The sequence below is a fragment of the Aegilops tauschii genome, chromosome 7, assembly GCF_002575655.3.
Source record: "Aegilops tauschii subsp. strangulata cultivar AL8/78 chromosome 7, Aet v6.0, whole genome shotgun sequence".
NCBI lineage: Eukaryota > Viridiplantae > Streptophyta > Magnoliopsida > Poales > Poaceae > Aegilops > Aegilops tauschii.
The window spans coordinates 578,382,665-578,454,753 of NC_053041.3; positions in this window are offsets into that span (position 1 = coordinate 578,382,665).

Consider the following 72,089-nt stretch of genomic DNA (forward strand, 5'->3'; position numbering starts at 1 on the left):
TAATAATGTATTTTGCTCACCAGTATTTCAGCATACCGATGCTTGCGTAAAACTCCTTCCATGTGACTTCGACAAGAAACTCTTCTTGGCGGTTTTTCATACTAAACTGCTCTAGTATCTTGTCAATATGTATTGTGGCTAAGCCCGATTAGACTCTACTATCTCCATAGACTAATATGCCTAATACCAAGGCTATATTGCCTAAGTATTGAAAAACTACTTTCAATAAAGTCTTAATTTGTGTCAAGAGATTTATATAATTTCCAATCAATAATGTGTCATGCACACACAGTATTTTAGAAATATTATCACGTGCCCACTTACTTTCTTGTAAATACAAGCATCTTTGCTTTCTTTGATGAAATCAAATTATTTGACCATTTCATCAGGACAAAGATTCCAACTCCAATATGCTTGCTTCATTCCATTATAGGATCTCTTGAAATTTGCATACTTACTAGCATCCTCTTGATCGACAAAATTACCCTGGACCGTATCACACATACAACCTTGGTTCTATTTCCATCTCACGGAAATTGTTTTGATATCCATATATTATATCCCATAATTTAAATATTTAGTAATTGCTAGTTTAACCCGATATGACTTTAAGTATTGCTATGATGAGACAATCTTGTCATAATCAACTCCTTGATCTTGCCATAAACTATTTGTAACAAGTCACACATTATAAAACATTTTTATCTTTGTTAGTCTATATATCAATTACTATACTTTAGACTCTTAAGTATTCCAGAGGGTTTATCAAGTTCCAAACTTCAAGTATGTATATGGATACTATCTCGGATTATTTTGGCATATAGCCAACTCTGGAGTCAGGGCCCATCAACGCATCTCTATGTATTATAGGTTCATTGTTTGTTCAACAATATTTCCCAACCTATATAGTCCAGTTGCAAGTTTGATCGATGTCTCTATATCTCATGTAGAGTCTTTCGTATCAGTCGTGGTAGAAGTTCTAGAATCACCTCTAGCGTTTCTTTTATTTGACCTGATTACGAAGATTTTGTAATCTCGTCAAGTTGCACTATACTCCTACTCACTCTTTTGCAAAAAATACTTTTTTCAAAATTTACCACACTCTTTTGCAAAACACTTTGCCTTGGCGTGATAGAGGAATACCAACTATTTTGGATAACCAACAGAGTAGCACTTAACTGACTTGGGACATAAATTCGTAAACACTTTTACTTATGTCTTATATTCCCAAGTGTTAAGAAAAGCCCAAATGGTTTTTCCATACCATTCCATTACTTATATGGTGTCATTTCAACAGATTTGATGGCGCTCTTTATTAGTGTAAAAGCTGAAGTCTCTAAAGCATAACATTAAAAAGTATATTGGCAAATTGATTAATGTCATCTTTGATCTCACCATGTTATACATAGTTTGATTACATCTACTCAAAACATTCTAATCTTAGTGATGTTCTAGGAAGTGAAAGCTACAAAATTCTTTTCATAGCTCATCAGACATTCGCTAAATTAGTAACTCAAATATTCCTTTGTGCAATCCGATTGTAGAAACATCATTTTCTTGTTACAATAATTTCTACTTCATTCTGAAAAAACTTTTGAAACATTTCAAAGGATCCAGATTTATGTCTCAATAAGTAAACATCTACTTGAGTCATCCTTGCAAATAGATAAATCCGGTGCTTGGAACAACTCTTATTGGACTACACACATCAATATGCATATTTCCAATTATTTTGTTGCTCGTTCTTCATGGCATGTGAATGGTATTTTAGTTTACTTAACTAATTGGATGAAAGTTGCAAGTGTCAGATGATTCATAATCAAATGACTTCAAAATCCATCACTATGGAATTTCTCCATATTGGTTTTTCCAATTTGACTAAATGCAGTGTCACACATATGTGGTATTGATATGTCTCCAATGTATCTATTTTTTTATTGTTCCATGCTATTATAGTATCAATCTTGGATCTTTTATATGCAATTATATATCATTTTTGGGACTAACCTATTAACCTAGTGCCAAGTGTCAGTTGATGTTTTTTTGCCTGTTTTTGGTTTTCCAAGAAATCAGTACCAAACGAAGTCCAAACGCTACAAAACTTTTTGACTTTTTTTTCTGGACAAGAGAGACCCTAGTAGCTTCAGGAGGAAACCAGAAGGCAAATGAGCAGACGGCAAGGCAACAGGGCGCGCCCTGATGCCTTGTGGGCCCCTCGTGGCTCCGTCTGACCTAATTCCTCCTCTATAAATTCTATAAATTCTCTATAATCGATCAAGGAGGGCTTTTGCATCATCCTTACTGCCCTTCCGATGTGCGCGAGTAGTTTACCACAGACCTAAGGTCCATAGCGAGTAGCTAGATGGATTCTTCTCTCTCTTTGATCTTCAATACAATGTTCTGTTGGGGAACGTAGTATTTCAAAAAAAAATCCTACAATCACGCAAGACCTATCTCGGAGAAGCATATCAACGAGCGGGGAGAGTGTGTCCACGTACCCTCGTAGATCGAAAGCGGAAGCGTTTATCAACGCGGTTGATGTAGTCGTACGTCTTCACGATCCGACCGATCCTGGCACCGAACGTATGGCACCTCCGTGTTCAGCACATGTTCAGCTCGATGACGTCCCTCGTACTCTTGATCCAGTTGAGGCCGAGGGAGAGTTCCGTCAGCACGACGGCGTGGCGACGGTGATGATGAAGTTACCGGCGCAGGGCTTTGCCTAAGCACTACGACGATATGACCGAGGTGTGTAACTGTGGAGGGGGCACCGCACACAACTAAGAGAAACTTTTGTGTGCTCTTGGGGTGCCCCCTGGCCATGTATATAAAGGAGGGAGAGGGAGAGCCAGCCGGCCCTAGGGGGCGCGCCAAGGTGTGGAGTCCTACTAGGACTCCCTAGTCCTAGTAGGATTCCACCTCCCACACGGAGTAGGAAAGGGGAAGGGAGAAGGAGAATGTAGCGACCCGACCTCGAACGGTCAAGTCTCTGTGCTTAAGTGTCATCCCTGGATCGGTATTGCTGACACACACAGTACTCGAGGATTTATTGCAGAGTTCAATCACACACTTATTACATCGAGTGTCTCAAAAAGAGTACTTATTACAATAATATGGCTGAAGGCCATCCAAATAAGATAACTGCGGAATCTTCGAAGATAAATGAGTCCATCCAACTCCACGGCCAAACTGAGTGCACGACAACGACCTATCGCACCTTACTCTTCGTCTGAAAATTCTGCAACATGATACGTTGCAGCCATGTAGGTCAGCACACGGAATATGCTGGGAAGATAACACTATAGAGAAATGAACAAATAACAGCTAACACTACATGCATATTTGGCTGGTGGAGGCTCTATGCTTATCATTTGCATAAAGCTAATTTTCCCCTACAACAAAGAAATATATTTTATTTAACTACAAAGTTTTAAGACATTATTGAGAAGGTACCCCCAACTCAATCCCAAAATAATATTAATAACCCAACATAATTTTATTAAAGTAAAATGATGAGATTGAAGGAAATATGCCCTAGAGGCAATAATAAAGTTATTATTTATTTCCTTATTTCATGATAAATTTTTATTATTCATGCTAGAATTGTATTAACCGGAAACATAATACATGTGTGAATACATAGACAAACAGAGTGTCACTAGTATGCCTCTACTTGACTAGCTCGTTGATAAAAAATAGTTAAGTTTCCTAACCATAGACATGAGTTGTCATTTGATAAATGGGATCACATCATTAGGAGAATGATTTGATTGACTTGACCCATTTCGTTAGCTTAGCACTTGATCGTTTTAGTTTACTGCTATTGCTTTCTTCATGACTTATACATGTTCCTACGACTATGAGATTATGCAACTCCCGATTACCGGAAGAACACATTGTGTGCTACCAAACATCACAACGTAATTGGGTGATTATAAAGGTGCTCTACAGGTGTCTCCGAGGGTACTTGTTGAGTTGGCATAGATCGAGATTAGGATTTGTCACTCCGATTGTCGGAGAGGTACTCTTGGCCCTCTCGGTAATGCACATCACTATAAGCCTTGCAAGCAATGCAACTAATGAGTTAGTTGTGGGATGATGCATTGCAGAACGAGTAAAGAGACTTGCCGGTAACGAGATTGAGCTAGGTATTGAGATACCGATGATCGAATCTCGGGCAAGTAACATACCGATGACAAAGGGAACAACGTAGGTTGTTATGCGGTTTGACCGATAAAGATCTTCGTAGAATATGTAGGAACCAATATGAGCATCCAGGTTCCGCTATTGGTTATTGACCGGATATGTCTCTCGGTCATGTCTACATAGTTCTCGAACCCGTAGGGTCCGCACGCTTAAAGTTCTGTGACGATCAGTATTATGAGTTTTTGTGTTTTGATGTACCAAAGGTAGTTCGGAGTCCCGTATATGATCACAGACATGACGAGGAGTCTCGAAATGGTTGAGACGTAAAGATCGATATATTGGAAGCCTATATTTGGACATCGGAATGGTTCCGGGTGAAATCGGGATTTTACCGGAGTACCGGGAGGTTACCGGAACCCCCCGGTAATTGTATGGGCCTTAATGGGCCATAGTGGAGAGAGAGAGGAGGCCAGGGCAGGCTGCGCGCCCCTCCCCCTCTGGTCCGAATTGGACTAGGAGGGGGGCGGCGCCCCCCTTTCCTTCCTCCCTCTCTCCCCTTCCTTCTCTCCTAGTCCAACTAGGGAAGGGGGGGATCCTACTCTCGGTGGGAGTAGAACTCCTCCAGGGCGCGCCATAGGGGCCGGCCCTCTCCCCCTCCTCCACTCCTTTATATACGTGGACAGGGGGCACCCCATAGACACACAAGTTGATCATTGATCTCTCTTAGCCGTGTGCGGTGCCCCCCTCCACCATAATCCACCTCGGTCATATAGTAGCGGTGCTTAGGCGAAGCCCTGCGTCGGTAACTTCATCAACACCATCATCATGCCGTCGTGCTGACGAAGCTCTTCCCCAAAGCTCTACTGGATCGTGAGTTCGCGGGACGTCGCCGAGCTGAACGTGTGCTGAACACGGAGGTGCCGTACGTTCGGTACTGAAGATCGGTCGATCGTGACGACGTACGACTACATCAACCGCGTTGTCGTAACGCTTGCGCTTTTGGTCTACGAGGATACGCAGACAACACTCTCCCCTCTCGTTGCTATGCATCACCATGATCTTGCGTGTGCGTAGATTTTTTTTTGAAATTGCTATGTTCCCCAACAGTGGCATCCGAGCCAGGTTTATGCGTAGATGTTATATGCACGAGTAGAACACAAGTGAGTTGTGGGCGATACAAGTCATATTTCTTACCAACATGTCATACTTTGGTTTGGCGGTATTGTTGGATGAAGCGACCCGGACCGACATTACGCGTATGCTTACGCGAGACTGGTTCTACCGACGTGCTTCGCACACAGGTGGCTGGCGGGTGTCAGTTTCTCCAACTTTAGTTGAACCGAGTGTGACTACGCCCGGTCCTTGTTGAAGGTTAAAACATCACTAACTTGACGAAATATCATTGTGGTTTTGATGCGTAGGTAAGAACGGTTCTTGCTCAGCCCGTAGCAGCCACGTAAAACTTGCAACAACAAAGTAGAGGACATCTAACTTGTTTTTGCAGGACATGTTGTGATGTGATATGGTCAAGGCATGATGCTATATTTTATTGTATGAGATGATCATGTTTTGTAACGGAGTTATCGACAACTGGCAGGAGCCATATGGTTGTCGCTTTATTGTATGCAATGCAATCGCCCTGTAATTGCTTTACTTTATCACTAAGCGGCAGCGATAGTCGTAGAAGCAATAATTGGCGAGACGACAATGATGCTACGATGGAGATCAAGGTGTCGCACCGGTGACGATGGTGATCATGACGGTGCTTTGGAGATGGAGATCAAAGGCATAAGATGATGATGGCCATATCATATCACTTGTATTGATTGCATGTGATGTTTATCTTTTATGCATCTTATTCTGCTTTGATTGACGGTAGCATTATAAGATGATCTCTCACTAAATTTCAAGGTACAAGTGTTCTCCCTAAGTATGCACCGTTGCCAAAGTTCGTCTTGCTGAGACACCACGTGATGATCGGGTGTGATAAGCTCTACGTTCATATACAACGGGTGCAAGCCAGTTTTGCACACGCAGAAATACTCGGGTTAAACTTGACGAGCCTAGCATATGCAGATATGGCCTCGGAACACTGAGACCGAAAGGTCGAGCGTGAATCATATAGTAGATATGATCAACATAGTGATGTTCACCATTGAAAACTACTCCATCTCACGTGATGATCGGACATGGTTTAGTTGATATCGATCACGTGATCACTTAGATGATTAGAGGGATGTCTATCTAAGTGGGAGTTCTTAAAATATGATTAATTGAACTTTAATTTACCATGAACTTAGTACCTGATAGTATTTTTCTTGTCTATGTTGTTGTAGATAGATGGCCCGTGCTGTTGTTTTGTTGAATTTTAATGCGTTCCTTGAGAAAGCAAAGTTGAAAGATGATGGTAGCAATTACATGGACTGGGTCCATAACTTGAGGATTATCCTCATTGCTGCACAGAAGAATTACGTCCTGGAAGCACCGCTGGGTGCCAAACACGCTGCAGGAGCAACGCCAGATGTTATGAACGTCTGGCAGAGCAAAGCTGATGACTACTCGATAGTTCAGTGTGCCATGCTTTACGGCTTAGAACCGGGACCTCAACGACATTTTGAACGTCATGGAGCATATGAGATGTTCCAGGAGTTGAAGTTAATATTTCAAGCAAATGCCCGGATTGAGAGATATGAAGTCTCCAATAAGTTCTACAACTGCAAGATGGAGGAGAATAGTTCTGTCAGTGAGCATATACTCAAAATGTCTAGGTATAACAATCACTTGATTCAACTAGGAGTTAATCTTCCGGATGATAGTGTCATTGACAGAATTCTTCAATCACTGCCACCAAGCTACAAAAGCTTCGTGATGAACTATAACATGCAAGGGATGGATAAGACAATTCCCGAGCTCTTCGTGATGCTAAAGGTCGCGGAGGTAGAAATCAAGAAGGAGCATCAAGTGTTGATGGTCAACAAGACCACCAGTTTCAAGAAAAAGGGTAAAGGGAAGAAGAAGGGGAACTTCAAGAAGAACGGCAAACAAGTTGCTGCTCAAGAGAAGAAACCCAAATCTGGACCTAAGCCTGAGACTGAGTGCTTCTACTGCAAAGGGACTGGTCACTTGAAGTGGAACTGCCCCCAGTATTTGGCGGATAAGAAGGATGGCAAGGTGAACAAAGGTATATGTGATATACATGTTATTGATGTGTACCTTACTAAAGCTCGCAGTAGCACCTGGGTATTTGATACTGGTTCTGTTGCTAATATTTGCAGCTCGAAACAGGGACTATGGATTAAGCGAAGATTGGCTAAGGACGAGGTGACGATGCGCGTGGGAAATGGTTCCAAAGTCGATGTGATCGCCGTCGGCACGCTACCTCTACATCTACCTTCGGAATTAGTTTTAGACCTGAATAATTGTTATTTGGTGCCAGCGTTGAGCATGAACATTATATCTGGATCTTGTTTGATGCGAGACGGTTATTCATTTAAATTAGAGAATAATGGTTGTTCTATTTATATGAGTAATATCTTTTATGGTCATGCACCCTTGAAGAGTGGTCTATTTTTAATGAATCTCGATAGTAGTGATACACATATTCATAATGTTGAAGCCAAAAGATGCAGAGTTGATAATGATAGTGCAACTTATTTATGGCACTGCCGTTTAGGTCATATTGGTGTAAAGCACATGAAGATACTCCATTCTGATGGACTTTTGGAATCACTTGATTATGAATCACTTGGTACTTGCGAACCATGCCTCATGGGCAAGATGACTAAAACGCCGTTCTCCGGAACAATGGAGCGAGCAACGGATTTTTTTTTGGAAATCATACATATTGATGTATGTGGTCCGATGAATATCGAGGCTCGCGGCAGATATCGTTATTTTCTCACCTTCACAGATGATTTGAGAAGATATGGGTATATCTACTTAATGAAACATAAGTCTGAAACATTTGAGAAGTTCAAAGAATTTCAGAGTGAAGTGGAAAATCATCGTAGAAAATAAAGTTTCTATGATCTGATCGTGGAGGAGAATATTTGAGTTATGAGTTTGGTCTTCATCTGAAACAATGCGGAATAGTTTCGCAACTCACGCCACCCGGAACACCACAGCGTAATGGTGTGTCCGAACGTCGTAATCGTACTTTACTGGATATGGTGCGATCTATGATGTCTCTTACCGATTTATCGCTATCGTTTTGGGGTTATGCTTTAGAGACAACTGCATTCACGTTGAATAGGGCACCATCTAAATCTGTTGAGACGACGCCTTATGAACTGTGGTTTGGCAAGAAACCAAAGTTGTCATTTCTTAAAGTTTGGGGCTGCGATGCTTATGTGAAAAAGCTTCAACCTGATAAGCTCGAACCCAAATCGGAGAAATGTGTCTTCAGAGGATACCCAAAGGAGACTGTTGGGTACACCTTCTATCACAGATCCGAAGGCAAGACATTTGTTGCTAAGAATGGATCCTTCCTAGAGAGGGAGTTTCTCTCGAAAGAAGTGAGTGGGAGGAAAGTAGAACTTGATGATGTAACTATACCTGCTCCCTTATTGGAGAGTAGTTCATCACAGAAACCGGTTCGTGTGACACCTACACCAATTAGTGAGGAAGCTAATGATGATGATCATGAAACTTCAGATCAAGTTACTACCGAACCTCGTAGGTCAACCAGAGTAAGATCCGCACTAGAGTGGTACAGTAATCCTGTTCTGGAGGTCATGTTGGTTGACCATGACGAACCTATGAACTATGAGGAAGCGATGATGAGCCCAGATTCCGAAAATTGGCCCTAGGCCATGAAATCTGAGATGGGATCCATGTATGAGAACAAAGTGTGGACTTTGGTTGACTTGCCCGATGATCGGCAAGCCATCGAGAATAAATGGATCTTCAAGAAGAAGACTGACGCTGATGGTAATATTACTGTCTACAAAGCTCGACTTGTTGCGGAAGGTTTTCGACAAGTTCAAGGAGTTGACTACGATGAGACTTTCTCACCTGTAGCGATGCTTAAGTCTGTCCGAATCATGTTAGCAATTGCCGCATTTTATGATTATGAAATTTGGCAAATGGATGTCAAAACTGCATTCCTGAATGGATTTCTAGAAGAGTTGTATATGATGCAACCAGAAGGTTTTGTCGATCCAAAAGGTGCTAACAAAGTATGCAAGCTCTAGCGATCCATTTATGGACTAGTGCAAGCATCTCGGAGTTGGAATAAACATTTTGATAGTGTGATCAAAGCATATGGTTTTATATAGACTTTTGGAGAAGACTGTATTTACAAGAAAGTGAGTGGGAGCTCTGTAGCATTTCCAATATTATATGTGGATGACATATTGTTGATTGGAAATGATATAGAATTTCTGGATAGCATAAAAGGATACTTGAATAAGAGTTTTTCAATGAAAGACCTCGGTGAAGCTGCTTATATATTGGGCATCGAGATCTATAGAGATAGATCAAGACGCTTAATTGGACTTTCACAAAGCACATACCTTGATAAAGTTTTGAAGAAGTTCAAAATGGATCAAGCGAAGAAAGGGTTCTTGCCTGTGTTACAAGGTGTGAAGTTGAGTAAGACTCAATGCCCGACCAATGCAGAAGATAGAGAGAAAAATGAAAAGTGTTCCCTATGCTTCAGCCATAGGCTCTATCATGTATGCAATGCTGTGTACCAGACCTGATGTGTGCCTGGAGGTACCAAAGTAATCAAGGAGTGGATCACTGGACAGCGGTCAAGAAAATCCTGAAATACCTGAAAAGTACTAAGGATATGTTTCTCGATTATGGAGGTGACAAAGAGCTCGTTGTAAATGGTTACGTCGATGCAAGCTTTGACACTGATCCGGACGATTCTAAATCGCAAACCGGATACATGTTTATATTGAACGGTGGAGCTGTCAGTTGGAGCAGTTCTAAACAAAGCGTCGTGGCGGGATCTACATGTGAAGTGGAGTACATAGCTGCTTCGGAAGCAGCAAATGAAGGAGTCTAGATGAAGGAGTTCATATCCGATCTAGGTGTCATACCTAGTGCATCGGGTCCAATGAAAATCTTTTTCTGACAATACTGGTGCAATTGCCTTGGCAAAGGAATCCAGATTTCACAAGAGAACCAAACACATCAAGAGACACTTCAATTCCATCCGCGATCAAGTCCAGGTGGGAGACATAGAGATTTGCAAGATAAATACAGATCTGAATGTTGCAGACCCATTGACTTAGCCTCTCTCACGAGCAAAACATGATCAGCACCAAGGCTCCATGGGTGTTAGAATCATTACTGTGTAATCTAGATTATTGACTCTAGTGCAAGTGGGAGACTGAAGGAAATATGCCCTAGAGGCAATAATAAAGTTATTATTTATTTCCTCATTTCATGATAAATGTTTATTATTCATGCTAGAATTGTATTAACCGGAAACATAATACATGTGTGAATACATAGACAAACAGAGTGTCACTAGTATGCCTCTACTTGACTAGCTCGTTGAATCAAAGATGGTTAAGTTTCCTAGCCATAGACATGAGTTGTCATTTGATTAACGAGATCACATCATTAGAAAATGATGTGATTGACTTGACCCATTCCGTAAGCTTAGCATTTGATCGTTTAGTATATTGCTATTGCTTTCTTCATGACTTATACATGTTCCTATGGCTATGAGACTATGCAACTCCCGAATACCGGAGGAACACTTTGTGTGCTACCAAACGTCACAACATAACTGGGTGATTATAAAGGTGCTCTACAGTTGTCTCCGATGGTACTTGTTGAGTTGGCATAGATCAAGATTAGGATTTGTCACTCCGATTGTCTGAGAGGTATCTCTGGGCCCTCTCGGTAATGCACGTCACTATAAGCCTTGCAAGCAATGCAACTAATGAGTTAGTTGCGGGATGATGCATTGCAGAACGAGTAAAGAGACTTGCCGGTTACGAGATTGAGCTAGGTATTGAGATACCGACGATCGAATCTCGGGCAAGTAACATACCGATGACAAAGGGAACAACGTATGTTGTTATGCAGTTTGACCGATAAAGATCTTCATAGAATACGTAGGAACCAATATGAGCATCCAGGTTCCGCTATTGGTTATTGACCGGAGATGTGTCCCAGTCATGTCTACATAGTTCTCGAACCCGTAGGGTCCGCACTCTTAAAGTTCTGTGACGATCGGTATTATGAGTTTTTGTGTTTTGATGTACCGAAGGTAGTTCGGAGTCCCGGATATGATCACGGACATGACGAGGAGTCTCGAAATGGTCGAGACGTAAAGGTCGATATATTGGAAGCCTATATTTGGACATCGTAATGGTTCCGGGTGAAATCGGGATTTTACGGGAGTACCGGGAGGTTACCGGAAGTCCGGAACCCCCCGGTAATTGTATGGGCCTTAATGGGCCATAGTGGAGAGAGAGAGAGAGAGGAGGCCAGGGCAGGCCGCGCACCCCTCCCCCTCTGGTCCGAATTGGACTAGGAGGGGGGCGGCGCCCCCTTTCCTTCCTCCTTCTCTCCCCCTACCTTCTCTCCTAGTCCAACTAGGGAAGGGGGGGGGGAATCCTACTCCCGGTGGGAGTAGGACTCCTACAGGGCGCGCCATAGGGGCCGACTCTCTCCCCCTCCTCCACTCCTTCAATACATGGCCAAGGGGCACCCCATAGAATCGCAAGTTGATCATTGATCTCTCTTAGCCATGTGCGGTGCCCCCCCTCCACCATAATCCACCTCGGTCATATCGTAGCGGTGCTTAGGCGAAGCCCTGCGTCGGTAACTTCATCAACACCGTCATCATGCCGTCGTGCTAACGAAGCTCTCCCCTGAAGCTCTACTGGATCGTGAGTTCGCGGGACATCGCCGAGCTGAACGTGTGCTGAATACGGAGGTGCCGTACGTTCGGTATTGAAGATCGGTTGATCGTGAAGACGTACGACTACATCAACCGCGTTGTCATAACGCTTCCGCTTTCGGTCTACGAGGGTACGTAGACAACACTCTCCCCTCTCGTTTCTATGCATCACCATGATCTTGCGTGTGTGTAGGAATTTTTTTGAAATTGCTACGTTCCCCAACAGAGATCAAATCAATAGTTCAAGTACCAGATACTCAAGATGTCTATAACCAGGGACACGGCTAACCATGATTAGTTTGTACACTATGCAGAGGTTTGCGCACTTTTCCCCACAAGACTCGATCTCCTCCGTTGTATTTCTCGCACTGCATGATGTTTGAGAAATGGATGACCGAGACACAGTCTTTTCGAAGAGGTCCCCTTAACCGATAGATAGGCCGGTACACCTACAATCCCCTACATCTGCTAGCCCATCATGGAAAGGATTCCCACAACTTACTCAATTATGACAGAGCCCATAATGGCTTGTGGCTGCACACAGAAGTTTCTAGCATGAATAATCTTATGATCCCTTTGAGCCTGGGTGGCAAACCATAGGATGATCACACGGGTACCCCGGGATCTCCTAGGACAACACTGGTATATCCCCAGGTGTCCGGTCAAGCCACTGGTATATCCCCAGGGTGCCCCCAACCATTCCACGCAGATGTGTATTAAAGTAGCCACCTTAAGTTTCCCTTAGTTATTATCTCTCACAACTTGCATGAAATCTCACATACCGAACCACGTCTACGAGCATAGCATAGTAGTATAAGCATATCGTATAATACCCGGGGTTTGATAAAAGACAATAGGTTCCTACCTCATCAACTACTTCCCAATACCCACATGTTGTCAAACCCTAATCATGCAATGTTTGAGGATTGAAACTAATGCATAAAAACTGGGTAATAAAGGGATATGATCAAAGTGTTACTTGCCTTGCTGACGATCGGAAAACCCTACAGATTCATAGTAGCAAGCTTCGCACTTCGGAAACTCTATCGTGAACAAACAATAGGATACATAAGCACTCAAGCATAAGATGCAAATGTAAAACCAAAAGAAAAGATCAAATCAGAGCTACAAAACACAAACTACGATCAAACACAAACACAAACCAACAGAAAGTTCAAGTGAAGAGCTTCGATTTGCAAAAAGAATCAATCGAATCGGAGCTACGAAACACAAACTACGATCAAAAGAAGTTCAAATTCGAATATACTTGAAACCAAATTTTAAATTTTCAAAATCATGTTCAAGTTGTTTATCTGGACAAAGGGGAACAAGACAAAGATTTTGGCGTTGGTTTCATTGGATTTGGATAAACGAGCAAAAAGTAGTGAGGGTCTAAAGATCAGGGACTAACTGCGATGAAAAAATAATTATGGATGGGTCCCTGGCCGAAAATAAAACTAAAAAGAAAAATCTAACGAACGAACGTTCGCTAACAGAAACTAACGAACGAATTCGTTCGTTAACAGAACGAATCGGGTGAGCGTTCGCTATTTAACATAACTAAAATAATAAATCGATCTAATACGCGAAACCAAAAAAAACCAGGGTGGCTGGGCCTTGGCCTATCTCGGCTGGGCCGGCCCAGTCGGCGCGCGGAACTTTTTTTAAAATAATTTTGCCACAGAGAAAAATCTAAAATAAAATAAAATAAAATAAAAATCTTAAAATTCCAAAAATAATTTTCGCGATCGTCTCCTAATATTTAGGACAACGTGAACATTTTTCTGGGTAAAATGCAATTTTTAAAAATGTAACTTTTTCCCTAATTTAACCGAATAAAATCTCAAATAAAAAATTCAAATAAAATATATTTTTATTCAAAATTAAATTTCCATTATTTCCTCGCTGTTTTGTAGAAGTCATATTATCTTCTCTTATTATTTTATTTATTTTGAAATAATTGGGAAAATAATTTCAAATAAAAATCACTTTTACCCAAATTACCAATTTTGAAAATTCAAAATGGAATTTTATGAAAACCTCCAACTCTCTCAAATGGTCCTTGAGTTGTTTAAGGTCTCTAGGATCAAAATGTCCAAATAAAACCCAATTCAAAATGCAAAAAGTCATGGTTGCATATGATGACCTAATGATTAACATCCAAATTGAAAATTGGGATGTTACAAACCTACCCCCCTTAAGATGAATCTCTCCCTCGAGATTCGGGTTGGCTAGCGAATAGGTGTGGGTGGTCTTTCCGTAGGTCTTCTTCTCGCTCCCAGGTGGCTTCTTCCTCGGTATGGTGGCTCCACTAAACTTTGCAAAACTTGATGACCTTGCTGCGGGTAACTCGGCTCGCAAACTTGAGAATCCTGACGGGTTTCTCCTTGTAGGTTAGGTCACTCTCCAACTGAATTGCTTCCAGGGGCACTGTATCTCTCAGAGGAATATCGGCCATCTCTACATGACACTTCTTCAACTGGGAAATGTGAAACACATCATGAACTCCTGACAAACCTTCGGGTAACTCCAACTTGTAGGCTACTTCTCGCATACTTTCCAAAACTCGGTATGGTCCTACAAATCTTGGGGCTAACTTTCCTTTAACTCCAAATCGTTTAACTCCTCGAAGTGGTGACACACGAAGATATGCTCTATCTCTGACTTCATAGGCTACCTCCTTGCATTTAGTGTCGGCATAACTCTTCTGCCTGGACTGAGCACCTTCAGTCTATCACGAATCAACTTAACCTTCTCCTCAGACTCTCTGATCAAATCTGGTCCGAACAATTGTCGGTCTCCAACTTCATCCCACATCAATGGTGTCCTGCACCTCCTTCCATACAAAGCTTCGAAAGGGGTCATCTTCAAACTGGCTTGGTAGTTGTTGTTATATGAGAACTCTGCGTAAGGCAAATTATCATCCCAACTAGATCCATAATTGAGCGCACAAGCTCTCAACATGTCCTCCAGAATCTGATTGACTCTCTCAGTCTGTCAATCTGTCTGCAGATGAAAGGCTATACTGAACTCTAGCCTGGTACCCAAAGTCTGCTACAACTGATTCCAAAACTTTGAGGTAAACTGTGTTCCTCTATCTGATACGATGGTCCTCGGAACTCCATGCAGACATACAATCCTGGTCATATATATCTTGGCCAACTTCGCGCTCGTATAAGTAGTTTTCAAGGGGATAAAGTGAACCACTTTGGTCAAGTGAACCACTACTACCCAAATGGAATCGTAGCCTGATCGTGTCCTGGGTAATCCGGTGATGAAATCCATGCCAAGCTTATCCCACTTCCATTCGGGTATGGGCATAGGCTGGAGTAATCCTGCTGGCTTCTAGTGTTCTACCTTAACTCTGCGACATACGTCACACACGGCTACATACTCGGCAATATCCTTCTTCATACCTGTCCACCAGAAACGTTCCTTCAAATCCAAATACATCTTAGTGTTTCCGAGGTGAATCGAGTATGGCGAGTCATGGGCTTCCTGAAGTATTAACTTCCTGATCTCTGGGTCATTGGGCACATAAATATGATCCTCAATCCATAAAGTTTCGTGCTCATCCTCATGAAAACCCTTGGCCTTTCCTTTACTCATCTTTTCCTTTATCTCCGCAATCTCCTTATCAGTCTTCTGGGCTTCTCGAATCTTTCCCAACAACGTCAACTGAACTTCCAACTCTACAACGAAACCTCTTGGAACTATCTCCAAGCGAAGTTCTCTGAGATCGTCGGCTAACTCTTGCGGTAATCCTCCGGTCATGAGAGTGTTAACATAACTCTTGCGGCTCAAAGCATCTGCTACAACATTGGCCATTCCTGGATGATAATGCAGTTTCATGTCATAATCCTTTATGAGCTCCAATGTGACACCCCAAAATTTTGACCTTGTTTTATCAATTAAAATTTTGCCAGGAAATAAAACTTTTCCATTTGTCTAGGTTTACTCTTTGATATTATGGGTTTTACCTCAAGTGGAACTTTCCAAAAGTTTTATTGGACTTATATGCCCTTTTTGTAAAAACAATTCTTTATCAGTGGATTTATTTGCATAATTAATTTCCATGAACTTTAATGCCTTTAAAATGATCTTTCATAATTTTGGAGCCCCTTTTTGCACTACAACCTTTTGATAAATGCATTTAAAATTTTCACCAAAATTTGGGGATGTCATGTGATGTTTCCACATCACTTTTATGCAAAAATATCTTGTGGTCATTGGAGATTTTGAGCTCTACATCAACTTTTCAAATCTGGTCCAGTAGGCATTTTTGCACTACAACCTATTTAAATATTCCTTTAAAAATTCTTCCAAATGTTTGGAGATGTCAGTAGATGCATATAATTAAGTTTTATGCAAAAACCCAGTGTTGTTCTTTGAAAAATTTGAGTGTATCAACCTCTTTTTCGTTCTGGTCCAGTTTGGTGATTTGTACTGCAACCCTATTTTATTTTGCTCTAGTGCCCCTGAGCTTTTTCCTACCTTTAGCCCTCCCTGCAAAACCCTTAAGACCAGGAGATTGGACCCATTGGAGGATTTTAAGTGCCTGCAATGAGCCCCTGTTCTTTCTGGCCAAAACTTGCACTAGCAAGTTTCTGGTTTTGCCCAAGTGATCTTGCCATCATCTCCTACATCTAAAGAGACCCTGATCTGGAGATTTTGGCCACTCCAAGAGTTGCCTAAATGCCCTTGGCATTCTGTCGAACACTTAGTGTGCACAGTCAGTTTTGGGCATGTTTCCTAGTTTGCACTATGATCTTGACCCACTGACCCAGCAACCTTGTCCACTAAACTTCTGGCTATCCCTATCCTAGTCCTGTTAATTGCCAGCCTCACCCTCGCACTCTAGGCCGCCCTGGCATTTCGTCGAGCATGTCCCGTGCGTGCTCTGGGCGCGCCCAGAGCGCACGTTTTGCACGCGCGCGCACTGAGCCGCCGCGCCGCACTGCCGCCCTCGTCGCGTCCCGTCCCTGGCCCCTGCTCGCCCGCTGAACCGCGCACTACCTCGCCAACTCTCCACGCCACCTCTGGCGCCCTACAGCGCCGCTGGCAGAGCTTTTGGCGGCACGCCGGCGTCGGCAGCGATCCTCTGCCATGGACGGCGCCGCCCAAACCACACCAGCGCGCCAGCTGCCCCTATGAACAGCTCGATCTTATCCCGAAGCTCGTCGGCACGCGCTCGTCGCCGCGACGTCGCTCTGTAGCTACAGCACGGCTGTCGCCGGCGTTCTTATCCACAGCCTCCGCGGTCCAGCCTCGAGCGCCTATTTAAGGGATCCCCGAACTCGTTCAAGATCTCAGGTGACCTCCAGCCTTCCCTCTAGAGCTCCCCAAGCAGTGGATTGGCCGGGAGAGGCCATCTTCCCCAACTCCGGCCAGTTCGACCGCCGCCGAGCTCCGGTGCAATACGTCGCAGCCAGGCTCTCCCCCGCCCATCCAACGCCACCAAGAGTCTCCCCATAGCCTTGCGGAGCTGCCTAGCGACTCAGCCTCGACCAAGGACCACCGGAGCCCAAAACTCACTCCACTCCCGTAGCCTCCGTCCGCCGCGGAGCTCGCCGCCGGTGACCTCCTCCATCCCCACCTGCCTAGCGCCCACCGAGAGGACCGCCTCGGTCTGGCCGATCCATCCCTGGCCTCAGGTGCCCTCGAGGAGCCGCCGTTCATCGCCGGCGATCGCCGGAGCCCCGCTCCCGTTCGGGCAGAGAAGAGGAGGGAGAGGGAGGAATGGTCAAACCTGACCAGTGGGCCCTCTGGACCCACTGTCAGTGACTCGCGCGCCCGCCCTCTCTGGTTAAGTGATAGCGCAAAATCCCGAGTACGCCTTCTCTGCTTCGAAAGCGTATTCTCCCCCGAAGCGTTTTCTTTTCTGGTTTTATTTTAAAAACAGAAGTTTGACTAATCTTTGACTGGCTATAACTTTTAAAATAAAACTCCAAATGAGTTGGTTCTTTTTCCCACCTTCCTCAAATTTCATCTAGTTTATTTTAAGATTTATTTAAAAAATATTTGGGACAACTTTTTGTACTATGTTTTGAAATATTTGTTATTTGGATATTTTTCAAAATAGGAAATGGAGAGAAGAGAAAGCTTTCAAAAAGTGCATCCTTTGCATACTCTTGAAGGCAAGCATTCTGAACTCTGGCATAATATTTTTGTGTGGTGTTTTGATACGGTTACAACACCACTTCGACTTGGAGCGTGCGTCTTTTCTATGTATCGATCAGTCACACACGCGAGTACACAATGGAGATGTTTTGCTGTTGGTAATGGATATACTGGTGTTAGTGTTCATCCTCGTGAGCTTCTCATGCATACCGGAAGGAAGCCGGGAAAGTCGTGGTCTTGGGTAGACACGAGCTTGTCCCTAGTTCCTCGTTGAGACGAGTATGTCCGGTATGGCATGGTAAGGCTTGATGAGTGGTGAGTTTATCTGTTAATGGTAATATTGTTGGAGAATACCTGGACCTCCTGAGTCGGTCGTAGGTCGAGTCTTATTTAGTAACTTTCCCTACTTGTTTTGTACTACCACTTGTCCCTGCCGCAGGTAGGGTACGGTTCAGTAAGTTGTCAACCCCTTACCAAAGCACACACCGTACAGAGAGGCCATGGTGGAAGATACCGGAGGCCTCCGGTAGGCATGCCACCTGGTCCGGGGGCATGGGTGTTTCCGGTTGGGACCGAGAGGGGGGCACCCCTTAGAGCGCGCGTATATAAATTTGATCCCATGCTACGTCGAGGTTGTAGCCTCCCCACTTAGAGTTTTGCTTGACAGGTGTCGTGGGTGATTCCAGACACCGGTAAGTTAAGCTGGTGTGTGCAGGTCAGGCGTGTTTTCAATTAAAAGGCCGTAGGCAGAATTAGTCCCGATGGACTAAATAAATCCGTTACTCGTGGGAAAAGAGTACACCCTCTGCAGAGGTTATATCTTTTCGGACAGCCCCATCCTTGTGTAAGGACTACAGTCTGAGATGGAACTAGCAACGGTATTCGGATGGAGACACGGCTTGACTAGATCATAGTAACGGTATTCGGATGGAGACATGGCTTGACTAGATCATAGTAACGGTATTCGGATGGAGACACGGCTTGACTAGATCATGGTAATGGTGTTCGGATGGAGACACGGCTTGACTAGATCATAATATCGGTTTTCGGATGGAGAAACGGCTGAACTAAATATTGTTTATGATTGTGGCACATATGGATTATGATCTTTATTATTGTGGACTAACCATTTACATTATTTGGATTATTGAGTATCCCTAGGACGGTTCTACCTCCTGGATATTCACTGTGATTATTCTTATATATAAGCCCTTTATGTGGTGTCGCTCAGACGCCCGACTGTGGCATGTTTGTTATTTATTTATCCCTTATAAGCCCTTTATGTGGTGTCGCTCAGACGCCCGACTGCGGCATGTTGGTTATTTAATTATCCTTTATAAGCCCTTTACGTGGTGTCGCTCAGACGCCCGACTGCGGCATTGTTAATTTATTTGCAATTTCTCGAGGAGTCATTTCAGACACTCGGTCAGAGCATCCTATTTTACTCCCATATTGCATGTTCATGTTTCTTCCCGCATGCGTGCATCTCAGATTTTCATTTAATTTGTGACAGACGTATAATCATGATTATTTCGGAGCATGATTATCCCTTGTTATATTATACTCGTGTTCTTAATGTTTGCGAGTACATTCAAACGTACTCACTGGCTTGTCCCTGGCTATTGTCTTGGCCAGATTTCGCGCATGGAGATAGCATTACGACGACAGCCCCGGAACCCCTGTAAAGGTGATAGCAGCCTCGCGAAGATAGGAGTTACCCTGGTCAGCTGTTCTTGTGGGAAATGGAGTCCCATAGACGCAGATGTACCACAAACCGCTTCCGCCATCAACCACTAGAAACCAAGTGTTGTACTCCTAGGCCACAATGGTCTTGTACCACCTATTTTGTACTTTGCTTGGAATTCTTGTATCAAGTTGGTGCCTCATCAGCTAACAGTAATCCTGGGGCTGGTGAGCACAAAGACCATTTTCTGGGAAATTAATATCCCGAAAATCCGGTCGTGACATCCAACCATCTCCTTTGCCTGAGATTTAACTCCTTCTGCGTGAACATGTATTTCAAACTCTTATGACCCGTGTATACATCACAACGGTTTCCAATAAGAAAATGTCTCCAGGTCTTGAGTGCATGCACTACGGCTGCTAATTCCAAATCATGCATGGCATAATTCAACTCATGAGGTCGAAGCTGACGTGAGGCATATGAAACAACTCTTCCGTCTTGCATAAGTAGACCTCCAAGTCCTTGACGTGAAGCATCGCAATATACTTGGAAATCCTTGCGTATATCCGGAAGAATTAGCACTGGGGCTGTAACTAAACGTTTCTTCAACTCCTGAAAACTGGCCTCACATTCTTCGGTCCATTTAAACTTGGTGTCCTTCTTCAATAACTCCGTCATGGGCTTCGCAATCTTGGAAAAATTCTCAATGAATCTCCGGTAATATCCTGCGAGTCCAAGAAAACTGCGTATCTCTCCAACAGAGGTGGGTGCCAACCACTCAGTAACAGACTGAACCTTGGAAGGGTCCACTGCTATACCTTCTCTAGATATAACATGTCCGAGAAATCCGACTTCCTTCAACCAAAACTCAAATTTGCTAAACTTGGCATATAGCTGATGTTCCCTGAGCTTCTCGAGAACCAAGCGCAAATGTTCCTTGTGTTCTTCTTCATTCTTCGAGTATACCAATATATCATCAATGAACACCACAACAAACTTATCCAAGAACTCCATGAACACCTTATTCATCATACTCATAAAATAGGCAGGGGCGTTAGTCAATCCAAAAGACATGACAGTGTACTCATATAGCCCGTACCTTGTGGTAAAAGCTGTCTTAGGTATATCCCGTTCTCGGATCTTCATCTGGTGGTATCCTGATCGAAGATCGATCTTGGAGAATACTTTAGCTCCCGGCAGCTGGTCAAACAAATCATTGATCATCGGTAGTGGGTATTTGTTCTTGATCGTCACCTCATTCAGTGCACGATAATCAACAACCATTCTCAAAGTTCCATCCTTCTTCTCAACTAAGAGCACCGGGGCTCCCCACGGTGATGAGCTTGGTCGAATATAACCTTTCTCCAGTAACTCCTTAATCTGCTTCTTAATTTCCTCCAGATCATTTGCGGGCATCCGATACGGTCTCTTCGATATTGGTCTGGTGCCTGGTAACATCTCTATCAAAAATTCTATATCTTGATCTGGTGGCATGCCTGGTAATTCCTCTGGAAATACATCGGGATAATCCTTCAGAACTGGTACTTCCTCCTGTACAACTCCCGAGAGTGAATTCACTTGAGTCCTCCTTGGCGCATGCCTAGACACATACTTGATCGTTTTACCCTCTGGGGTGGTGAGGAGAATTGATTTACTAGCACAATCGATATTTCTTCTATACATTGATAGCCAATCCATATCTAGTATCACATCCAATCCTTGTGACTCCAAGTGATTGGGCTTCTTTCCAGAGCTTCCATTTCCATTGCCATTCTTTACCTCAGAACAATCATTGGCATAGTGTGCAGTCTTCCCACACTTGAAACATGTAACGTGACTTAGATCCTTCTTGGCGGGTGTTGCTGGGTTGGGACGGCTTTGACTGCTGCTTCCTCCATTCCCATTTCCATTCTTAGGGCCACTGTGGTTATGTGAACTTCTCCAGTGTGAGAATGGCCCCCATGGTTATGATGGGTATGTCCTCCTGAGTTCGGGGTAAAACGAGGCTTCTGCTGAGCTCCAGAGTTGTACTTCCCCTGTCCATACTTGCGTTTGTGGTTCTCTACCTGCTGCTGCTTGGCTTCAATCATGAGAGCCCTGTCTACCAGCTCCTGGTAGTTCGTGAATGTTGCCACCATCAACAGCATACTCAGCTCATCATTCAGCCCCTCCACAAACTTCTCCTGCTTCGCGGCATCTGTGGCCACATCATCTGGGGCGTAGCGAGCTAACTTCCTGAGCTCATCCACGTACTGCGCCATGGTATGATTTCCCTGGCCTAAGTTGCGAAACTCATGCTTCTTCATGCTCATAGCTCCAGCTGAGACATGTGCAGTGCGGAAGGCTTGCTGAAACTGATCCCAAGTGAGATTGGCCACGGGGAAAGTGGCAGTGTAGTTCTCCCACCATGAGGCTGCGGGTCCATCCAGTTGAGGTGCGCAAAGCGCACCTTCTCAGCATCCGTGCAACCTGTGGTGGTCAGCTCCCTTCCAATCTTGCGGAGCCAGTCATCAGCAACAATCGGCTTGATGCTACTAGAGAACACCAGCGGGTTCAACCTTAGGAAACGGGCTAAGTTGTCAACTGGGGGTGGTGGCAGTGGGTTGTTGTTGTTGTTGCCTTGGTTCTAGACTAGCAACTGCATCAAGGCATTCTGCTGTTGGATCAACTGAGTGAGCTTCGGTGGGAAGGCGAATGCGGGGTCATGTCTCGGAGGCATCTGATAGGTTTAGAGGGGTGAGAATAGAATAGAGTAGGGTCTAGAGAGAAATCACTACCCATATGCACATGAGACAAACACGTTCATTTCACAACACTCAATTCAAACAAGATTCATACAATCGACCAAAGCTACAGTTACAAAATCTCGTGGACTATTACTATATACATGGAAGAATTCTAAGGGTGATATGGCGGTCGACTAGAAATTTTGATCGGTGGAAGAATCCATGATATCTGCTCCAGCTTCGTCTTCATAATCATCATCGCTGTCGGGGTCGGAGTTTGTGTCGTCTATTATGATGTAGTCTTCAGAACGGATGTCCTCTTCAGGTTCGGGATCACCCATGAATATTCCTAGCTTCTTCTTCAGGTCTTCATTCTTCTCCAGTAGTACAACAATTTCTTCCTCATACCCATCACGTGTAGACTTGAGTTCCTCTTCTAGCTCCATGTTCCGGGTCATCACCTTCTCCGTGTCTATCATGTTGGCGCACATCTGGTTCTCCTGACGACGAATGTGCTGATTCAACTCCTGTATGTAGGCCGCAATAGATTTATCCTTCCTGGTGCAAATCATCTCCCATTGCTCATCTCGGCGTCCACATATGTTGGGGATATTACCACTGGGTGTAAACCGGCCAGGAGAGGCTGGGTTAACCCCATAAGTAGTTCATCTGTATCTGAAGCCCATGAAGACAGACGGTGACGCCTCATGAAGGCCCAGGGCCCAAAGCTGGTTTAAGGCCTGTAGACAGAAACCGGCATTGATATGTAAACTTGTGTTGTAAGATAGAAGTAGCAGAGACCGAGCCGGACACGATTATGAGCCATCCTCGGAGTCTGTAAACCGACGGGCGTCAACCCATGTATATAAGGGGACGACCCGGCGGCGGTTCAGGAGAACGGACAATAACTCGAGACTCAGGCAAAGCGTATTCGCTCCTTGGTCATCGAAACCCCATCAATTCCATCACAACTAGACGTAGGCTTTTACCTTCATCGTAAGGGGCCGAACTAGTATAAAACTCTCTTGCGTCCCTTGTCCGCTTTAAACCCTTTAAGCTAACCCGTAGCGATGGCTCCACGACTAAGTCCTTTCTCTAGGACATCTGCCGTGACAAAACCACGACAGTTGGCGCCCACCGTGGGGCTATCGCACGATGGTTTCAAGTTCTTGGAGGGCAACTTCGAAGGACTCAAGGGTTACGCTGTGGGCCGGATGACCAAGAGTCGTCGTAGGCTGGGGCCCCGAGGCCAGCTCAATCGAGTACGGGTACCGGGTCCCCTTTGGTGGCATACACGTTTTCATTGGCAAGATCGGCGAACCAGGCCCTAAGCCGGACACCTGCACCGACCTCGTCGAAACGGCTCAGTGTGCGAGATCTGCCCGGGTTAAGCCTGTCATGAAGCGTGCCTTCATGGGAGTTATCCATGGAGGGGAATCGGAGGATAGATCGGAATCTGGTGGTGAGACCATCGTTTATTCCGGCGACGAGTCATCGACCGGAGAGACCAAGTCGTTATATCAGTTACAAGATGGCCGGATTGAGGGCTGTTCCGATGGCGACAGTATTCCGGACCCCTTTGATCTGCCAAACCGGGTGGCGATCTTCATGGCCGGCATGCAACCGGCGCTCCACTCTTCGACCGCAGCGGTGATGATTTCCGGATCAGCAGCGGCGGCAGCGGTCGGGGCAGGAGGCCCTGTGCGACCGCCAACTCAGGTTCTATCTGATTTGTTTGACGCGTTGGCAACGCTGATGGCGGAGGTTAACCCGGCGGATCAGGATGCACACAATGCGGAAATCGCGAAGGTGAAAGATCACATCACCCAGGCCAAAGCCGATTTAGCAGCTGAGGATACCAGGATAGCCGCGGAGCGGTCCGCTTTGGATGCACAAGCTTACCAGATTATGCTGGATCAGAGTGCGTCGAACGAAGTCCTGAAGAGGAGGCACCGATCTCGCCTGCCGCCGGTTTATGACGCTAGAAATCTCTTTAACACCCCAGGAGTGGGGACCAGTAATCCGCCAGTGGTAAACCGGGCGGAGGCACCCGGGGGCAGGGGCGCCGGTTCAGCCACGTTTGGTGGATCCGCCTCGTCAGAACAACATTGTGGCACCGCATGTCCCCACACCACCGGGTTATTATTCTAACCCGATGGACAACATTGTCGCTGCCGCTTCATGGCTGGCGGCCATCCCAATCGAAGGCGATTCTCTAGCAGCAGTCGAGACGCGTCGGGTTAAGGAGCTTCTTCAGACAGCCTTGGTTCAACAGGAGGCCTATTCATATAGTCGCGATCGGATTCATTCCACTCCCCGTCCAAGCCGGAGTTACAGCAGGCGTATGGATGAACCGGCAGTGTCAAGCAATGTGCGGAACCGTGATCCGCCCCGTGGCAATAACCTGGCGGGTGGTGCTGGTGATGCTCAGGAGGTGGTGGACCGGGCTCGAGCACGCAGAGAGGCCGAGTTAGCGGTGCATCATGAAGCCCGTCGGCCTACTCCAGTTCGTCCAACCACATCAGTGGAACCAGGAGTTACCTCTAGTTCCTTGGGAGTGCCATGTCTTGTCCCAGCGTTGCGCAATGTGCGCCTGCCCAAGGATTTCAAGGGCCCGCGCAAGGTGCCGAATTACACCGCCGATTTATCCCCTGAAACATGGGTCGAAAGCTATGAGATGGCCATGGAGATGCTGGACGTGGATGATGCGGCATGTGCGAAGTACTTCACCATGATGCTAGAAGGGACGGCCCGCACTTGGCTAAAGGGCTTACCGGCTAATTCTATTAGGTCATGGGCCGAGTTGAGAGCCCGGTTTATTCAGAATTTCAAGGATACATGCAAACAGCCCATGTCAATTGTGGACTTAGCTGCCTGTGTCCAGGAGGAAGGAGAATGAACAACCCATTGGGTGCGCCGGGTTTCGGAGATTTTGCATTCATCAGATCGCATTAACGCTGACACCGCATTTTTAACATTGGAAAGCAATTGCCGGTTTGAACCCCTGAAGTTGAAGTTGGGACGGCTCAAACGTCATTGTAATGACATGGGAACCCTCATGGCTGCACTGGTGAAGTATGCCGACTCTGATAGTACCAAGGATCCCAAGTCTGACGATGATAAGACAGGGAAGGGAAAGAAGAGCGGCAACGCCAAGGGGCAGCACCACAACCCGGCGGGCCATGGAAATGGCGGCAAGTGTAAAGCGGACCATAGTTTAGACTTTGTGGCTAACACTAATACACACGACAAGGGCCAGCGGCGTAAGGGTAAACCGCCCCAGCGCGGTGGAAGGCCAAATCCTAATCCGGACCGTTTGTCTTATCTGTTGAACCAGCCCTGTCCGAAGCATGGGACGAAGGAGGAACCGTCCACACACCTCTGGAAAGATTGTTACATCATGCAAGAGTTCAAAAATTCTGATTCTTTCCGGTATGATCATGGACCAGGAGGCGGTTCGGGCCCCGGCTCTCATGGGCCGGGTTATGGCAGAGGAAATTCCGGTTCAGGCTTCCACGGTAATCAGGGTGGACATAACAATCAAGGTAATCAGGGTAACCAAGGCGGCTATAATCATCAGGGCAATCAACAGCAACAGCAGCAGTCGGGTTACTAGAGCAACCCGAAGCAGTTGAATAGCGGACAATATCATGTCTTCACCACTAGTTTGGACAAGCGTGATCAAAAGCTTCATAAAAGGGCGGTGAATGCCGTTGAACCGGCGGTGCCCCGTTATTTGCGCTGGTCCGAGCAGCCAATTGTGTGGAGTAGAGAAGATCACCCGCCCCGGGTTGACAATCCGGGTCAGCTGGCTCTGGTGGTGGCACCTCAGGTGGGAGGTTACAAGTTCACTAAGGTACTCATGGATGGAGGGAGTAGTATCAATATCCTTTATTATGAAACTTTCCGTCGCATGGGGTTAATAGATAAAAATCTTAAACCGTCCAATACGATGTTCCATGGTGTGGTGCCTGGTAAGTCGGCATATCCTGTTGGTAAGATAGCTCTGGAGGTGGCTTTTGGAAATGAGCATGACTCAAGATCAGAGACCTTGACCTTTGAAGTGGTGAAAATCAGAAGCCCGTATCATGCCCTATTTGTACGGCCAGCTTATGCTAAGTTTATGGCACGGCCTTGCTATGTCTATCTGCAACTCAAGATGCCGGGTCACAAGGGAACTATAACCGTGCATGGGAGCCGCAAGATTGCTCTGGAGTGTGAAGAAGGTGATGCGGCTTATGCTGAGTCGGTTTGTGCAACAGAAGAGTTGAAGTTTTACAAGGACAATGTTGATCCGGCAGATATGACTTCATTGAAGAAACCAACTACAGAGCATGATCCGGCCCTGAAGTTTAAATCGGCTGATGAAACTAAGCTTGTTGACTTCGTGCCTGGCGATTCATCCAAGCAGTTCAGCATCAGCGCTAACTTGGATCCGAAATAGGAAAGCGCGCTCATCGAGTTCATCCGTGAGAATCGGGACATCTTTGCATGGAAGCCTTCTGACATGCCGGGTGTACCGAGAGAACTCGCTGAGCACACTCTCAATGTTGATCCCAAGTATAAACCGGTCAAGCAGTTTCTCCGCCGGTTCAATGAAGAAAGACGCAAAGCTATTGGAGAAGAAGTAGCCAGGCTCTTGGCAGCTGGATTTATCGTTGAAGTATTCCATCCTGAGTGGTTGGCTAATCTGGTGCTGGTCCTTAAGAAGAATGGCACTTGGCGCATGTGTGTGGACTACACAGATCTCAACAAAGCCTGTCCAGCAGACCCTTTTGCCCTTCCCCGTATTGATCAAATTATTGATGCTACGGCGGGTTGCGAGCGTTTAAGCTTTTTGGATGCATACTCTGGTTATCATCAGATCAAAATGGCAGTTAAGGACCAGGAGAAGACAGCCTTCATAACTCCCTTTGGAGCCTTCTGCTATGTGTCCATGCCCTTTGGGCTCAAGAGTGCCCAGGCGACTTATCAACGGTGTGTGCAGAATTGTCTGCATAAACAGATCGGCCGCAATGTTCACGCCTATGTGGATGATATTGTGGTAAAGTCAAGGAAGAAGGAGACATTGATTGATGACTTGAAGGAAACCTTTGATAACCTGCGGGTTTATAAAATGATGCTTAATCCGGCCAAGTGTGTCTTTGGTGTACTAGCAGGCAAGCTCTTGGGCTTTTTGGTATCTAATAGGGGCATTGAAGCTAATCCGGAAAAGATCAAAGCCATCACCTCCTTGGCTAAACCAATGTGTATCAATGATGTTCAACGCCTGGCAGGCCGGATTGCCGCGTTGAGCCGGTTTGTCAGTCGCCTTGGTGAGAAGGCCATACCTTTATATCAGATGCTGAAGAAAACTGATAACTTCGTCTGGAGTGACGCTGCTAATGAAGCATTTGAGGACTTAAAGCGGCAGCTGGCTAATCCGCCGATTCTCGATGCTCCAGTGGACAAAGAACCATTGTTGCTATATGTGGCAGCTAATGCTCGAGCTGTTAGTGTGGCTATTGTGGTGGAGCGCAAGGAGGCAGGAAAGGAATATCCGGTTCAGCGGCCGGTTTACTATATCAGTGAGGTACTTATTGAGTCCAAGCAGAGGTACCCGCATTGGCAGAAATTGGTGTATGGGGTTTTCATGGCAAGACGGAAGCTTAAGCAGTATTTCCAAGGTCATCCCATCACGGTGGTCAGCTCCGCTCCTTTGGGGGATATAATCCAGAACAGGGAAGCAACTGGCCGGATTGCTAAGTGGGCTATCGAGCTCGGGCCTCATGGGTTGAAATACATACCCTGAACGGCGATTAAATCTCAGGCACTTGTGGATTTCATCAATGATTGGACAGAATTACAAGCGCCAGAGGAGAAGCTGGATCACACTTATTGGACTATTCATTTTGATGGGTCCAGGCAATTGGAGGGCTCGGGGGCTGGAGTCGTGTTAACTTCCCCACGAGGTGATAAGTTTTGTTATGTTCTCCGTTTAATGTTCCCTTGCACTAACAATGCAGCTGAATATGAGGCTTTACTCCATGGTCTTCGGATGGCTAAGGAGATGAACCTAAGCCGAGTTAAGTGCTTCGGTGACTCGGATCTAGTGGCTCAACAAGTGTCCGACACTTGGGATTCCAAGGACCCACTAATGGCAGCATATCGTCGTGAGGTGGATATTGTTGCAGGTCATTTTAAGGGTTATCAGGTGGATCATGTGGACCGACGGAAGAATGAAGTGGCGGACACTTTAAGCCGCCTGGGTTCCCAACGTAAACCGGTCCCACCTAATGTCTTCCTGGATATTTTGCATAATCCGTCTGTCAAGCTCCCTGGTGAAGAGGATTTGGCTATTCCTGATCCGGAGGCCCAGTTGGTGGCGGCTCTTCATGTTATCCCGGATTGGACGGTTCCATATCTGGTGTATATAAACTGGGGCGAGTTACCAGAGATGAAACTTTGGCCAGGCAGATAACCCGGCGGTCCGAGTCCATGACTATTATCAATGGAGAGTTACATCATTGCAGTGTAACAGGGGCGTTTCAACGCTGTGTGTCTCCTAAGGAAGGCCGTAAAATTTTGCGTGAGATCCATGAAGGAGATTGTGGTCACCACGCCGGTTCAAAATCTTTGGTGGCCAAGGCGTTTCGTCACGGTGTCTATTGGTTGACAGCTCATGCTGATGCCGAGGACTTGGTCAAAAGATGTGATGGCTGTCAGAAATTCTCAAGGCACGCTCATGTACCGTCTCAAGAATTGAGGATGATTCCAATCACCTGGCCGTTTGCAACTTGGGGGCTTGATATGGTTGGGCCTTTCAAGAGGTCCAAGGACAAGAAGACCCACCTTTTGGTGGCGGTTGATAAGTTCACAAAGTGGGTGGAGGCAGAGCCAGTTAGTAAGGATGACGCAGCCACGGCGGTTCAATTCATCAAAAAGGTGTTCGTTCGGTTTGGCTTTCCACACAGCATTATAACAGACAATGGTACCAATCTGTCAAAGGGTGCCATGAAGGAGTTCTGTCAACGTGAGCACATCCGGCTTGACGTGTCATCAGTGGCTCACCCCCAGTCCAATGGTCAAGCGGAGAGGGCCAATCAAGAGATCTTGAGAGGCATCAAACCCCGGCTTATGGTTCCTTTGCAACGGACGCCGGGTTGTTGGGTTGAGGAGCTACCTTCAGTGTTATGGAGCATCAATACCACACCCAATAGATTGACAGGATATACACCGTTCTTCATGGTTTATGGAGCGGAAGCGGTTCTTCCTAGTGACATCTGTCATGACTCACCTCGTGTAGCGGCATATGTTGAAGCTGACAACGAGAAGGCACGGCAGGAAGCTCTTGACCTGTTAGATGAGGAGCGTGACATGGCGGCAGCCCGTTCGGCGATTTATCAGCAAGATATGCATCGTTATCATAGCCGCCGGGTTAGAACCAGAACCTTTCAAGAAGGAGATTTGGTGCTTCGACTCATCCAGGATCAGACGGATATGCACAAGCTATCCCCCCTTGGGAAGGACCTTTTGTGGTCAGCAAGAATCTGCACAATGGGTCATACTACCTAATCGATGTTCGAGAGCGCAAAGACTCACGTAAATCGGAGGAGGAGACCAACCGGCCGTGGAATATTGCTCATCTTCGGCCCTACTATACTTGAGCTACAGGCTCTGCTTATGTACATATTATGACATTGTATATATTATGATCAATATAATAAACTGGAACCTCAGCTAAAGCGGGGTATCTGTTGTTTTCTTACATCATGTGTGGTTACATGGAGCTTACAAAGCGGCGTCCGGTTTACCCCTTGATTTAGCTTCTCAAAGCTTGATATTAGATCACTTGGGGGCTTGGTCGTATCCGAACCATAGCTACACCTCTTGATCGGCGCAATGCCACCGCATCACTTGGGGGCTTGGTCCTATCCGAACCATAGCTACACCTCTTGATCGGCGTAAAGCCACAACATCACTTGGGGGCTTGGTCGTATCCGAACCATAGCTACACCTCTTGATCGGCGCAATGCCACAACATCACTTGGGGGCTTGGTCGTATCCGAACCATAGCTACACCTCTTGATCGGCGTAATGCCGCAGCATCACTTGGGGGCTTGGTCGAACCCGAACCATAGCTACACCTCTTGATCGGCGTAATGCCACAGCATCACTTGGGGGCTTGGTCGAACCCGAACCATAGCTACACCTCTTGATCAAATTTGGGCCTGGCAGCCCGTGAAAAGCCTCGACTACAACGGTTTTTATTTGCCTTTTGCTGAGTTTTCTTTGTTTTCATAAGATTTGTGACGTTTTCAGACCGGTGTTTATTAACCCGGTTAGACTGTCAACTACAAGTTGGCAGTACATGATCAAGTTATAATCCGGAGATTATCAGCCCGGTCTGGTTTTGACTCATAGTCACCAGTATGGAGTAAACCGATGTTTATCACAACCCGGAACAGTTTTATAAACCGGCATCATATAACAGGAGTTACTTTTACTCCGGATTAGGGTCATTACCCTCATTACAAGGTTGGTCAGCCAACACTATGCCTAAAGGTCACAAGTATCATATATTTCCATATTTGGTTATCTTTTACAACCTTGGTTATAAGCCTTGGTCATATATATATTTGGGTATCATGACCCGCCCGGTGGTAAACCGCCAGGGCGCTTTTAACTTCTTATCTGCAGGAACAGCTTGAATAAATAGCTATGGATTATGAACATCATATCTTAAGCATGGCGGATTAACATGCATCAGTTGCAGATAAATATGCATGAAGGCATAACAGACCAAGTGTTTTAACTAGCCTATTACAAGGCATTTCAGTGCCCAAAGGGATAATTGTTTCTCAATAAGCATTGCAGCATGGAAGATTAAACCGGCCCTCGGATTACGATTGCTTATCAGCTTGACCTGACGGCTGCGGGTCATCTTGCACTGGTTCATCTTCTTCAGCTCTACCCAGCGGCTGGAAGTCAACAGTTGTCCAGTCGATCCCAGTTAAAGCTTGGAACACAGCTTCGTCGCTTATAAGGGTTGACGGTTCAATATCAGGGGCATAAGTGTGCTTACGCATTGGAGGGATCAGATTTTGCGCTTCTGGAACTGGCGCCGCAACCCGTCTGTTCTTATCATCATAACTTGCCTGATAGTGTGAGAGATCAACTTCTTCAGCCAATTGATAAGCCAGTGGACGTACTTCCCGGTTTATGGCGCGGAGATCCTCCTGGCCAAATTCTGATCCGTCTTCTTTTAAGCTTGGGAAGCCTTTAGCCACGTCCACCGGATCAAGATCAGGCACCCACGCCTTTGCCCGGGTTAGAGCGGTCAGAGCGCCAGCCCTTGCAGCAGACCTCTTTAGCTCTTCTACCCGGGGAGGCAGCATAGATAGCCTGTCTAAGGTATCCTTGATTAACGTCGGGGGCGACTTATTGTGAGAAGCGGTGCAGATAATTCGTTGAGCGCCGGTATACAGTTGTTCTATCAGCGTGTAGGCAGCCTTCAGCTTCTTCTGAACATCAAAGCCCAGATGACTAATGCGAGTTCCTGCATCATTGCAAACATCAGTAAACCGGCAACGCATGGGAAGATATGTTGAAAGTATTAAGGAAAAGATGCTTACCAAACACAGCAGCGGTCATCGCATGTACTTGCCGCTTTACACCAATCAGCTCGTCTACCACCGGTTTGAGAGCTACTTCTGCGTCTTCAGCTCTTTTCCGCAAAGCGGATTTCTCTGTGTTCCAATCCGCCCGCTCCTTGGCAAAGCTCTCCTTTAGCTTTTCCATAGCGGCTAAGGCGCTCGTCATTTCATCCTTTGCTTTGGAAGTTTCGGCCTGTTGGGACTTGATGTTCTCTTGCAGGTCAGCGGTTTGGCTTTCCTTCTTGCTCAGCTCAGCCTAAGAGACAAACACATAATGAGTTGACAGTACATATTTGAAGTACCAAGCACATAACAAGTTATCCCCTTGATACTTGGGGGCTAATGGATATTTACTCCTTATCAGACATTTCTACAAGTCCCAAGCACAATACAAGTATTAATCTTGGCACTTGGGGGCTAATGTGTGTTTGCTAAAAAACTGTTGGTATGGGAATTCTTCTACAGTCCCGGTTCATCTTTATAAAGTTAAACCGGCCCTTGGGGACTATACCGGTGAAAGAGCAGTATGGCAAATTTTAAGGAACCGGTTCATCTTAAAAAGGTAATACGGTCCCTGGAAGCTAAGTATGCAAAGTTAAGTTATGAAAAAAGTCCCGGTTTAGATTGGTATTATAAACCGTCACTTGGGGGCCAATAGGAGTTGATAAACTGCAATTGGACAAAAGAGAAAAATAGTAGTTACCTCATATCGCTCCTTCATCAAGTTTACCAAACTAGCTTCATAGTCACGGCTGGTATACAGACGGTTCAAGAAGCCAGAGTGAATGTCTTGAGCATTGAGATTGGCGTAGCTTCATAAATCGGCATTCCATTTGCCTTTGCCAACAGCAGAAAGCTCGTCCTTGGCAGTATGCTTTGACAAAGCGACAGGGTTGCCAGGAGTGGTGTGGCCAGTGCCAGTAATTATAATGTCATCATCTTGGTCATCAGCAGCCTTCGCTGGAGTTGGCGGTTTATCAGTACCCTTAACTGGACTGGCCGGTTTGTCATCAGTTCGGACAGGGCTGGTTGGCCGGTCTGCATGGCTGGTAGTGTCAACTTGCACTTGTTCGGCATGGAAGTCATGGTCTTGAGGCGGCGGATCATTAAGCATGTCGTCAGCTTCGGTTTCTTCCGGATCTGGAGTTGCTTCCAGTTCAGCAGCTACATTTTCATCAGCTGGTTTGCTTAACCGAGCCTTCTTGCTGGGTTTTGGCTTGGCGCTGAGAAGAGATAGACATAAGGATCAGTACAGTATGTAAAGATAACACATCAACAATAAAGACATGTGCATAGCTCACCCAGGAACTGTTTTGAGGGGTGGAAGCTGTGTGGCCGATGACTCGCCAGAAGATGAGTGAGAAGTACCCTGATAATTTGAATCAGATGGGTTAAGAGGCTGGCGAAAACAACCTGCTTTTGGGCATGAAGTATCAATGGGATAAGAGACCTCTGATCGGCGTTTCCGAACCGGACTGTTCGGTAAACCGGCGGAGGTAACTACCTGGCCGCTGTGCCGGGTTGTATGGCGAGCCTCGTGCTGCTGCATCTTCAAAAGAAAGTTTGGGTCCAAATAAGCAAGAGGGTGAGAAAATTTTACTTTCCGGTTTGCTTGATGGATTTTTGATGTTGGCAGAGGATCTGAATCGGAGGAAAGAATGGTTACCTCTACGTCCTCAGCATGACTGCCTTCAGCGTCGTCCTAATAATAATCATTGTCAATGAGATGTACGAAAAATGAACCAAGAGAGTCAAGTTCTACCTCTGGTTCCGGATTACCCACATCATCGTCAGCTGGTGGATCGGAGGATGCAGTAGTCCTTCTCTTGGCAGGTTTTTTAATAACTTTGGTCTTTGGACGAACTGGCTTGACTGGTTTGTCTTGCGGCTTCGCCGGTTTGTCTTGTGACAGTTTCTTGTTCCAGAATGGATCATCACCCTGCCAGAAATAATCACACTTTCAGAGAATATTTGGACAGAAGCAACTTCAAATAAAAAGATTATATGATTCTTACAGCTGGCGGTTTGTTGAAGGTGCAGATAGGGAGTAGTCCGGTTTGGGCACAGACAGCCTCCGGTTCGTTCAGTATCTTTTTTACAGCCTCAGTGACTTCTGCATCTGTAAGCTGAATGTCAATGTGCCGCTTGGCATCCTTCAAACTCCCCATGTACTCACACATCAAACCGGGGCGCCGACTTAAGGGCAGAATACTCTAGCTTATCCAGCAACGAGCAAGATCAACTCCTGTCAAACCGTTTGTGATGAAGGCTCTAAGCTTTGATAATTTGGGAGCATAGTTGGCCCTTTCTCTTGCTGTCAACCTCTGAGGAAAAGGATGTGTGTTGCTAAGACGTTCAGGGCGGTAACCCGGCAAAGGATTTTCATCAGGAGGAGATGTATCCATGCAGTAAAACCAAGTCTAGTTCCACTCTTTGGGGTGACTGTGGAGTTTGGGATGAGGGAAGGTGACTTCCTTCCTTTTCTGAACCGCCATTCCGCCCAATTCCGTATTGGGTCCATCTAAGAACTCTGTGCGATGGTTTAAGTGAAATAAATCCTTAAACAGTTCGACTGAAGGTTCCTCTTGCAGATAAACCTCATAGAAGACTTGGAAGTGGCAGATGTTGGTTACAGAATTGGGACCGATGTCTTGAGGGCGTAGTTGGAAACTAGCCAGTACATCCCGGAAATTTTTTGAACCGGGAGGGCTAAAACCTCGTCCGAGATGATCAGCGAACACGACTACCTCTCCATCCTTGGGGGTAGGAGGATTTTCTGGGCCAGGGACCCTCCAGTGGATGACATCTTTCTTGGCTAAAGCGCTCGTTTTAACAAGATTATTTAATTGTTCCTCGGTTACTCGAGAAGGAGCCCAATTGCATTCATACACTTGCTTGGCCATGGCAATGGAAATCTGAAACATGATTATTACCGGTTTAAGATTTACAGTGGACAATATACAACAGTATAAGGATACAAGCATATTGATAAACCGGAATTGGTTATTCGTAAACCGGAGTCTGACAATGGAAACAGTACAATGATGAAAGCATTGGCGGTTCAACAGGGGACTAATGGTATCTACTGGGTCATCATTTTGTATGTGAAGTTAAACCGCCCAATCTGGTATTAAAGATGTATAGGTGAAGGGAAAAACAGGTTTCACAAGTTGGCATCGTAATTTTGGATCTACCGCATGTCAGAAAATGAAAATATATTCAGACCTAAATATTGATACCGAAGCAGTTGATGAAGGTTTAGATGGGATTTTCTACTTAAACGAGATGAGTTGGATATCAAACAGGTGCTAAAACTACTACCGCGCGAGATCTATGTGGTTTTTGGATCTAATCCATGGATATAAGTAAGGATAAAGAAGGGCGGCGAAGAACACAGACGAACGACAGAAACCCTAAGTGCAGATCTATGGTAAGAGAAAGGGGAGACTTACGGAGGTTGTCGAGCAGCGGCGGCGCGCGGAGGAGCTCTGGTACGTTCAGGTTGATGCAGTGGCCAAGGTTGGTGCAGCGGTCGAAGGTTGACGGCGGCGGCTGAGGTCGAAGGCTCGGGCGTCGCGAGGATGACGATGACGCGAAGAGGCATGAGGGGGAAAAGGGAAAGACCCCCTGGCCCTATTTATAAGGGAGATAACCGACAGGCATGAAAATCGAGGAGCCGAATTTTGGATATGATGCGGAGCTGTCGCCTCGATTGTCGGAGGCTCGTTAATGACAGGTGACATTACGGCGGTTTACCATGATCCTAGAAGATGATGTCACGGCGGTTTACAAGATTGTATGAAAATGTTGAAGAAGAAATTTTCTTAAGTATTGAGGATTGACCTGAACCAGTTCAAATCAATCTGGGGCCTAATGCTGGGGATATTACCACTGGGTGTAAAACGGCCAGGAGAGGCCGGGTTAACCCCATAAGTAGTTCATCTGTATCTGAAGCCCATGAAGACAGACGGTGACGCCTCATGAAGGCCCAGGGCCCAAAGCCGGTTTAAGGCCTGTAGACACAAACCAACATTGATATGTAAACTTGTGTTGTAAGATAGAAGTAGCAGAGACCGAGCCGGACACGATTATGAGCTGGCCTCGGAGTCTGTAAACCGACGGGCGTCAACCCATGTAAATAAGGGGACGACCCGGCGGCGGTTCAGGAGAACGGACAACAACTCGAGACTCAGGCAAAGCGTATTCGCTCCCTGGTCATCGAAACCCCATCAATTCCATCACAACTAGACGTAGGCTTTTACCTTCATCGTAAGGGGCCGAACTAGTATAAAACTCTCTTGCGTCCCTTGTCCACTTTAACCACTTTAAGCTAACCCGTAGCGATGGCTCCACGACTAATTCCTTTCTCTAGGACATCTGCCGTGACAAAACCACGACAACATATCTAGTAGATGGTGTCCTTAAGATCCTTGTTGTACACCTCGCCGATGCGTCCAATGGCGATGTGGGCGGCCATGCTCTTTCCTGAACTCCAGGTTGGTGCATCAAAGGAAAACTCGATAGGCTCGGTAACTGGTGTAAAAGTCCTTCCCGGAACACGAACTTGAATCGTCCAGCGCTCCACTACTGGTAAAGTTGCGGTGTAGGTCCCGATGAAGCTTGGCATGCCGATATTCAGGTACCTAGTGACTTCCTTTAGGTGTCGTCCGAAAGGGGTGTCATCATCCGGTTGAGTGAACTTGTTCCTTGGGTCCGCCATCTATAGAGTAGAAATTGAGAAAAGTTAGAAATGAGTAGAGAAGAGTATCATGTGGCTTGTCCTAGTGGCCGCGTCCTACAGTCAGCGTGTGCTCTGATACAATCTTGTAGCGACCCGACCTCAGATGGTCAAGTCTCTGTGCTTAAGTGTCATCCCTGGATCGGTATTGCTGACACACATAGTACTCGAGGATTTATTGCAGAGTTCAATCACACACTTATTACATCGAGTTTCTCAAAAAGAGTACTTATTACAATAATATGGCTGAAGGCCATCTAAATAAGATAACTGCGGAAGCTTCGAAGATAAATGAGTCCATCCAACTCCACGGCAAAACTGAGTGCACGACAACGACCTATAGAACCTTACTCTTCGTCTGAAAATTCTGCAACATGATACGTTGCAGCCGTGTAGGTCAGCACATGGAATATGCTGGCAAGATAACACTATAGAGCAATGAACAAATAACAGCTAACACTACATGCATATTTGGCTGGTGGAGGCTCTATGGTTATCATTTGCATAAAGCTAATTTTTCTCTTCAACAAAGGAATATATTTTATTTAACTACAAAGTTTTAAGACATTATTGAGAAGGTACCCCCAACTCAATCCCAAAATAATATTAACAACCCAACATAATTTTATTAAAGTAAAGTGATGAGATCAAATCAATAATTCAAGTACCAGATACTCAAGATGTCCATAACCGGGGACACGGCTAACCATGAGTTTGTACACTCTGCAGAGGTTTGCGCACTTTTCCCCACAAGACTCGATCTCCTCCATTGTATTTCTCACACTGCAAGATGTTTGAGAAATGGATGACCGAGACACAGTCTTTCCGAAGAGGTCCCCTTAACCGATAGATAGGCCTGTACACCAACAATCCCCTACATCTTCTAGCCCATCATGGAAAGGATTCCCACAACTTACTCAACTATGCCAGAGCCCATAATGGCTTGTGGCTGCACACGGAAGTTTCTAGCATGAATAATCTTATGATCCCTTTGAGCCTAGGTGGCAAACCATAGGATGATCACACGGGTACCCCGGGATCTCCTAGGACAACACTGGTATATCCCCAGGTGTCCGGGCAAGCCACTGGTATATCCCCAGGGTGCCCCCAACCATTCCACCCAGATGTGTATTAAAGTAGCCACCTTAAGTTTCCCTTAGTTATTATCTCTCACAACTTGCATGAAATCTCACATATCGAACCACGTCTACGAGCATAGCATAGTAGTATAAGCATATCGTATAATACCCGGGGCTTGATAAAAGACAATAGGTTCCTACCTCATCAACTACTTCCCAATAAACACATGTTGTCAAACCCTAATCATGCAATGTTTGAGGATTGAAACTAATGCATAAAAATTAGGTAATAAAGGGATATGATCAAAGTGTTACTTGCCTTGCTGACGATCGGAAAACCCTAGAAATTCGTAGTAGCAAGCTTCGCACTCCGGAAACTCTATCGTGAACAAACAATAGCATACACAAGCACTCAAGGATAAGATGCAAAGGTAAAACCAAAAGAAAAGATTTAAACAGAAAGTTCAAGTGAAGACCTTCGATTTGCAAAAAGAATCAATCGAATTGGAGCTACGAAACACAAACTACGATAAAAAAGTTCAAATTCGAATCTGCTTGAAACAAAAATTTAAATTTTCAAAATCATGTTCAAGTTGTTTATCTAGACCGAGGGGAACAAGACGAAGATTTTGGCATTGGTTTCATTGGATTTGGATAAACGAGCAAAAAGTAGTGAGGGTTTAAAGATCAGGGACTAATCTGCGATGAAAAAATAATTACTGATGGGTCCCTGTTCGAAACTAAACTAAAAATAAAAATCAAATGAACGAACGTTTGCTAACAGAAACTAACGAACGAATTCGTTCGTTAACAGAACGAATTGGGTGAGCGTTCGCTATTTAACATAACCAAAATAATAAACCGATCTAATACGCGAAACCGAAAAAAACCGGGGCATGTTTTTGCGGTTTATACCGGGTCGGGAAAAAAATCGGTGGTGGCGGCGTACTTCGGCGAGCGGGGCAGCGGCGACGCGGGCGGCTAGCGGCGGCGCGGGCAGTGGTGAGCGGGGCTACGGCGGCGCGGCGCGGGGCGGTTGGGGCGGAAGGCGGCGGCGTCGATGCGGCGGCTTGGGGAGGAGAGAGGGGGGACGACTTATAAAGGGGGTCGGGGCGTGGCCGGCTTGGGCACAGGGCGACGAGGCGGCGGCGGATCGGACTCCTAGCCGGAGTCTGGCTCGGTCACGGCGGCGATGCGGGGAAGGCGGCGGCGGCGCGGAAGGCCTTGGCCCGGCTCGGCTGGGCCGGCCCAGTCGGCGCGTGATTTTTTTAATAATTTCGCTGCAGAGAAAATACAAAATAAAATAAAATAAAAATCCAAAAATTCCAAAAATAATTTTCACGGTCCTCTCCTAATATTTAGGACAACGTGAACATTTTTCTGGGCTAAAATGCATTTTTCCCTAATTTAACCGAATAAAATCTCAAATAAAAATTGGAATAAAATATATTTTTATTCAAAATTAAATTACCATTATTTCCTTGCTGTTTTGAAGAATTCATATTATCTTCTCTCATTATTTTATTTATTTTGAAATAATTGGAAAAATAATTTCAAATAAAAATCACATTGACCCAAATTACCAATTTTGAAAATTCAAAATGGAATTTTATGAAAACCTTCAACTCTCTGAAATGGTCCTTGAGTTGCTCAAGGTCTCTAGGATCAAAATGTCCAAATAAAACCCAATTCAAAATGCAAAAATCATGGTTGCATATGATGACCTAATGATTAACATCCAAATTGAAAATTGGGATGTTACAGAGAAGGAAAGGGGGCCCGGTCCCCTTCTCCTAGTCCTAATCGGCCTCCTGCCCAAGGGGGGCGCACCAGCCCCTTGTGGGCTGGTGTGCTTCCCTCTTATGGCCCATAAGGCCCATAACTTCTTCCGGGGGGTTCCAGTAACCTCCCGGTACTCCGGAAAAGTGCCCGAATCACTCGGAACCTTTTCGATGTCCAAATGCATCCTTCCAATATATGAATCTTTACCTCTCGACCATTTCGAGACTCCTAGTCATGTCCGTGATCTCATCTGGGACTCCGAAGAAACTTCGGTCATCAAATCACATAACTCATTATACAAATCATCATCGAACGTTAAGCGTGCAGACCCTACGGGTTCGAGAACTATGTAGACATGACCGAGACACATCTCCGGTCAATAACCAATAGCGGAACCTGGATACTCATATTGGCTCCTACATATTCTATGAAGATCTTTATCAGTCAAGCCGCATAACAACATACGTTGTTCCCTTTGTCAAAGGTATGTTACTTGCCCGAGATTCGATCGTCAGTATCCTCATACCTAGTTCAATCTCGTTACCGGCAAGTATCTTTACTCGTTCCGTAATGCATCATTCTGTAACTAACTCATTAGTCACATTGCTTGCAAGGCTTATAGTGATGTGCATTACCGAGAGGGCCCAGAGATACCTCTCCAATACACAGAGTGACAAATCCTAATCTTGATCTATGCCAACTCAACAAACACCATCGGAGACACTGTAGAGCATGTTTATAATCACCCAGTTACGTTGTGACGTTTGATAGCACACTAAGTGTTCCTCCGGTATTCGGGAGTTGCATAATCTCATAGTCAGAGGAACATGTATAAGTCATGAAGAAAGCAATAGCAATAAAACTTAACGATTAATATGCTAAGCTAACGGATTGGTCTTGTCCATCACATCATTCTCTAATGATATGATCCCGTTCATCAAATGACAACACATGTCTATGGCTAGGAAACTTAACCATCTTTGATTAACGAGCTAGTCAAGTAGAGGCATACTAGGGACACTCTGTTTTGTCTATGTATTCACACATGTATCAAGTTTCCGGTTAATACAATTCTAGCATGAATAATAAACATTTATCATGATATAAGGAAATATAAATAACAACTTCATTATTGCCTCTAGGGCATATTTCCTTCAGTCTCCCACTTGCACTAGAGTCAATAATCTAGTTCACATCGCCATGTGATTTAACACCAATAGTTCACATCGTCATGTGATTTAACACTCTTTAGTTCACATCACCATGTGACCAATACCTAAAGGGTTTACTAGTCAGTAATCTAGTTCACATCGCCATGTGATTAACACCCAAAGAGTACTAAGGTGTGATCATGTTTTCCTTGTGAGAGAGCTTTAGTCAATGGGTTTGCCACATTCAGATCCGTATGTATTTTGCAAATTTCTATGTCTACAATGCTCTGCACGGAGCTACTCTAGCTAAATGCTCCCACTTTCAATTTGTATCCAGATCGAAACTCAGAGTCATCCAGATCGGTGTCAAAGTTTGCATCGACGTAACTCTATATGACGAACTCTTTATCACCTCCATAACCGAGAAATATTTCCATAGTCCTCTAAGGATAGTTTTGACCGCTGTGAAAGTGCGTTATATCGACTAGAGGGGGGTGAATAGGCGATTTTTATGAATTCTTCACTGAGGAATTTGCGGGTGAGGAAATTCCTTAGCGAAGAACTACTTACAGCGGAATAAGTACTCAAGAGTAAGCATAGTAGAACATAGGCATGGTCATCATGATGAAATGAAGACAAACACAGAGTACAAAAAGCGTAAACACAGGATAGCACAGGATGAAGACAAACAGACTAAAGAAATTGAACTGAGGAAATTGAGAAAGTCTTCTGTCAAAGTCTTCGAACACAGATATGACAAGCACACAACATAGTAATGAGGAAATGAAAGAGTTGAGGAAATAGAACCAGTAAGCTTGGTGAAGACAATGATTTGGTAGACCAGTGCCAACTGCTGTCTCAGTTGTACATCTGGTTGGAGCGGCTAGGTATTTAAACCTGAGGACACACAGTCCCGGACACACAGTCCTCACCGTATTCTCCTTGAACTAAGGTCACACAGACCTCGTCCAATCACTCGTGGTAAGTCTTCAGATGACTTCCGAACCTTCACAAACTCGGTCACTCGGCGATCCACAATTCCTCTTGGATGCTCTAGACCATGACGCCTAACCGCCTGGAAGAAGCACAGTCTTCAAAGGTAACAAGCATTGGATCCACGCAGGATCAATCTCTTCAGTGATGCTCAATCACTTTGGGTTTGTAGGTGTTTGGGTTTGGGGTTTCCTCACTTGATGATTTTCGCTCAAAGTCCTCGGAGGATGGGATGCTCTCAAATGACAAATGCCAGTTTTCTCTCGAAGCAGCCAACCAGCTAGTGGTTGTAGGGGGCGGCTATTTATAGCCTAGGGAGCAGCCCGACATGATAAGACATAAATTCCCTTCAATGATATGACCGTTAGGTGGGAAGATATTTTGGGATAGCTGGCGTGTAGCACAGCAACGGTCGGAATTTTGAGTGTCTAATTCCTTAGGGCAATCATGTTCCTCACAGTGTAGGCAATCCACACAGGCGAATTCCTAACTCCTCAGTCAGAACAAATTACTCAGAGACCAGAAGAACTTCGTCTTTGTCACTGAAGAATATGACTGAACTGTATGAGATTTCCAATGGCTTCACTCGAAGGGATTGGTAGGTGTAGGATTTTGAGTTGAGCATCACTTGGAAATTTTTCCTTAGTATTTCCTCGACCCCCTTTAACAGTACGGTGTTTCCTATGACTCAAGAAAGAGAAAATGAAACTACGAAAACAAAAGTCTTCACGCTTCATGTTCCTCAAATGAATACCAAGTCTTCAAGGTTACACCAATTTCTTCACTTTCAAAGTCTTCAGAAAGTCTTCAGAATACCAAAGTCTTCAGTCGAAGAACTTCATTTTTAGGGGTCGACTATCTCTGTAATTATCAAACTCCTCATAGACTTATAGACATGTGTACACTCACAAACACATTAGTCCCTTAACCTATAAGTCTTCAATACACCAGAATCACTAAGGGGCACTAGATGCACTTACAATCTCCCCCTTTTTGGTGATTGATGACAATATAGGTTAAGTTTTCAACGGGGATATCATATGAAGTGTAAATACTGATACTAAGGAATTTGATTGCAAGATATAGAAGAACTCCCCCTGAAGATGTGCATAGTGAGGAATTTGCTCTTGAAGCAATGCACACTTGAAGAATAGAATCATGGAGATCTCCCCTATATCTTGTAATTCATACACGCATTTGACATATAATATGAAGAATTTGAAATGCATGATGAAATATGGTGACTGATGTAATTCAGCATGCGGGCATTAACATTAGCGAGGAATAAGCATGCAGAAGAACACAGCAAAAGTATCAGGTCACCATAGAGTTTAAGTTTACAACTCGATCCAGCAAAGTCATCAGAAGAACGAGAGTTGTAACTTAAAAAAAAAATGCCCATATAAGATAGACCCGCTTGAAGACTAACTCAACTTTCCCCCCCTTTGTGATCGAATGACCAAAAGGATTGAAAAATGAGGACTAACGCCCCTGAAGAATATCATGATGATGGAGGAGCGCTAGCGTTGTTGGGGTCGTTTGTTGATGTAGGGCCTGCCGTAGTGTCGTCCAAGTCTTCATGCTCATCAGTTTCGCGCGATGAAGAATAGGAGCTGGCCACCAAGGAAGGAACCTTGACCTTCTTGTATTTCTTCGGTGGAGGTGCAGACCAGTCAAAGTCCTCCTTGAGACCCATGTTCTTCAGATCTTCTTCGCTGTAAATGTGAGACAGAACAGCCCAGGTGCGACCGAAGACTTCATGGAGGTAGTAATGGTTTTTCTTCACTGCATTATGTGTAGCAGTCATGTTGTGAAGAATTGAACCAAACTGACGCTTAACCCATTTATGGTTTCGATCCACCTTCTGGTGAAGACTTAGCATAAGTTCACGGTCAGTCATCACACGAGGAGCAGTAGCTTGAGGATTTGGCTTGCAGGCATGGGCAGCAGAATCATGAGTGGCAGAGTCATCATTGGTGGAATAAGATGCAGCCTTGCGAAATTGACCATCCAATGGACGAATGCCTTCATCTATAACAGCTGGTGCCTTGCCCTTTTCGTCAGCTGAGGAATAGGTCCGCTTGAGGACTTCAATCGGGGGCAAGTAGCTGAGGTGATTCTGAAAATCAGCTTTGTAGTTGAGTGAAGACCTTGTTCTGATGAATCTCATAATCCACGGTGCATAAGGCTTCAGCTCAAACGGTGAAAGTGCAACATTTGCCAGAGTCCTCATGAAGAAATCGTGATAATTGACAGGAATGCCATGAATGATGTTGAAAACCAGATTCTTCATGATGCCAACAATTTCCTCATCAGAGGAGTCGTGGCCTTTGATTGGACTCATAGTCTTCGTCAGAATGCAATAGACTGTCCTTGGTACATACTGCAATTCCTTCACGAGGAATTTTGTCCTTGAGGCTTGACCTGGTTTCAATGGCTTCATCAGCACTTTCATATAGTGATCAGTAAGCTCAGGTTCTTGGTACATGCAATGAGCTCCTTCAGGTGGAGAACTGATGGGCAGGGCGTGAAGTAATTCAGTGGCCGGTGCCTTATAGTGAGTATTTTCAGTCATCCAGTCCAAAACCCAGGAGTTCACATCGTCAGGATCTCCTGTGATGTGCAATGTTGCGTAGAATTGAAGAATGAGTTCTTCATTCCAATCAACTATGTCTGTGCAAAAGTTGAGGAGGCCTGTGTCATGAAGCACACTGGGGACAGGAGTGAAGCATGGCAGTGATTCCATGTCCACATGAGGAATATGCTCGTGGTCGAAGACTTTGTCCTTGTTGAAGAGCAGTGAAGAATAGAAGTTGGCCTGGATGGCGGTCCAGAAGCGCTTCCTTCTAAGACGAGCAGAATCATAGGGATTGTAGTCAGTGAAGAACACGTGCTCACCAAAGAAATCATCAGCCTTGAATTTCTGCTTCTTTGATAATGGATCCTTTGGCTTGGGCTGAGGAGTGTCAGTCAATTGCATTATCACCTCAGGAATCGCAATCCCAGGTTCTTCAGGCTAAGGAATTTCAGCTTCTACTCCAGTGACAGCCTGGGTCTTCAATTCTTCATGTACATTTTCTTCAGCACTAGTGGCTGGAATTTCTTCATGGACAGATGGGGTTGCACGAGGTTCTTCAGATCCCATTTGTACTTCAGTAGTAACAGGGGACTAAGGAATTTGCTGTAAAGGTGTGAAGAGTGGAGAGTTGGGGTGCTGACTTTCCCAAAAGTCATCATTCATCACTGGTGTGGTACAGCCAATGTCCACGTCTTCATCTTCTATTTCTTCAACGCCGGCCTCTTCAGCAGTAAACTGAGGCATAGGCGAGGAAACAGCTGGAGTTGAAGGGATTTCATCCACTTCAATTTCTTCATCCATCTGCTCTGATGAAGCAGCAGAAGGATTTTCTTCATCAGATCCGCTAGGGATCACATATTCTTCATCAAAAGGAACAAGGTCCTTTGATGGCATGGTTGAGATCGGAACAATATCAATGGGGTTTGCAACTAAGCTGGTCAATTTCTTCATCTTCTTCAGACCTAAAGAATCGGATGAAGCTGATGCTTTCCTTTTCTTCACTGCTGCACGCTCTGCAGCCTTGGTCTTATTCACATCTGATGCAGATGGAAGAATTGGAGTTGGGGTAGGCGCAGGAGGAGCAGAGGAATGTGGTTGATTTTCTTCAGGCACCCTGAGCTCTTCATTTTCTTCAAGCGCACCACTAGTGGATGCCCTGGCAATTTCATCTGCGGCTGGAATGCAGTCATCAGCCCTGGAACTCACATTTTCTTCAGCAGCCTGAATGTCATCAGTGGTGCTGGCATGTTCTTCAGTTGGCTAAGCAGATGCTTCAGTCTGAGGAATTTCTTGTTGCGATGGGGTACAACATTGGAGGTGAACTTCTCAGTCAGTTTAACAAACCTGACCTTGGCTCCTTGCCAATCAGCATAGTAAGCATTGAAATCATCGCTGAGGACTTTGATTTCAGACTGGATCTTCACAAGATCATCAGTTGTCATAGAGACAACGTTGTTCTTCAGGAATTTCTCCTTCCTGTACTGCGCTTTCTTGATCTGCCTGTCATTCTCAAATTTCCATTTCTCTTCTTGGATGAAGGCAGTCAGCATATGATTTTGGCCAGGAGTCAGCTTGAAGTCAGGCATAGGAGTGTTTGGGTCCTTGTGCCAGAGATCAATGTAATCGAGGATCAACTTTGGATCCAAAAGCAGAGGCACATTTGTGCCCTTGGCTCTAGCGGCCCTGACTTGCCTATCTCTGATGATTTCAGCAAGTTCATCATCATTAGCTTCGTCTTCTTCAGACGGTACTTGGAAGGCGACCTGCTTCTTGTGAGGACTTGGTCGAGGACCTCATCCAGCAGTAGTCTTCTTCTTCAGCAGAGAGGGGCCAGCTGAGGAACTTGCAGAAGCTCCTGAGGCAATAGAGATGCCTGTCGTCCTTTGGCACGTGGCGAGATGCACAGGTGCTGAGGATTTTGTCAGAGCAGCTAAGGACTTTGGAGGATCAGGAGCAGCGTGAGGAACTGGCCGTGAGGGCATTGCTGAGGAACTTGGCCTTGAGAGCATTGAAGGTGAAGCACTTGGCTTGTGCGCAGGCTTCTTTGACATGGCCTTCTTAGGCTTGACAGAGTCCTCAGCAACAGCAGCAGAGTCTTCGTTGAATTTCCTCACTGCTTCTTTTGCCTGTTTGGCCAACTTGGCCTGGCACTTGGCCCATTCATCAGGATAATCCTCACCACGCTTGAGGCTGGTGGGATCAGCTTCTTGGCCAGGTGCCAACGGAGGTCTTGGGCATGGAGGATTGAGTGCGAATTTCTTCATGTACTTGGGAGTCACATACCTGTACTCCCTCCACTCTCTTGCCCATCTCCTCTCTATCTTCTGAATGCGCACCTTACGCTGATTTTTATCTTCCTCAGGGGGTGTGCAGCACCCAGCATAGATGTCCTCAGGGATTTCAAATGCAGTGTTGACCTGAGGCCTCTTTCCTCCTTTCTGTGGCTTCTTTCCATCAGCCATTTTCTTCAGATGAGGAATTTGAACAATTGAATTCTCTGAAGAAGTATGCAACTTTTCTTCGAGGAACGCTGCAAATGAGTTAAGTTGATGAGAACCTAGAGATTCAGCAGCGGACATGAGTACCTATGAACAGAGTATAGTTGCGAGAATTTGGAGAGGTCATATGCGTTCTCAGAAGGTTTTTCAAAAAGAACAAGTTTGAGGAATTTAACTAGATGAGTCTTGAAGAATTTCACTAAGCGTTCTTTGTCTTAGGTTCCAGAGTTGTATAGATCGAAGATCCACACAACTGAGGAATCTTAAAGAAAAATTAAAGCTTAGAGAAATGAATCAAGAACATATGACATGTGAGGTGTTTAGTGTGTGAGGATTTGAAGAATAAACACCCTTGAAGATTTTGTAGAAATCATTTGAATCAAAGAGGGCAGTAAAAGTAACTTTTAATTACCCTGGATGAAGAACACGACGAACTGTGAGGTAGAGATGAGAAGTTCGTCTGTGCAGATCCTCCACGCCCTAACTCAGCGGAGGAAGACGGCTACGGCGGCGGCGGAGGGAAGAAATCCGCGACCGGCGCGAGTACGTCGGTGACGAGGTCGAGGCAGTGAAGCTCTTCCTCACCGGCGACGATGAAGTAGCGGCGGCGCTAGGGTTTTGAGAAGCTCGAGCTGGAGAGAGGTCGAGCGGAGTAAAGGAAGTGAGGAAGGGGAGAGGGGGTATTTATAGCCACGGTGAAAAACTGTTCGCCCGAAGATTTTGGACGAACGTGCCCCTGACCCTTCTCATTCACTTGACATGTGTCACCCACGTACTGAGAGGTGGCGATCGTGTGAGATCGTGGGTGAATAGATAAGTATTATCGTGGGATGTGGAACAGTTTGACCGGCAAAGCCGAAAATTTGGATAAGATAAGTTTTAAAGTTCCGTTCGCAAATTCTTCAGCTGACAAGGACACAATGAAGATTTTGAACGAGTTTCAAATAGAACGCACATGAAGAATTTGTGAATAGATTGGGTTGAGTATAGCATAGAGGGGGAAGGGTCCGATCACATTCACTTAGCAGAAAAACCAACTTGAAGAATTAGCCATAAGTGAATGCTGTAGAGGACATAAACTCATATATATATATAGCCAATGAAGAAAATCGACGGAAACATTGAAGACAATGCAAAGTTGAAGAAAATGAATAACTGAGGAATTTCAAAAACTGAGGAAAAACTCAAATTGAAGATTTTCAACTTTTGGTGGTGGCGTGACCCACCGTATAAGAATGATGATTTCAGACACCGCGTACAATTGTCGTAGGGTTCTGAGAATCAAATTCTTCGTTAATTTCTTCACACTTAGAGTGTTATTCTTCATTGATTGAAGAACAACATTTCTTCATGTGTTGCACATCTAAGTCATCAATTTTGCATAAGTGTTAGGATGAGTGTCCTTTTCAAAGAACATTCGAAGATTCTAAGATATATAGCTCACACAGCAACTTGCTAAATCTCTTCTTATCCAAGGGCTTTGTGAAGATATCGGCTAGCTGTTCTTCAGTCTTCACATGCTCAATAGAAATGTCGCCCTTCAACACATGATCACGAAGAAAATGATGACGAATCTGAATGTGCTTTGTCTTCGAGTGCTGAACTGGGTTGTGAGAAATCTTGATGGCACTCTCATTGTCACAGTAGAGAGGCACATTCTTCATGTTGACGCCGTAGTCCTTGAGAGTTTGCTTCATCCACAGCAATTGAGCATAGCAAGAACCAGCAGCAATGTACTCAGCTTCAGCAGTAGATGGTGATACACAGTTCTGTTTCTTCGAGGACCAACAGACCAAAGATCGTCCGAGGAAATGACATGTACCAGATGTTGACTTGCGGTCCACACGATCACCAGCATAGTCAGAGTCAGAATATCCAATGAGATCAAAAGCCGAGCCCTTGGGGTACCATAATCCAAGTGTTGGTGTGTGAGCTAGATATCGAAGAATATGCTTCACAGCCTTATGGTGTGATTCCTTCGGTGTAGCTTGAAATCGGGCACACATGCAAACACTAAGCATAATATCTGGCCTAGATGCACATAAATACAATAAAGAACCAATCATGGAGAGGTATACCTTTTGATCAAAGTCAATACCATTTTCATCAGTGCACAGATGGCCATTTGTGGGCATCGGAATTTTGACGCCTTTGCAATCTTGCATGCCGAATTTCCTCAGTACATCCTTGACGTATTTCTCCTGAGATATGAATATGCCATTGCGCTATTGACGAATTGAGGACCTAAGAAGAATTTCAATTCTCCCATCATAGACATTTGATATTCTTCACTCATCATATAGGCAAATTCATCACTATAACGTCGGTCAGTACAGCCAAAGATAATATCATCAACATATATTTGGCACACAAACAATTCATCATCATAAGATTTAGTGAAAAGAGTAAGGTCGAGTGAACCGGGTTTGAAGCCTTTCTTCATGAGGAATTCCTTCAAAGTATCATACCACGCCCGAGGGGCCTGCTTGAGGCCATAGAGGGCATTATTGAGTCTGAAGACTTTGTCAGGATTCTTTGGATCTTCAAAACCTGGGGGTTGAGCAACATATACTTCTTCCTCAAGCTTACCATTGAGGAATGCACTTTTCACATCCATTTGATATAAAGTGATATCATGATGGTTAGCATAAGCAAGTAATATGCGAATAGCCTCAAGTCTAGCAACAGGTGCAAAAGTTTCATCGAAATCAATTCCTTCAACCTGTGTGTAGCCTTGAGCTACAAGTCGTGCCTTATTCCTCACCACAAGGCGATGTTAATCTTGCTTGTTGCGGTAGATCCACTTTGTGCCAATGATATTGTGCTTGCGAGGATCTGGACGTTTGACCAGTTCCCAGGCGTTGTTGAGCTCGAATTGATGTAATTCTTCTTGCATGGCCTGAATCCACTCAGGCTCCAGAAATGCTTCATCTACCTTAGTGGGCTCTGTGATAGAGACAAAAGCATAGTGCCCACAAAATTTAGATAAATGTGAAGCTTTTGAGCGTGTGAGAGGACCTGGTGCTTCAATGTCATCGATGATCTTTGCAACTTGCACTTCTTTTGCAACGCGAGGATGAGCTGGTTGTCGTCGAGGAATTTGATCAGCATTTTCTTCAGTATTTTCTTCACGTGCATTAGCTTGACGTTCTTCATGTTCTGGAATGAATTCTTCAGCAGATTCTTCGGTAGGAATGACATCCTCAGTAGCCTTGAACTTGATAGTTTCCTCAGGTGCTGGTTCATCTATCACAGAGGGTAGGTGCTCTCTTTGCGAGCCATTAGTTTCATCGAACCGCACATCTACAGTTTCAACAACCTTGTGAAGAACGTTGTTGAAGACTTTGTAGGTGTGCGAGTCCTTTCCGTAACCAAGCATAAACCTTCATGTGCTTTTGGTGCAAATTTAGCATTCTGATGAGGATCTCTAATCCAACATTTAGCACCGAAGACTTTGAAATAACTCACATTGGGTTTCTTGTCAGTGAGGAGTTCATAGGTAGTCTTCTTGAAGAATTTGTGAAGATATACCCTGTTGATGATGTGGCACGCAGTATAAATTGCTTCAATCCAGAAGTGACGAGGCGTCTTGTACTCATCAAGCATAGTGCGAGCCATCTCAACAAGAGTTCTGTTCTTGCGCTCCACGACGCCATTCTGCTGCGGAGTGTAAGGAGAAGATAACTCATGAGTAATACCAAGTTCATCAAGATGGTCATCAAGACCAGAATTCTTGAACTCAGTTCCATTGTTACTTCTGATGTGCTTGATTTTCACACCGAAGTTGGTTGAAGCCCTCGAGGAAAATCGTTTGAAGTCTGCACTTCATGTTTGTAAGTGACAATATGTACCCAAGTGTAACGAGAGTAATCATCAACAATAACAAAGCCATAGAGAGATGCATCATTTCTGACTGCTGAGTAATGGTTAGGACCGAAGAGATCCATATGAAGCAATTCAAATGGTCGAGTAGTGGTCATGATAGTCTTTGCTGGATGCTTAGCCTTGGTCATCCTTCCAGCTTCACAGGCTCCGCATAAGTGGTCCTTGAGGAATTTGACATTCTCAATGCCAATGACATGCTTCTTCTTCGCAAGAGTGTGCAAATTCCTCATGCCTGCATGACCAAGTCGTCGATGCCAGAGCCAGCCTTCTGAAGCTTTTGCAAGTAGGCACACGGCTGGTTGTGGTCCTGTAGAGAAATCAACAATATACAAGTCTCCTCTCCTAAAGCCTTCGAAGACTTTGGAATTGTCAGCTTCCATGATCACAACACAACGATACTTGCCAAAGAAAACAACCATATCAAGATCGCAAAGCATTGAGATAGACATGAGGTTGTATCCTAAGGACTCGACAAGCATGACTTTGTCCATGTGTCGATCCTTTGAGATCGCAACCTTACCTAGGCCCAATACCTGACTTTTGCCTTTGTCAGCGAAGATGATATGCTTCAGATGCGATGGAGATAAGGGAGCATCCATCAATAGGTTCTTGTCACCAGTCATGTGATTTGTACATCCACTATCAAGGACCCACTCAGTGGCTTTGGGTTGATCATCCTGCAGATGAATTAGTGCAACTTACGAACTTCATATACTTCATCAGTGAAGAATATGACATCAATTCATGAGATCAATTTCATCAAGCAACAGAACAGATAAAACAGTATGAGGACGTGAGAAATGAAGGTTCATTTCTTCATGATTAGCCTGCGTCCTTTCAGGCACTCTTCAGGTCTCCAGCAAATTCTTCAGACGTTCAAGCACGTCTGGAGACCTGACCCTGCAGAAGAGATTAGTTCTTTTTCTTCACCACCCACATTTGAAGGGGTGGCAAAGAGTTCATCACTCTGCGAGCTCCATACGAGAAAGGTGGTATAGAAGCCAATCCATTTCGTTTCACATAAGAGGAGTTAGGGTAAGCATATGAATAAGCAGAGAAATTCTTCAAGGACTTATGAACATAATGATTAGAAGAATAATGCTCATATTCATAGCCCTTCGATCTTCCCTGCGAAACAGAGTTGTTAGCACGATGATGTTCATATGAGGACTTTGATCCTTTTGAGGAATATGATCCACGTGAGGAATTCGATCCGTATGAGGACTTGGATCCATATGAAGAATTTGATCTGGGGTTCCTATTCTTCACAGGTGGTGTCATGAGGACATTCACCTGAAGACTTTCAAGGCACCTTTTGGGAACCCAGATTTTCTTCATAGGAGAACCGTTCCTGCAGTTAGTGCCAACATATCTAGCAAATACTTCACCATTCTGATTTTTAAACAGTTTATAGTTGGAGTCAAATGACTCATCAGAAGAATGAGAAGATTCACATGTAAAGCCAGGTAAATTAGATGGATCAACTGGAGGTCCCTTTGCAGCAACCCATGAGGTTTTCGGGTACTGCTCAGGCTTCCAATATGTACCATCAGCATTGAGTTTCCTCTCAAAGGCAATACCCTCTTTCCTAGGGTTCCTGTTGAGGATCTGCTTTTTAAGCACATCACAAAGAGTCTGATGCCCTTTGAGGCTTTTGTACATGCCTGTCATGTACAATTACTTCAGCCTTGCATCATCAGTGATACTAGCAATGTCCTCAGATGAGGAATTAGTGATAGCAGAGACAGTTGAAGAATTTGTAGCATTAGAAGCATTTGAACATTCAGGTGAAGAATTAGCAGATTCACGTTCAATGCATTTCAAACATGGAGGAACAAATTCTTCCTGAGCAGCGCTGATTTGTTGAGCAAGTAATATATCGCGCTCCTTCTGAAGATCTTCATAACTCACTCTTAGCTTCTCAAGATCTTGCTTTCTTTGAAGAAATTCATAAGAAAGCTTCTCATGATCAGATAAGAGAGTGTTATGATGACCTTGAAGGTTGTCAAATCTAGACTGAAGTCTCTGAAGATTTTCAGTCAAGGTTTTAGTGTGATCCATTTCTTCACCCAACATATCATCACTTTTATCTAGCATGTTTTGAACCTTTTCCAAGGCCTTTTGTTGTTTAGTGGCAATACAAACAAGCTTGGTATAGCTAGGTCCAAAATCATCATCAGATTCATCATCACTAGACTCGGATGAGGAACATTCGGTTACCTTGGCACCTTTTGCCATGAGGCATGGTGCAGAAGATGATGGTTCAGGTTCGAAAGTCATCGTTTTGAGTGATTCCTTGAAATCCTCAAACCAGGGATCATGACAAGTTCGATGACCTTCATAGACGTCAGAGATTCGGTCCCAGATAAGCTTCGCATTGCAAAGATGCATAATGCACCTGAATTCATCTCTGGATAGACACGAACAGATGAAATCCTTCGCCATGATGTCAAGTCGAGTGTACTTGCGAATATCATTAGTGTCCGCCATCTTGCATAGATCGGTAAGACCAATCTCAGTGATGGTCCACAGCTCGCTGTTCAGTGCCATGAGGCGCTTCCTCATCATGGCCTTCCACTTGGGATAATCATGACCGTCAAAGATGGGGCATGTCACTTTCTTCATACCTGCGGTCGACATAACTAAAACTCTAGGCGGTTAAACCAAAATCACACAGAACAAGGGAGTACCTTGCTCTGATACCAATTGAAAGTGCATTATATCGACTAGAGGGGGGGTGAATAGGCGATTTTTATGGATTCTTCACTGAGGAATTTGCGGGTGAGGAAATTCCTTAGCGAAGAACTACTTGCAGCGGAATAAGTACTCGAGAGTAAGCATAGCAGAACATAGGCATGGTCATCATGATGAAATGAAGACAAACACAGAGTACAGAAAGCATAAACACAGGATAGCACATGATGAAGACAAACAGACTGAAGAAATTGAACTGAGGAAATTGAGAAAGTCTTCTGTCAAAGTCTTCAAACACAGATATGACAAGCACACAACATAGTAATGAGGAAATGAAAGAGTTGAGGAAATAGAACCAGTAAGCTTGGTGAAGACAATGATTTGGTAGACCAGTTCCAACTGCTGTCTCAGTTGTACATCTGGTTGGAGTGGCTAGGTATTTAAACCTGAGGACACACAGTCTCGTACACATAGTCCTCACCGTATTCTCCTTGAACTAAGGTCACACAGACCTCGTCCAATCACTCGTGGTAAGTCTTCAGGTGACTTCCGAACCTTCACAAACTCGGTCACTCGGCGATCCACAATTCCCCTTGGATGCTCTAGACCCTGACGCCTAACCGTCTGGAAGAAGCACAGTCTTCAAAGGTAACAAGCGTCGGATCCATGCATGATCAATCTCTTCAGTGATGCTCAATCACTTTGGGTTTGTAGGTGTTTGGGTTTGGGTTTTCCTCACTTGATGATTTTCGCTCAAAGTCCTCGGAGGATGGGATGCTCTCAAATGACAAATGTCAGTTTTCTCTCGGAGCAGCCAACCAGCTAGTGGTTGTAGGGGGCGGCTATTTATAGCCTAGGGAGCAGCCCGACATGATAAGACATAAATGCCCTTCAATGATATGACCATTAAGTGGGAAGATATTTTGGGACAGCTGGCGCGTAGCACAACTACGGTCAGAATTTTGAGTGTTAATTCCTCAGGGCTATCATGTTCCTCACAGTGTAGGCAATCCGCTGGTGAATTCCTAACTCCTCAGTCAGAACAAATTCCTCAGAGACCAGAAGAACTTCGTCTCTGTCACTGAAGAATATGACTGAACTGTATGAGATTTCCAATGGCTTCACTCGAAGGGATTGGTAGGTGTAGGATTTTGAGTTGAGCATCACTTGGAAATTTTTCCTTAGTATTTCCTCGACCCCCTTTAACAGTACGGTGTTTCCTATGACTCAAGAAAGAGAAAATGAAACTACGAAAACAAAAGTCTTCACGCTTCATGTTCCTCAAATGAATACCAAGTCTTCAGGGTTACACCAATTTCTTCACTTTCAAAGTCTTCAGAATACCAAAGTCTTCAGTCGAAGAACTTCATTTTTAGGGGTCGACTATCTCTGTAATTATCACACTCCTCATAGACTTATAGACCTGTGTACACTCACAAACGCATTAGTCCCTTAACCTATAAGTCTTCAATACACCAAAATCACTAAGGGGCACTAGATGCACTTACACGCTGTCAAGTGATCTACTCCTAGATCACTATTGTACTCCCTTGCCAAACTCAGGGTAGGGTATACAATAGGTCTGGTACACAGCATGGCATACTTTATAGAACCCATGGCCGAGGCATAGGGAATGACTTTCATTCTCTCTATCTTCTGCCGTGGTCGGCTTTGAGTCTTACTCAACTTCACACCTTGCAACACAGGCAAGAACTCCTTCTTTGACTGTTCCATTTTGAACTACTTCAAAAACTTGTCAAGGTATGTACTTATTAAAAAAACTTATCAAGCGTCTTGATCTATCTCTATAGATCTTGATGCCCAATATGTAAGCAGCTTCACCGAGGTCTTTTCTTTGAAAAACTCCTTTCAAACACTCCTTTATGCTTTCCAGAAAAATTCTACATCATTTCCAACCAACAATATGTCATACACATATACTTATCAGAAAGGCTGAAGTGCTCCCACTCACTTTCTTGTAAATACAGGCTTCACCGCAAGTTTGTATAAAACTATATACTTTGATCAATTCATCAAAGTGTATACTCCAACTCCGAGATGCTTGCACCAGTCCATAGATGGATCGCTGGAGCTTGTACACTTTGTTAGCACCTTTAGGATTGACAAAACCTTCTTGTTGCATCATATACAACTCTTCTTTAAGAAATCCATTAAGGAATGTACTTTTGACATCCATTTGCCAGATTTCATAAAATGTGGCAATTGCTAACATGATTTGGACAGACTTAAGCATCGCTACGAGTGCGAAAATCTTATCGTAGTCAACACCTTGAGCTTGTCGAAAACCTTTTTGCGAAAATTCGAGATTTGTAGATAATAATACTACTATCAGCGTCTGGCTTCCTCTTGAAGATCCATTTATTCTTAATGGCTTGCCGATCATCGGGCAAGTCCACCAAAGTCCACACTTTGTTCTCATACATGGATCCTATCTCAGATTTCATGGCCTCAAGCCATTTCGCGGTATCTGGGCTCATCATCGCTTCCTCATAGTTCATAGTTCCTTCATGGTCTAGTAACATGACTTCCAGAACAGGATTACCGTATCACTCTGGTGCGGATCTACTCTGGTTGACCTATGAGGTTCAATGGTAACTTGATCTGAAGTTTCATGATTATCATCATTAGCTTCCTCACTAATTGGTGTAGGAATCACTAGAACTTATTTCTGTGATGAACTACTTTCCAATTGGGGAGCAGGTACAATTACCTCATCAAGTTCTACTTTCCTCCCACTCACTTCTTTCGAGAGAAACTCCTTCTCTACAAAGGATCCATTCTTAGCAACGAATATCTTGCCTTCGGATCTGTGATAGAAGGTGTACCCAACAGTTTCCTTTGGGTATCCTATGAAGACACATTTCTTCGATTTGGGTTCGAGCTTATCAGGTTGAAGCTTTTTCACATAAGCTTCGCAACCCCAAACTTTAAGAAACGACAGCTTAGGTTTCTTGCCAAACCATAGTTCATATGGTGTCGTCTCAACGGATTTAGATGGTGCCCTATTTAACGTGGATGCAGCTGTCTCTAATGCATAACCCCAAAACGATAGTGGTAAATCGGTAAGAGACATCATAGATCGCACCATATCTAATAAAGTACGGTTATGACGTTCAAACACACCATTATGCTGTGGTGTTCCAGGTGGCGTGAGTTGCGAAACTATTCCACATTGTTTCAAATGAATACCAAACTCGTAACTCAAATATTCGTCTTCGTGATCAGATCGTAGAAACTTTATTTTCTTGTTACGATGATTTTCCACTTCACTCTGAATTTTTTTGAACTTTTCAAATGTTTCAGACTTATGTTTCATCAAGTAGATATACCCATATCTACTCAAATCATCTGTGAAGGTCAGAAAATAACGATACCCACAGCGAGCCTCAACACTCATCGAACCGCATAGATCAGTATGTATTATTCCAACAAGTCTGTTGCTCGCTCCATTGTTCCGGAGAACGGAGTCTTAGTCATCTTGCCTATGAGGCATGGTTTGCAAGCATCAAGTGATTCATAATCACGTGATTCCAAATGCCCATCAGCATGGAGTTTCTTCATGCGCTTTACATCAATATGACCTAAACGGTAGTGCCACATATAAGTTGCACTATCATTATTAACTTTGCATCTTTTGCCTTCAATATTATGAATATGTGTATCACTACGATCGATATCCAATAAACCATTTATATTGAGTGTATGACCATAGAAGGTTTTATTGTAAATAGAACAACAATTATTCTTTGACTTAAATGAATAACGCAAACACCAAATAACATTTATTTTAGGTTCAACACTAATCCCGAAGGTAAAGGGAGTGTGCGATGGTGATCTTATCAACCTTGGAATCACTTCCAACTCACATCATCACCTCGCCCTTAACTAGTCTCTGTTTATTTTTGCAACTCCCGTTTCGTCTTACTACTCTTGGCAACTGAACCAATATCATATACCGAGGTGTTGCTATAAACACTAGTAAAGTACACATCAATAATATGTATATCAAATATACTTTTGTTCACTTTGCCATCCTTCTTATCCACCAAGTATTTTGGGTAGTTCCTCTTCCAGTGACCATTCCCTTTGCAGTAGAAGCACTCAGTTTCAGGCATAGGTCTAGTTTTGGGCTTCTTAATGGGAGTGGCAACTTGCTTGCCATTCTTCTTGAAGTTCCCTTTCTTTCCCTTTCCCTTGTACTTGAAACTAGTGGTCTTGTCAACCATCAATACTTGTTGCTTTTCTTGATTTCTACCTTCACCAATTTCAGCATCGCGAAGAGCTCGGGAACCGTTTTCGTTATCCCTTGCATATTATAGTTCATCACGAAGTTCCAGTAACTTGGTGATAGTGACTAGAGAACTCTGTCAATCACTATCTTATCTGGAAGATTAACTCCCACTTGATTCAAGCGATTGTAGTACTCAGACATTCTGAGCACATGCTCACTGGTTGAGCTATTCTCCTCCATCTTGTAGGCTAAGTACTTTGTCAGATGTCTCATACCTCTCGACTCGGGCATGAGTCTGAAATACCAATTCCAGCTCTTGGAACATCTCATATGCTCCGTGGCATGCAAAACATTTTTGAAATCCCGGTTCTAAGCCGTAAAGCATGGTGCACTAAACTATCAAGTAGTCATCATAACGAGCTTTGTCAAACGTTCATAACGTCTGTATCTGCTCCTGCAATAGGTCTGTCACCTAGCAGTGCATCAAGGACATAATTCTTCTGTGCAGCAACGAGGATAATCCTCAGATCACGGACCAAGTCCACATCATTGCTACTATCATCTTTCAACTTGTTTTTCTCTAGGAACATATCAAAAATAAATGGGGAGCTACATCGCAAGCTATTGATCTACAACATAGATACGCAAATACTATCAGGACTAAGTTCATGATAAATTAAGTTCAATTAATCATATTACTTAAGAACTCCCACTTAGATGGACATCCCTCTAGTCATCTAAATGATCACGTAATCCATATCAACTAAACGATGTCCGATCATCACGTGAGATGGAGTAGCTTTCAATGGTGAACATCACTATGTTGATCATATCTACTATATGATTCACGCTTGACCTTTCGATCTCAGTGTTCCGAGGCCATATCTGCATATGCTAGGATCGTCAAGTTTAACCCGAGTATTCTGCGTGTGCAAAACTGGCTTGCACCCGTTGTATGTGAATGTAGAGCTTATCACACCTGATCATCACGTGGTGTCTCGGCACGATGAACTGTAGCAACGGTGCATACTCAGGGAGAACACTTATACCTTAAAATTTAGTGAGAGATCATCTTATAATGCTACCGCCATACTAAGCAAATTAAGATGCATAAAGGATAAACATCACATGCAGTCAAAATAAGTGATATGATATGGCCATCATCATCTTGTGCCTTTGATCTCACTACAAAGAAAAGACACATCCGTGACATTTTGGGCCGAACAATTTTTTTTCTATCATACATATGACACTTCTATGACGATAATTGTGACAAAACCCGGTATCATCATAGATGTGGTGGGCTCCTACTTCTATGACAAAAAATCTTGACAGAAAATGGGCTTTTCGTCCTGGGCGGGCCGGAGACGCAGCTGCATGACATTCTTTGGGCCGTCCATGACGGAAAAAACCGTGGTAGAAGTGAGGGCAAGGAAAATTTCGGCGAGTTCCCGATTACGGTGGGAGGTCGGGGGCCGAGCGATGCACGTTTCCCTCGTACACGTACGTGCATGTGTGTGAGGCGTTGGCTCTAACTGAACCCGAGCGAGGTGTTGGGCTCTAACTGAACCCGAGCGATTGCACTGCAGGCTACGCGTTACTGAACTCGAGCGATCGATCGATGGCTGTTAACTGAACCCGATCGAGCGATTCCTTCGCTACTGCTGCTAACTGAAGCCGATCGATGCTGCCTCTGGGATGAACAGTGAGCGTTGCTGGGGGGTTTGGATGAACAGTGAGCGGTGGCGTTGCCTCTGGATGAACAGGACCCCGTGGTGTGGTGGAGGGCTGGATGAATAGTAGACGGTGGAGGGGTGGTTGAACAGGACCCCGTGGTGTGGAGGGCTGGATGAACAGTAGACGGTGGAGGGGTGCCCGTGGAGGGGTGGATGAACAGTAGCCGGTGGAGTAGCGCGCGGTGGAGGCTGGATGAATAGAGCCCATGGAGGCTGGAGGAGGTCGATGGTGGAGATGAACAGTATCCCGTGGAGTCCCGTTTTGCGGTACGCCACACCCCTCCCGATGAACAGGACCCCTATTTCGATCGTAGGAGGTCCGTTTCATCCGTTTTGCGGTACGCCACACCCCTCTCGATCAACAGGACCCCCGTTTCGACCGTAGGAGGTCCGTTTCGTCCGTTTTGCGGTACGCCACACCCCTCCCGATCAACAGGACCCCCGTTTTGACCGTAGGAGGTCCGTTTCCTCCGTTTTGCGGTACGCCAGACCCGTCCCGATCAACAGGACCCCGTTCCGAACGTAGGAGGTCCGTTTCCTCCGTTGTGCGGTATGCCAGGCCTCGTTTCCATCGCATGTTCTGTCCAAGCCCTCCCGATGAACATGACCACGCATTCCGTTCCGACCCAGCCGGTTGGCTCCCACGCGTTCCGTTGCCTCCCGATGAACACGACGCATTCCGTTGCCTCCCCATGAACACGATGCATTCCGTTGCCTCCCCATGAACACAACGACGACGCTGTTTCTCCGTTCTGACCCAGCCATGTACACGAGCCCTGGCCGTACGTATGCGCGAGTAGGCGTTCGAGACCCCGCCCGTATGTACACATACGTGGCCGTATTTTCTTTCTTGCACCCTGGCCGCTGTACGTACGTGTACATGCTACGTGCGCGCCTCTACTACGACACGTACGCGCCTCTACTACGACACGTGCGCGCCTCTACATCCACCAGTATATATGTACGTACACGTTTGCGACCAGAATGACAACGCTACGTACGCTTCGACCAGGTGGGTCCCGACTGTCAGGCACTTCCTTGCCTGCGAAGATGTAGCTGGTGGGTCCTAGCAGTCAGGGGGGCGAATCATTTTTTGTTGTTGCCCGGACGCACTTCCTTGCGTGCGAAGATGTAGCTGGTGGGTCCCAGCAGTCAGGGGCAAATGTTTTTTTCACGAAATACGGTGGCCCATCCGGTGGGTCCCCGCTGTCAGGTGGAGGAATAATTATTTTGCACGTAATAAGGAGGCACTTCCTTGCTGCGGCCGTGGACCCAGCTGTCAGCCTCTCCACATACAGTCCACGTCCGATGGAAGCCGTTCCCTGACCACATTGACCACGCCGCGCCGAGAGCACCAGGGCGGTGGACGATGGTGAGGCCTAGGAAGGGGACGACGCGGAGCCGGGGAAGACGCGACAGTGGATGCCCATGCGTAGAGGAGTATGAGGGTTCACTGGTTCGCTGCGGTGTGAGGCTGCTGTCGCCGCAGAATAACAGGGGGTGTGGGTGAGTAGAGGGATGACCTGGCCAGCGGTGGGAGTAGTAGGGGGCGGTGAGGCCTCCGCCGCATCACAGCCGGCCACGGGAGGCAGGAGCACGAGGCACGACCGGCGCTGGTTTGGGCGGCTAGAGCAAGAAGACCAAAGGTTGAAGATGCACTACGGCCGTTGGATGGACATTGTACGGTCACTGGAGCTAGAATCGTGCATATTGACTAAGTTGACAAAGCCCTCCATCCCCGTCAACTTAGTAGGCCCACAAGTCAGCCTGCCACTATACTGGGTCCTAGCTAACAGGGGGAGTATTCATTTTTTTGTGCGTAATAAGGAGGCACTTCCTTGCGTGCGAAGATATAGCTGGTGGGTCCGAGCTGTCAGCGGCGGTAACGTTTTTTTCACGAAATACAGAGGCCCTTTCGGTGGGTCCCTGATGTCAGGTGGAGGAATCATTATTTTGCGCGTAATAAGGAGGCATTTCCTTGCGTGCGGCCGTGGACCCAGCTGTCGGCCTCTCCACGTACAGTCCACTTCAGATGCATGTCGGTCGTTAACCATGTTGACCAGGCCACGCCGAGAGCACCAGGGCGGTGGACGACGGCGAGGCCTAGGAAGGGAACGACATGGAGGCAGGGAAGACTCGACAGTTGTTTCCCACACGGAGGGAGTACGACTGTACGAGGGTTTACTGGTTCGTCTGCCGTCGCCGGAGAATAACAGCAGGTGTGGGTGAGTAGAGGGATGGCTAGGCCAGCGATGGGAGTACGGTGGGGCGGTGAGGCCTGCGCGGCAGCACAGCCGGCCACGAGGAGGAGGGAGCAGGCAGTCCCGCCGGCGCTTGTTTGAGCGGCTGGAGCAGGAAGAGCAGAGATTGAAGAAGCACGACGGTCGTTCGATGGACATCCAACAGTCATCGCTTGTGCGTCAACCTTTTTTTAGGAAAGCCTCAAATCTGTGGAAAACAGCATACAGCCCATCTGCCATTATTTCTAATAATTTACAGCCCATTTGCTAATTCTTAAGGTTTTTTTGGAGCCCATATTCTTTTTGTTAGCATTACAGCCCATATTGTGGCCACGGTTAAAAAATTATACGAAATTTTGCATATTTCGGTGCGGTCCGAACTGTTTTTAATCCCAAAATTTCGACTCACATTCAAACTGATTTTAAAAATAAATGTATATCAATATAAAATCCAACAAATTCTCCACGCATAAAAATTAATGTAATTTAAAATCTTGAAATGAAAAAAAGATATTTGAAACTAATTGCCGGTTTGATGTGTTTTGAAAATGTACAGCCCATTTCTCATTACTGATAGGCCATTTTCTCGGCCAGCCGGATGAAGCTCTCCTCGTCTTGAAAGATTTGCAGCCCAACAGGCCTGACAAAGCGACGTACTTGGCAAATCACAAAAAAACTGGGCTGTGGCCGTGGACCCAGCTGTCAGCCTCTCCACGTACAGTACTCTTCCGATGGAAGTCGCTCGTTGACCACTTTGACCACGCCGCGCCAAGAGCACCAAGGCGGTGGACGACGGCGAGGCCTAGGAAGGGGACGACGTGGAGCCGGGGAAGACGCGGCAGTGGATGCCCACGCGGAGAGGAGTACGAGGGTTCACTGGTTCGGCTACGGCGTGAGGCTGCCGTCGCCGCAGAATAACAGGGGGTGTGGGTGAGTAGAGGGATACCCTGGGCCAGCGGTGGGAGTAGTAGGGGGCGGTGAGGCCTCCACGGCATCACAGCCGGCCACGAGAGGCAGGAGCACGTGGCACGACCGCGCTGCTTTGGGCGGCTGGAGCAAGAAGACCAGAGGTTGAAGAAGCACTATGGCTGTTGGATGGACATCGTACGGTCACTGGAGCTAGAATCGTTCATATTGACTAAGTTGACAAAGGCCTCCGTCCTCGTCAACTTAGTAGGCCCACAACTCAGCCACCCACTATGGTGGGTCCCATCTAGCAGGGGGTATTCATTTTTTGGTGCGTAATAAGGAGGCACTTCCTTGCGTGCGAAGATATAGCTGGTGGTCCGACCTGTCAGCGGGGGGAACGTTTTTTTCGCGAAATACATAAGCCCTTCCCACGTACAGTGCGTAATAAGGAGGAACTTTCCTTGCGTGCGACCATGGACCTCGTGGGTCCCAACCGTCAGGCTCTCCACGTACAGTCCTCTTCCGATGACTCTCGTATGTTGACCATGCCACGCCGAGCGCACCGAGGCAGTGGACGATGGCGAGGCCCCAGACTGGAATGACCCGGAGATGGGGAAGACGTGGCAGTGGAGTCGCAGACAGAGAGGAGTGGGAAACTTGACTGGTTCGGGTGCGGGGTGGGCCTACACTCGGCAGAGAATAACAGGAGGTGCGGAGTGGAGGGATGGCCTGGCCGTCGGCGGGATAGCGTTTCACTGAGGAGCGCAAAACAACGCCGCTGGACGCCGAAGGCTGGAGCAGGCGGTTCCGGCAGCGCTGGGGGAAGAAGACGAGAGATTGAAGAAGAATGTTGGCCGTTGGATGTAAATCCAACGCCTTCTTAGGCTTCGACCTACTGGCCCACATGTCAGCCAGTCCATTTGTTTTTTTAGTCCATTTGGTGGGCTGGGTGAAACAATGATGTAGCATCTATGCAGCCCGTTTAAATCCCATTCGCATTTTTCTCGAAATCCGCGGACTTGCTGGGCTGGGTGAAAATATCATGTTGGGCTAGACGGAGAAATGTTATAAAAACATAAACACATGATTGCACGTCAGTAAAATCTTTGCAAGCTTATGTACGCAATCACTAGGAGTTAACTTGCCAAGTTATATATAAACAATTATTATTATTATTATTTTGTAAGAACTTTCAACTTACGAAATAAAATATCATTTTAATTTGATGAGTTAATAGTACGTGGGGTATTATTATTTTTTAGGCTAGACGTGGGACAGTTGAGTTGGTTCTAGGGGAAAGTACTGGGAGAAAACTCAGTTTACATCGAAAAAGAAAGTGGGAGAAAATTCAGAGACCTGCTGGGTCCACCTGAGGAGGGGAATATGTTGGGAGGAGGGAGATTCAAAGCACGGCAGCCGAGTGAACTAGTTTTTTTTACGGAGAAGTGAACTAGTTTACATACATAAGCAAATAGCCACTAAAAAAAGCAATCAGGTTAATGGGTTCTTAAAAGAAATATTTCGGACAAAACAGATAATTACGACACATAGGCTAATGCATGAAACACTCAGATGATAAAGGTGCTTATAAACAGATAAAGTACAACATCTAGACCTTCCTGGCACGCTTGATCATGACGCTGCGGCTGTCCGTATACTCGTCGGTTACGGGAAGCAGACACGCCCTCATGTCCAAGATCTGCGTGTACATGTCGTAGCATGCGTATGCGTCCTTGGCCGTGTAGGTTATGTAGGCTAGATTCAGAGGTACCTCCCACGTGTTCAGGTCGTCTTCTTTCATGTTGGCGTATCAGGGGTCGATGATGGTCTCAGCGAGGTCAACCACGGAGTCCTTCTCCTGCCCGTTGCTGATGATCTTGTATTGCTTCTGGATGTCGACAAGCTTGTTGCACCAGTTGGCCGAATCATCGCGTTCTTCCTTCTCTCCACCGTAGCGAAGGTGCAGTCGGCGCTGCCGATGAAACGGGCGAATGCTCCAGAACCTGGTGCAGCCATAGGACTGAGGCGAGGCAGAGCTTCACCGAGTCCGTATCGTTGGTGTACATCACATTCAATTTGGTGCAGCCATAGGATTGAAGGGCGAACTCAAAGGGGAACTCCTTGCTGAAGTCCATATCCAGCAGGCTCACCCCTCGGATCGCCATTGGAGTCTCTTCGAGTGAACGAGTGTGTAGGCGATGGCAGCAGTTCGTTTTTCAGCTCTTGGGGAACTGGATTCAACAGTAAGCTGAGTGTGTACAGGTGACAACAGTTACTACCCCTCCCTCATCCGCTGCACGCCCGACAGAAGATGCGCCCTCGGCCACACGTTGGTTCACGAGCGGGTCTATATCGGTACTGTAATAACAGGAGTTAGTGGTCACTTTACTTAAATTTAATTAGCTTTAATAGAAATTTATACTTAAAACAAGCAATGCATTCGCTCGTACTATCAGTGCCATAGGATCAACATGCACAACAATTAGAATTATTATTCTCAGGACGCACACGATCAGCACATTTGTCGCACTTTCACAAAGATAATACTACCAAGTTTGAACTGTTTGTTATGGTTGTTGTCCTCTGCATCATCATGCCGTGTTTCCCAGCTTGCAAGATTCAGAACCAACAAATAAGATCCAAATAATAAGTACAACAAAGATGCCTAGACATCTCATTGATTCCCAGCTTGCAAGATTCAGAACCAACAAATAAGATCCAAATAATAAGTACAGCAAAGATGCCTACACATCTCATTGATTCCCAGCTTGCAAGATTCAGAACCAACAAATAAGATTCAAATAATAAGTACAACAAAGATGCCTACACATCTCACTGATTCCCAGCTTGCAAGATTCAGAACCAACCCATTAGAGCCTTTTGATAAAGTGAATATCGGGATTAAATCCATCTTGGCTAGCCATGTCATACAATCGAAGAACTTGGCGAATGCTCTTGACCGTCACAACATCTGTAGTTGAGTATTCCTGTTTGCACAACGCAGATAATAAAGAGCATGATTAGTATAATACTGGCACTAGTGGAAGTCAACCTGCAGCTCCACTCGATGATTCAATTCATGCCACTTTTTCTGTAGTTCACCTAAAATGAAGCAAAGATTGCATCATTCAGCTACGGCTCATCTTGCAAAGGCTAATAAAATGTTGCACGAGATTACCAGCATAATTTGACGGAGATTTTGGAAACTCCAATCACCATTTTGTGCAGTTCCACCAAAATTGAGAGATGTTGCCCATGTAACATTTTAGTTGAACTGCACAAGACACTCATTCCAAAAAAGTGTTTTGTGCAGTTCACCAAAAGGTCACAATAGCAACAAGGTGAAAAGGATATCCCTATTTGCACAAAAAGATAGAAAGTAAACAGTTGCTGGTCAATAAGAATATACGAAACATATACAAAATGAAAAGAAGCATCTTAATTATGTTCATGGCAATCACGCAAGGACAGTAGAAATTTTAAAACGTCAGCAATGCTTCATGTTACCAGAAGCATTACGATCAACAATGAGATTCCTCAAATATGGGATTAATTTAATGGTGGCATTGCTTGTTTACCAGAGACAGTAAATCAATAGCAACAAAAGAGTTGGTTTAAGGGCATGGGACCGTGGGGACACCAGGACACTTAGCAGCGTAAAGGAGCAACTTACTTATCATACTGGGGAAAACAGCAGGAGTGCCATTTGTAACACAGTTTAATTGCATCTTATCACTGGAGGCATTAGATTAACAATAACACTGGTTAGACATGTCCCTAAGGTAACAGTGTGATGGCTTCATTTTACATGCGCCCTTACATTAACAACAGCAAAAGGTTGGTATAAGGACATGCGACAGTGGACGCATCAGCACAATGTACCTACAAGGAGGCATAAAGTGTGATGCCGAGTTTGTTCATGCTATGTGAGGGCAGCAAACCTAATCCTGGAGACCTTGTACTATGTGAGGGCAGCAAATCTAATCCTGGAGACCTTTTACTATGTGAGGGCAGAAAATCTAATCCTGGAGACCTTTTACTATGTGAGGGCAGCAAATCTAATCCTGGAGACCTTTTACTATGTGAGGGCAGCAAATCTAATCCTGAGACCTTTTACTATGTGAGGGTAGCAAATCTAATCCCGAGACCTTTTACTATGTGAGGGCAGCAAATCTAATCCTGGAGACCTTTTACTATGTGATGGCAGCAAATCTAATCCTGGACATACTCTGTTGACTTGTCCACCAGCCGCCACTTTCTATCCTTTTTTCAACCAATAATAGATCTGTTCCTTATCCAGTTTGTACTGCGTTTTCCCATTATTTCCCTTTTCAACCAAGAGACCGGTTGGGTATCCGGTCTCTACTACTTTCACCATATTATTTCCTCTTTGAATCAAGTCCTAGATTCATGCTACAACTTTCCCCCCCTTTCTTCATTGTTTGAACAAAGCCCTAGATTCGAATGCATGAAGTAGCTTTACCTCTAATAATACTAAAAATTTAGGTGGCTTTGGAAGAGCTGACGGGAGTAGAAAAAGATGCACATGCAGACACGTGGGGAGCTAGGGCAGTAGAGCAAGGCCGCTTTCGAAGAACTTATACCTGAGGGTCGCCGGGATGTCGGCGGCGGCAGGTCGGATCTGCGGACAATACGGCAGGGAGGAAGAAGGGTTGGAGGACCTCCCGAGCCGGCGCTGTGTCGGAGAGAATGGCACGGGCGGAGGATCGGGCCCCTCCGGCAGCTGTGGGTTTCCTCCCTCGGCGGCGATGATCGCGTGAACGATGCACCTTTTAGTCCTCTACACACACCGGCCGAAGGGATCCGGCCGGATCTATGACCAGCGGTGAGCAGAGAGAAAATGTCGCTACCGCTGTCTTGTTTATATCTGGAGAGGATGAGAGAATGAAGAGAGCAACCCTAGTAAAGCAAGCGCTCAGGCCCCTGCGTCCATATATAGTGGAGTGATTATCTTTTTTCTCTCCACAACAAGCGTTTCAATTTGTGTACGTGGCATTAAAGAAAAGAAACTCTCTATTTAAGGTGACTACTGTACGACTCCTACTTACTACTAGTAGTACTACAGTATTGTTCACTTGTGCTCCCCGCCCCTCCATTCATTGAACAACCCCACGGGTGAATAAACATACAGTAAGTACTGTATTTATATAGAACGAACAAGCTCGAACTATTTTCGCGTAGTTAAAAGTTGAGGGCGGGGCTTTTCCCGGGCAGTACGCGCGGCAGTTTTTGGGTAGGCGGTTTGACAGAGAGGCGAGGAGGGTGAGCAAGTGGGGCTGTGCGATTTGACGGCGCGTTACTGCTGGAAAGACTTGTGATATGACCACTCACTATAGTCATGAATTACTGGCGCTCCGACCGGGGTGATGCCCCCCTTCCGTTCCGCGCTCTAATCTGGTGCATGACACGTCGACCCGGATGCTGGCTCTCCCACATGTCGGAGTTGTAAGAAGGAGCAAAGAATGATGCAGTATATACTAGTACTATACTACTCAGGTCGGAGGAGTGCGAACCACGGCAGCCCAGTGAACTAGCAGTGCGAACCACGGTAGCCCAATGAACCAGCAGTAGAAACCAATGTGGTGATATGGCCATAAAAAACAATGTGCTACGGTCCACACTGTAGCATGTATAGTAACACTCTTTGTTTGGATCCCTGAGTTAGAGCTAGTTTGGGTTGAAATAGCCTCAAATTATCGAAACAAGAGGGGTTAGTTTGAGCTAGTTTGCTCTAACCTAGCTAAAAAAACTAGCCCGGTGGAGAGGTTCTAATTGGGTTAGTTATCCTCGGGCCCACTAAAAGAGAACTAAAAAAATCTCCCCTGCCCGCACCAGATCGCTCCCCCCTCTCGCATGACTCCTCTCTGTTCCCCATAGGGCCGCTTGCCCTCTCTCTCCTCCGGCCGCCCTCTCCTTCCGGCCTCCGCCGCCCTACTCCGGCCGCCCTCTCCCTCCGGCCTTCGAAGGTCGCCCCGCTCCCCCTTCACCAGTCGTTTTTCTCCCTCTGTCGTGCGCGGCGGCGGCGCATCTACCAGGGAGGTCGCGAGAGGGGTGAGTTTGTTCGTTCCTTCTCTGTCTCACGGCCATATCATTGATCTTGCTTGCACTAGCGCTAATTCTGATTTGGAAAAGTAGATCCTGATCAAACTTGGTATAGATTTGTGGTGCACGCATGGAATTGTTTGATGCTACTTGAGGAGGTAATAAATCTTTCTAGAGGCCCAAAGATTCAGGTCACCTTTCTAGGTATTTCAATTTCAGGCTTGCATTATTTCTAGAGGCTCAAAGATTCAGTTCACCTTTCTAGGTATTTCAATTTCAGGCTTGCATTATTTCTAGAGGCGCAAAGATTCAGTTCACCTTTCTAGGTATTTCAGTTTCAGGCTTGCATTATTTCTAGAGGCCCAAAGATTCAGTTCACCTTTCTAGGTATTTCACTTTCAGGCTTGCATTATTTCTAGAGGCCCAAAGATTCAGTTCACCTTTCTAGGTATTTCAGTTTCAGGCTTGCATTATTTCTAGAGGCCCAACGATTCAGTTCACCTATCTAGGTATTTTAGTTACAGGCTTGCATTATTTCTAGAGGCCCAAAGATTAAGTTCCCACTCGGCGGCAAGCGGCCCTGCTACCCATGCCGGTGTCGACCTCAACTCGCAAGGGCCGGCGTCAGAGGGGTTCCCAGGGCTTGGGCTCTACAGAGCCTTCCTCCAGAGCGACGATGGCGAGCTCCTCCCTCGGTGCGTGAGGGGCTCCGGGCTCCCTCCCTATCGTGAATGACTTCCGTGATGAGTTAGCTCATTCTTTGTTTCATGAAGTGTTTTTTTATTTTGTGAAGCTTGATTGACGACTTGTATGTTTAAGTGGGATATCTCATTTGTATGGACAAAGTAAAATTATCATGTTTTGCATGCTTGATTTGTATAGATGGTTCGTTTATGTCAATTGTGAGCGGGAGGAGGCCATAGAAGAGCCGGCCACACCAAGAGGGTGCTTGGATCCAAGGGACTTATTTTAGTCTGACTAAAAGTAGTCTCTTTAAGAGGCTAAAGTTCCAAGCACCCCTGACTAAAGAGGGGCTAAAACTAGTCTTGAGACTAAAAAAATTTAGTCAGGGGTACCCCTACTAAAATGTGGATTAGTCCTCTCTCTCCTCATTTAACTCCTCTCCTTTAACACATGCGAGTTCTGGATTGGAGGGTTTGGAGGATAATAAATGCTCATTAACTTGATTTTATTCTCTTTAGTATTTGGATCCAAGCATGGGTGAGGCTAGCAAGTTTTAGTCCCACTACTTTTAGTCATGGACCTAAAACGTATCCAAGCACCCTCCAAATCCGGTAGGAAATAGGGTCCAAAGTAGTCAAGTGATTGAGATAGAGCATTTATTGTCAATCTAACCCTGCCATCCATACACCTCTTTGGTTTAGAGTTAGTTCAGGGTTAGAATCTAACTCTAACCTCTAACTGAGTTAGAGTTCTCCTCGTCTTGGTTCATCGCCATCATACTTTCCCCATTCCTGTGTTTTCAGTATCCTGCGAATCAAAGAGGCCCTTTTTTGCGGGAAAAATCAAAGAGGCCCTTAGACTGGTTTCTGTCCGGTCATTTTTTATAAACGTGTTATGTCCAAAATTTAATGAACGTGCACCGGTTTCCATGAAAATAATCCGCTTTCATGTAGTAATTCATTCATTTATTTATTCTTCTGCGGGGGGTTTGCATGTAATTCGTGAGGTCTGAAATGTAAAGTACCCCGGCATATGCTCCGAGTCGTGCATGCACTATGACCCAGATGCTCTATGTCCCACATGTCGGCGAATGGGAGCACGTGGAAATAGCCTAGGAGTACATATAGGAGGATAAATGCGTGAAATAATATGTACTATGAAGCGTAGCCGCGGTTCGAAAAGGAGACCTAAAGTGATGACAGCTATAGGTCGCACGCACCCAACTAGTGGTACTAGACATACGACTAATTTTTCCCTAAAGAAAAAGAGGCACGAGTGCTTAGTACTCCTATTCTATAAACACGAGTCCCATCTGACAACAGCGTCCATGCTACAGCTAGCTCTCCTCCCTCGTTTCTCTCTTCTAATTCTAAACTCGGCCGACGCCCGGTGGGCGGGGTGGGTTTGCTCAACTGCGGCCCCACCTCACAGTGAAAACGTTACGACTGGAATAAAAATGCCATATACTCCCTCCGTTCATAAATATAAGCCTTTTTAGATACTATTTCAAATGGAATACAGCATACAGATGTATGTAGACATAGTTTAGAGTGTAGATTCACTCATTTTGCTCCGTATGTAGTAGTCACTTGCTGGAATCTTTAGAAAGACTTATATTTGGGAACGGAGGGAGTACTATACTAATAAAACATTAAGGCCACGAGGCGATGCAGTGCTGGTTACAGGAGGCAAGAAGAGATGCATCCATCGACGACGTCCACCTCCTCGACTCAGGGCGCCGGCCCACCGAACGGCGCCTAAGTAGAAGCGGCTTTCGTGGCCAGGTCGACGTGCTTCTGAACAATGGCGTCCAAAGATTCCAGCCACTGGAAGAAGGCCAACGTCTTTCTGTCCTCGCTTGCCTTGTAGTGGCCTATGTAGATGATTTCCTCGTAGACGTGGATGTGCAGGTCGACGGTTTCTTGCATGGCGAGGCGCTGCGTGGCGGGCGCGGCCTCGAGATGCACATTCTTCGTCGCGACCTCCGGCACCTACAGGGCCACCAGGGCTTGAAAGAGTTCGTCACCATGGAGGCCGATGAGGGTGGCAAGCAATGAGGAGCCTGGGCGCGCGGGCTGGAGCAGTACGGCAAGGTCATCCGCACGCTTCTTGACGGCGGTGAACTTGCGGATGGAGTTGACCATCATGTCGTCCATGCGAGAGGCGAAGCCGGCGTCGGCGAGGGCTACGATGCCTACGGTCACCAGCACCGTCTAGAAACGCTGCGCGGTGCGGGGCTGCAGGCCGGCGCCTTGGATGATTTGGCACAGCCGACTGCCGCTCGCGTCCATCGCCTCCATAGGTGCTTGTGGCTTCTGGTCACTTGGTCTTGGATTGGAGTGAGCAGTGTTGCGCAGAGACTTGGGAGTAGATGGATTGGAGTGGTGGGGCGCCTTTATTATATGAGAGTCCAAACTCCGTTGCATTCACATCATGCTGGCTCTATTCTGCTTCTCCAATTAATTCCCTCTGCATGTAATTGAGGATGCATCATTGACCGTTCAACGTCTCGGGAACCGCTACCCTCTCCCTCCTTGGCATTCAAGCACCTATGGACCCGTCGACGACGAGGTGCCTATGGTGACTTCATAAATTTCAAGATGATAGTGCCGTGCGTGTGTGAATTCAT